The 72,089-nt window shown below is 41.7% G+C and overlaps 4 long non-coding RNA genes across 4 annotated transcripts; all 4 read right to left on the minus strand.

The window, feature by feature from the left end:
* Positions 1 to 5,925: 5,925 nt before the first annotated feature.
* On the minus strand, positions 5,926 to 6,529 carry LOC140586471 (uncharacterized). The gene is made up of 3 exons (XR_011988283.1): positions 6,416 to 6,529; positions 6,193 to 6,303; positions 5,926 to 6,011 (listed from the first exon to the last, which is right to left on the minus strand). It is a non-coding gene; the product is annotated as an uncharacterized lncRNA (long non-coding RNA).
* A 21,059-nt stretch (positions 6,530 to 27,588) lies between these two features.
* Positions 27,589 to 31,779, minus strand: LOC140586468 (uncharacterized). Its single transcript, XR_011988281.1, has 8 exons — positions 31,660 to 31,779; positions 31,309 to 31,389; positions 30,970 to 31,055; positions 29,900 to 29,963; positions 28,495 to 28,561; positions 28,125 to 28,279; positions 27,902 to 28,012; positions 27,589 to 27,720 (listed from the first exon to the last, which is right to left on the minus strand). It is a non-coding gene; the product is annotated as an uncharacterized lncRNA (long non-coding RNA).
* Positions 31,780 to 45,677: 13,898 nt separating this feature from the next.
* LOC140586474 (uncharacterized) lies at positions 45,678 to 49,690 on the minus strand. Its single transcript, XR_011988286.1, has 6 exons — positions 49,224 to 49,690; positions 48,873 to 48,953; positions 48,534 to 48,619; positions 47,464 to 47,527; positions 46,036 to 46,102; positions 45,678 to 45,820 (listed from the first exon to the last, which is right to left on the minus strand). It is a non-coding gene; the product is annotated as an uncharacterized lncRNA (long non-coding RNA).
* Positions 49,691 to 62,750: 13,060 nt separating this feature from the next.
* On the minus strand, positions 62,751 to 63,354 carry LOC140586473 (uncharacterized). The gene is made up of 3 exons (XR_011988285.1): positions 63,241 to 63,354; positions 63,018 to 63,128; positions 62,751 to 62,836 (listed from the first exon to the last, which is right to left on the minus strand). It is a non-coding gene; the product is annotated as an uncharacterized lncRNA (long non-coding RNA).
* Positions 63,355 to 72,089: the final 8,735 nt, after the last annotated feature.

Raw genomic sequence — 72,089 nt, forward strand, 5'->3', positions numbered from 1 at the left:
ACAATTATTTTATTGTCAATTCAGAATGGTAGAGAATACAGTATATTATTTAAGACTAATACCATACCCCCCACCCACCCGGTAGACTTATTCAGTACAGAGGACATACAGGATATTGCAGTGGAGAATGGTACAGAATGTAATACTCGACCACAAGAAAAGTAAAAAACTATACATCAATACAAAGTAAACTGTACGTCAGAGAGAGGTAACAAAAGATTTAACAATATCAAAAGAGGCAGTCCAGGTCTTTAAAGTTTTTGTCTTTGCTCCATGGATGTGGGCTGTAGATAATTCCAAAGCGACAATGTCGAGCAGAGATAAGCCCCACACACGTCTAGACATCAAATGAGGAGGAATCCAGCGACTGACCAACATTTTCTTAGCAGCAGTGAGAGCAGCTAAAAGTAGATTTCTTTGTTGCTGTGACAGAGCCAATCCAGAAAAATTATTTAAAAAAAAAAGATCCAGAGTCAACACCACATCTTTCTCTAACAAGAGTGAATTGTCATGAGCAAGCTGAGACCAGAAACAAGAAAGTGCAGAGCATTCCCAAAAAAAATGTAAATATGTGCCAAGGGCCCTCTGCGGACATAGATTACACTTCGGGGAAGGTGACACATGCATATAAAAACGTTTTAAAGGAGATAGATAGAATCTATGTAGTAATTTCCAGTGAATCATCTGATGATTTGGGTTCTTTGACGATGACGTAATTGTCTCCCAAATTTTATCAGAGAATAAAGTTTGTATGTCACCACTGATATCCTTAGACCAGACAGTTGTTATTGATAATGGTTTGTATGAGTTTTTGGAGAGAAAGGAGTAGATATCCGAAGCAGCAATAACAGAGTTCTCAGTGGGAAGAATAACCTTCCGCAAGGGATGTATAGGAAATTGTGCATTCCAGGGGACTCCATATGCGCGAAGAGCTGATCTAATGCGAAGATACATAAAAAAGGAGGTTCCTGGTAGATTGAAAAGAGCCTTAATATCTTGAAATGACTTCAGGCCTTTATCATCATAGATGTCACCAAAGGAATTTACTTTACATTTGATCCATTGAGGACAGTAAAATGGGGATTTGCCTGATAGAAAATTATAATTATGGAACAGGGGTGAATGACGATGCCACTTCAAATTTGGCTCCATCTTTCTGGTCACTGATCTCCAAGTAGAAATAAAATGTGTTATAATAGGGTTAATCCTCTCCACTTGATGTTTGGATACATTAACGATGTCTGCCACCTCAGCAGCAGACTTGGTCTGTGGTTGAATCTTTGGCATGTTTTCAGAAGCCAGGCTGCACTTCAAGTGAAGGTCTGGTGTACTGGGGTTCTTTTTATACACACCTGGGATTATGTTAATTACAATATTTGTCAAAGGTGAACCTCTAATTTGTGATTGGTTGAATAATTAAAAGACATGACAAGACTTTTGTCCTTGCAAAAACAGGTGTTTTGGACTTTAACAAGCTGTGAACATCAGGACACTTTTTGACTGTTTCATTTTGCACCCAGTTATTAATATGAAAGCCCTTGGCATTAAATTGATCCATTCATTGTAACAATTGATTGATTAGAAATAAAGTTATATGCCTTTTTAAGTTACTATGTCCTTATGTGACAAGACTTTTGTCAATGACTGTATACACCCCGACCCTTTGATCGCGCTCTTTGGCCTCAGTGATGCTGATACATGTCTGACCCCGGTGAAACGCCGGACACTATCCTTTGCTTCCCTTCTAGCCAGACGTGCAGTCTTACTCAGATGGAAAGGTGCTGCTCCACCCACCCATGCTCAATGGATGAGGGACCTTATGTCCTGTTTAAGCCTCGAAAAGATACGCTACTCGATTAGTGATACCACCAAAGAATGTCAGAAGGTATGGGGGCCCTTCCTGGAGTATTTTTCAAGTCTTCGGTCTCAGACTCCGTCTATTAGTAATACCCAGTAAGGTTCCAGAAACAATATTGTCGTCGTGTTCTTTTTAATTAATCAATCTGGCAAGAGGACGGGGTTATTATGTGGTAAGGTTTTTGGGTTTAGAGTTGCACACCTTGTTATCATTACTGTTTTTTGAATATGTCTAAATTATCATTTTTTTCTATAATACTCTACTGCAATGTTATCTGATTTCTTCATGCAACCCTTTCAGAATTGACTTATTTAGTGAGGTCATATTTAGTGAGGTCATATTTAGTGAGGTCTTTTGAAATAACGTGTGTGCTTTTGTTTTGTTGCTGGTGTCTTTCTCTTGTTTAAAATCAATAAAAATATCTTTGAGAAAATAAAAACATTTTAATTATTTTTTCCCTCATTGCAAAACTTTAGCTTGACCACGAGATGACAGCAAGAAAATAGAAACATATTTTCTCACAGTATAATGGCTGTTTTACATGGTAATTAAAAAAAGACTTTACCATGTAAAGCAAATATATTATAATAATTAAATGTTTTTTTTTTTTTAATGTGTCCTGTCCGGCAGCTTTCGCAAGCAGAATAATGGTCTGAATGCACTGCTGTGTCAGACATATTTGCTTTACCATGAGGGGCTCTATAAACTCTGTATAGGCCCTTCATGTTGGTCAATTTCTTTTTATTCGTATATTTCATTGTATCTTATTTAATACATGTAAAATATTCCAGTTGCCGTGCTGCCCGGAAGGGAGTGATAGATTAGGAAAATGAGTGAAGAAAAGGGGTAGGGAGAGAAATGAAAGAGAAAGAAGGAAAGAGAGAGAGAGAGAGAGAGAAAAAAAACAAAAAAAAAACATAAGGACGAACAAACACGAACAAAGGCGGAGACAACAGTGGGACAGAGAGGCTAAGAAAGACAGGAGTAACGTAAAAAGCACATAAGGCAAGAAAAGAAAGAAAGAAAAAAAAACGCATTTGAAATACAACCAAAAAAGCATAAATACAAAGACACAACCAGAAATAAAGAAAATAAAACAGATATACAGACATACAAAATTGTAGCATGTGCTTGGAAGGGAGCATGTGTGTTCATCTGTTTGGGGGAGGTGTTTGAACATGTATTCGTGTGTTGGGTGCGTGTGAATTTCTCCATGGAATGCACTTGATAGCGAGGGTGGGGGGCCGCAACCACACCCCACAAGAACCAGAGCCGGCGGAGACAGGCCCAGGAGACCCAAGGCGTCCGGGGCCCCCCATGAGCACGGAAGAGCCAAGGCCCCACGTGCCCACGACATCCGGGTCCCCACCCCAGCAGGAGGAGGAGGGAGGACCCAGGCACAGCCCCCGCAGCCAAAAGGGCACGAGCCCCAGAGAACCATAGGCAACAGGCAGCCGACCCCGCGAGGGTGACGGCCGCTCCCGCACGGGCCAGGGCCCCAGGACCCCAGGCGGCCGGGAGCCGACCGGCCCCCGGCAGAGAGCCCCACCCGCGCCGGAGAGGCCCGAGCCCCCCCCAGGCCACCACCCGGGGAGGAGGGACAGCAACCATGCCAAGGAGGCAGCCGCGGCCAGGAAGGAGCAGCTAGCCCCGGACCCAGGCCCACACCGCCCACACAGACACCTCGCAGACACACCTCTCAGCCATACACATAGACCATACACCCACTCACACAACAGACACATACACAGAGACAAAAAGACATAAGCCCATCCACTCCGGACCGCCCTCCGCCATGCGGGGGAACGGATGCCACCCCCCAGCGCCAGCCGCAACCCCAGGGCGCCGCCAGCCGGACGACTACTCGAGTGCCCCCCCACCATCGCGGGCAGGGAGCAGGGGTGTAGGAAGACCCGCCCACTCTCCTCCCCTGTGTGAGAGGTGAAGTGTTGGATGCATGTGTTGGTGATTGTGAGTGTATGTGGTGTACGGGATGAGTATGACTGTTGAGAAACTTAAGATGGATTTAAAATTGACTGGGGAAGCGAGGAGGAGCGCTGCTTGCAAACAGCTCTCCTCCCCATCACCCCCCCCCCCCCCCCCGCCAAGACCCTCAATGTATATGGTGTAAGTAAAATTGAGGGGCGGGCAGCAGTGAAGAGGTAAGTGAGACCACCTAAGCGGCCCCACCCACCAACCTCTGAGTAGTGCCCCCACCCCCCAAGGCCCTGTGTGTATACTGATATGTGGTGACTAAAGTACAATTAAAACAAGGGGAGGCAGAGGGCCGCACAGCACAGCGAGTAAGGCCATGTGGATGGCCCCCTCACCGCAGCGTGCGCGGCACATTCCCACCCCGAGATCCTACATGTGTGCGTGGCATGTTATGTGAGTGAGGGGGGAGAGGGGCTGGGATTCATACCAGGGGGGAGCTTACTACCCCCTGGCAGAAGAGAGCCAGTTAACCAGCTGGCTCATTAGGCACCCCAGCCCCCCACCGCGGCATGGGATGGAGCGGACCCGGGGCCCCCGGCGACAACGCCCCTGAGCTGTGCCGACGCCAAGAGCTAGCCCAACCCCCCACCACCACCCCAAAGGGCAGCCCGCACTCAGTCACCCACTCATTCGACGACAAAAAGGTGGCAGACCAGCCCGGGCTCGAGACATGCCACCCCCCAAACAGCGCAGGCTGGCCCCCCAGACATGGACCTGACCCACCCCCCCTGGCAGCGCCCCGGAGGGAGCACAGACCACCCCCGCGCAGGAAAAGTTTTTTATACCTTTAAACATTAACAAAAACCGCTAATGTCTTTTCTTTAAAATTTTCAAGTCTATTTCTGACTGGTTTTTCGCGATAAGTTCTGTGAACGCCTGAGTTAGTGTGTTTTGGGGGCTTGGATACACATCGAGGTCCTGACAGAAATAATTATGTCTGCTTTCACAGACCTAAAGTTAAACTCTAAAGCCCATCGGCGTGTGTGTGTGTGCTTGTGCACATGAGCACAAGCACATGGTTCAATGTAACTGTAGCAGCTTATTCCATGTATTCATTGTGCACATACACACATATATGCTATGTCTAGATCTCCTGGGGAAATCAAGAGTGTTGCCCACAAACATTGTTCAGCTTTTGGCCTAACATGGTCCTTACGTGTTTTAAAGTTGCGTGAAGTGGAGTGAGGAGCATTCTGAACATCAAACTATTTTAAGATAAATTGTCTAACAGGAAATTTAGTTTCTCAATTTATTTCTTATATATTATTTTAATTATTGAGTTCAAAGTTTTGTAGTAAATGGTGATATTGTCATCAATTTGGTGATAATGCGAGCCAAACATTTCTCGAAAATGACATTTGCATAAGTAAAACATTCTGAAATTATATTTCTATTTTATTCTGCTGCTGCTTACATGTTTACATCTCTGTCTCTCTCGCTCTCTCTCTCCAGGACAGTGAAAGTAGGACTATTTACCCTTGTTTATGTAGCTGTAGGATGGCCATAATATAGTTTCAATCCGATATCGATGTAATGCTTGTCTGTGATGATTGGTTAACATATTGATTGGTGTATTAATATAGCCGGAGAGTAATAAAACCCATTGCAATCAAGTATACAGTGCCTTATAAAAGTATTCAGTTATCATAATTTTACTCAATTACAAAGGATAGTTAAACGTTTTCCAAATGAGCATTTTATTGCATTTCCAAAGGCACTGTAACTTATTTCTGTGCCAACATTAAAATTAAATAAACTTATGATTTAATGTCGATATGAGATGACAAATTATTCACAAATGATACAGAGGTGCCACTCATTTCCACATACAGTAACTCATCACAATTGGGTGCCACTGTGCTTTTTAATGAAAAGCTGATAAAACTTAAAATGTGGTTCGGTCATGTGTGTAGTCTGTGTGTAGACAAGGAAACAGAGGCATAGTAGCTGTTATTTTTTTATTCCAAAGTCATCCAATTTGCTATTTTCCTTACATACCCACCCATTCACTCACTCACTCACTGACCCACTCATTCACCACCCCCCCCCCCACCCACCCACCCATTCACACACCCAAGTCTTCCGTAAGGTGTTTGCAGAACTCGCTGCAGAACCCAGGCTGTGTGAAGTTCCCCTCGTCTTCCACGCCCAATGTAGCCTATGGGACAATAAATAATAAGCAAGCATACTTAGTATCAAAACAGAGCAACAATGTTTTTCATTGCATACTTTCAAGAAAATATTCAGGACCTGACACACAATAAATTGTTCTGGTGACTTTCTTTTTGCAACCACTGACTTCAGCAACAATTGTCAACATTCTTACACAGTATGCATACCTGGTAAGCTGTTCTTATAAGTCTCTAGACAGTGCTGGCAGCATTCCAGGCGATACAATCGTCGGAATTGTGCTTGATAGGCCGCACTGTACAGTTTCCATGGGACTACACCTGTAGGTTTCAAATTTAAGAATGATTCATTAGAGTAAAATCCCTTGTTAATGGGAATACAAACATCCTAACTCAAAGGGTATTCAAATATCATAATATGTTTTATACCTACTGTCAAGCCACTGAAAATGCGCTCGGGCACGGAATGTTTCCCTTCCGACTAAGTCCCAAAAAAAGGTGACAAACAAGTGACAGCTTTAAAAAAGCTTTGTCACCCTCGAACAGGACTACTTCTAAAAGGATATCCTCCAGGACGTCGAGGGGGATCTGTGAAAGAAATCATACAAGCACGCAAATATTATTTTACAATAGTTCTGTAATATAACAAAAACAGACAAAAATAGCATGACTTCTACATTCCAACTCCAACTGCTTAAAATGAAGCTCATTGTTTTCACATTTTTGTAGGGTACAGCACAGTAAGCACAGAGAAAAAAAGAGAAAAACAGCAGGTTCAGCTGTAAGATCAGCTACATAAATACCTGTTCAATGGAGATGGAACCCATTCCTCCTCCTCTACCATCTGTGCTTTCAACACATTGAATTTTCCTAAAAGAAATTATATTGTCACAACTATTGTAAAACTATGACATATTGTAATGGTATCACATAGAGTTGACTCCACCTGAGGGCACAGGTGTAAAACAATTTGATCACGTTGGGCACCAGACCTGGAAAAAGGCAGTCATGATACTACCAGCTTGTCAGACTGAAAGGCTTATATGCATATGGGTCAGAACAATGCATCAGAGTGATAAATATTACAGCATCAACTTTGTAAGGTGTATCAATCCCCACTAGGGTTGTAACGGTATACCGGTATGGCGGTTTATTGTGATATTGACATGTACGATTATCATATCATGCACATTTGCCTATCCGCGGTTTGGAAAAAAAAAAAAAGAAACCAGATCTCACCTGCGCTGCTGTGTATATGCAACTTCTTTCCGCTTTACTGCTTAGACTCCACCCATAAATGCACAGCGGCGAAAATGTCCGATAGTGGCTGCAAATTCTAATCTCTATTTCCCGCCGAAAAAAAAATTAAAATCTGCAGTATGGGAATATTTTGGGTATCCAAAAAATGATCGTGGGGTGGATATCCAGTTTGCAAGAAATGTGGACGAACAGTGGCCGCAAAAGGAGGAAATACGTCGAACATGTTCTCCCATATTCGCGAACACCATCCCTCCGTGAAGATAAAGGTAAGTTCCATTTATAACTTAAAGCCGTATTATTTCTGTGATGCAGAGGGAATCCCGGAATCCAGTCATGTAATTGGAGTCAATTACAGTATAATTCAGATGCCACGTAAAATGTCCGATTTGATAGATAGATGGATGAATAAATCAAAATATAGCTGTGCAGCAAATTAAATCGCGATGTGCGTCTGTGAATATACAGCGCAAAAAGGCTGCCGCTTGCTCATTAACCAACTACCCCCCCCCCACACACACACACACAGCGGCACAGATGATTATTTTGTCCTCCAGGTTCGTGTGCCGCCCCCCATAGAATCCCTCCCGGCGCCCTCCCAACTTCATCCCTTATCGTCTCCGCTCGCCCATCCTCTAGAAAAACGCTTTATTTAGATTATTTTTGTTTTCCTCCAAGTTCGTGTGCCGCCCCCCACGTGACATGAAAAAGTGCCGCCCCGGGCGGCTGCCCCGTTCGCCCATGCCTAAAACCGCCACTGCATGATGGTCATGGTTTTTAAAGCGTCTGCTGTCTCATTCACTATGTGAAGACGTGAACACATGAACATATCCAGAGCTACTCTCAAGAGAACACTTAATGATCATTTTATAATTTTATTTAAAAGAATAATCATCAAATACACTAACTGAAAACTCATAGGTGTTTAGTACAAGTGGACACATTCTCTCACCTCAGCGGTCAAGATTGAGCCCTGAAAATCTCAACATGCTTACATTTCTTCATCATAATCTGACCTGAAAAAAAGCAAAGAAATGCATGCTGCTATGATAATCTCAGGAAAATATTAACAAACATGACCCTGCACATATTGCTCTCCCATATATGCTGTTAAAGAGGAAGGACAGTTTGATTTATTCTTGTCTAATATAAAGAGAAATAACTTATTCCTTATTTTGTTCAAATGGGAGATGCGCAGCTTTATTTTATTTATTTTTCCCCCAAAAGTTAGACTCATACTTCCATAAGTTTTTTTTATTTTCATTAAAAAAAAGTTTGTTACAATAAACCATGTTCATCCAAAAACCATATCTCTTTTTATTCATTTAAGGGTCATTGTAGCTGATGATTATACTAATAATAATGATAGTTTAATACCGTATACCACGAAACCGTGATATTTTCTGAGACGATTATCATACCGTGAAAATCTCATACCGTTACAACCCTAATCCCCACCTTCAGATCAGATCACTAAGACCAATTAATCTGACTCCATTAAATTATGCTGCTGTTTGTAATAGGGTCAGTGGTGGCCTAATGGATAGGGAAGTGCACTTGTAATCGAAAGGTGCCACTGAAGTACCCTGAGCAAGGTACCACCCCCAAGCACTGCTCTCCTCTGCAATGTCATGGTGTCATATAGGTTAAATGCAGAGTACACATTTTGTTGTTGTGCACTGTGTGCTGTGGTGTGTCAATGACAACTAATCACTTCACTTATATGCCATGCACTACGAGGCATCACAGAAAATATTTAAAAAGTATGACACAAAAGGAATTGTATTACTGATTAATGAATAGTTTGTTTCCAAGTTATAAATAATATAATAACCGATACATTAGATGTTAAAAGTTATAACACCCATAAACAATGACAACTGTATTACATGAAATGGTTGCCAATTGTTAAATGGTTTCCAAATTTGCGACTAAGAGAGCCCATGCGGCAATCAATCAAATGAGTCAATCAATATATAAACAAACAAACAAATACGGAGGAACAAAACATAAAACATGCACCTCTGAGTCTCTGATTTCCGATCGGGCACTTGTGTGCTCCAGATGTGGTAGTCCCCAGCAGTCATCACTGCACACTGGTAGATCTCCTGTCATACATATCAGACCATGCATGAAAATATTAACCAAATAAGTGTTTCACCACATTTCTGTGATACTGAGCCATCTTATGAAGCATATAACACTTTCTTAGGGTGGCTGAAGGTTGGTATACATTTAGCTGCAGATCAAGTACCCACTGCAAACATACATAAGTATACATATTCTAAAAAACATGGATGTGTTAAGGTTTTTATTAAGTTGTACAACCAGGCCCTCAAAAAATATATATTGTCTTCATACCAGGGGATGCTGCAGTTGTCATACCATGAGCTGGTGCTGCTGTTGTTGTTTGTGCTTGTTCGGCTGGTGCTTCAGCTGGTGCTGCAAAAAAGCACATTTTAAACCAAATGATTTAGAATGAGTTAAATCGGTTGTACTGCATGCATTTCTCATCAACGCTATGCTGTCTAGCATTTCTGACAGATTTGTAAGTTATAGCTTTATGATCTTTCAAATTGCAAAATAAACATGAGGAATCACCTACAATTAAAAGACAAATATAACTTCACGGCACCGGACAGCAAAATTACATAAACATGACATAAACATGACATTACCACTAATAATTTAGAATGAGGGTGGAATACATACCCAAAACTGTCTGACCATTGGAATTTAACTGTATGTCCACTCCTTTGCCCAATCTCTTCTTCATGCTTTCTATGGTTCTTGAATTTCTAGCATTGTTGTAGTGACACAAAATATTTCGCATCAAAAAGACATGCGATGAGGGAGTCATCATGTTGAGAAAATGATTGTTTTTCCTCATTCCAGCAAAGAGCTGTTCAGCACACGGGCTGTTGATCCAACCACGTAACTCTGGGACCAGTTCCACCTTTCGCAAGACATCCCTGGCATCTTTTGAGTTTGCCTCATGAAATCTATCATAAAGAGCATAATGCTCAGACGATCCAGTTATAGGGTGGCCATTTTCATCAGGAACTGGCTTCTTGGTGACTAGCCATGGCAAGCTCACTTTTATCTGTCCAGTAGTGGCACATCTGATGTTATCTTCAGTAGGCTCAAGTAACCTACCCCCATGAGGTTTGAAGGGTAATGATTCTGGATCTCTTAGGTTGGTATGTGTTGCCAACCCTCTCGCAAAATCATATAATACAATGTTTGGAAAATGTTTCATCGACAATAAAAGGTCAGCAAAGTCCCGGGGGCTCTCAGCCCTTATGTTGAACTTAACACCATACACCACAGCACAAGGACAGGTGACCACAGCCCATCCACCTGTTTAAGGAAACTGTAAATCAGAGTGCAACCATTCCAAGTAATGAAACTAAGAACTGTCTGTAAAAACGGTCTCTCAGTAATAGAACACAACTTACCAGAAGCTCCCCAGATCTGTGAAAACACCTTATCATAACTCGCTCTGTTCTTCATTTCTTGTTGAAGTCTCGTTACCAGGTCCATCCGTGAGCCTTTGGGGTCTATGCCACACTGTCGGCACAGAGCACGCACAGCTTCCATCTATAATGAACATTAGTATAGTTGGTGTGGCGTGGTTCAAAAACACACATCTTTGACAAAACTGACAAAAATTGACTTAAGTTCAGTACCTTGAGCTTAAGAAGTTCATCAGTCAGTCGGTCCTCTGTGAGGTTAAACTCAGATTCCTCCTTTGCACTACAAGCAGAATACACTTCTTTGTATTCAGTGTTGAGTACAACATCCCTATCTCTTGTGTGAGGACCAATCCACGGAGCCCAACTATGGTAACTGGGATGGACGACAAATGGGTTTGACTTGTTGCCTTTAAATGATGTTAGAAAATATTATTAACATAACAGTACATTATTCCACGATAAACAAAGTAAATGCTAGAATACTGTCATCCCACCTAGAACATTGTGCGGACTGTACTTACTTGGGACCAACCCACGGCTGATCATTTCAAGGGAAACCATCTCCCAGAAATTTTCAACACTTACCTTTCCATCAAAAGTCTGAGATGGTTCCTCAATGCTGCTCACTAAGGAAAGCAAGACTTAAGTAAGCATGTTCCAAACAGTCATAGCTGGATATGTGGTGCTTGAAACAATGTAAGACTAAGAAAATGAATAAATGTGTTCACTTACCAGGCATGCTAAAAACGCCCTTCTCATGAAGGTCCATCACAACAGATACTGGATGATAACCACACGATACACAAGCATATGTGTAACCGAGGTCTGACAGTGCTTCAAAGCTTAAATAAGCCTGCAGGACCCTTTCCCTGGATGGATAGGTTTTACCAGAGGTCTTCTCCAACACATCCATGGCACTCCCTACTGCCTGATGAGTCTGTGAAATTGATGTATGACATTTAAAGGCTTTACAATATATTATTTTGATAAAGTATTCGTAATTGTTTTAAATGATTAAAACAACAGAACATGGTTCCTACCTGAAGTGTATTGCGTAGAAAATGGCACATGTATATGGACAGAAGTGTGTGGTCATCGAAATTGTGGACACCATCAGTCCACTCCTGGTATCGATATGCCATACCACACCTGTAGCACCATTTTCTGTACACTGAAATTCCTAATGGACACAAGCACCAGTAAATGTTACACATTTATCTTTCACCATTTTACACTGTGACATGTCTCTATACTTTGCACAGTACTAAAAGCCAGTGTATGAAATTATCTCAGTAAGCATACAAGTGTGAATTGCTGGGAAGGAGGCTAAGCTGCTGATAGTGGAAGTCATGGCTACACTGACATTTACAGTACATGTAGTGAGTAATGAAATGTTAAAATATCGATAATAAATATTTAAATAAAGAGAGAACATACCTTCTATGACATCAGTGATTGTTAGGATTTTAGCCTTAGATGTAATCAGCACAGGTTCGCTTAGAGGAGTGGGCTCTAAACATTCTGAGCAAAAGGTTTCTGATGGTATGAAGTGCACAGGGAAATGAATGGTCTTGACCACGTCTGAGGGGAAAATCGCAGGCAGTTTCTTCTTATGAAAAATGTATTGAACCATCCGCGACAGATTTTTGCCTTCAGGTGAGTATGGAGCTCCTTCTTCTAGGTCAAAACTTTCCATGTCAATTGGAAAATGTTCTGTGATGTTCTCCTCCACACTTCTGGTTTTTCTGAAGAGTGCCTGGTCTGTTTCAAATAAATGCCACTTGGCAACATATTTAGGTATGCATGACTGCCTTGGGTTCGCGCAAGGACAATGCCATGAAATGATTTTAGAATTGTACCTTACCACCACTCTGCCAAGCCGGCTGTAATAGGAGATAGTTGACTCGTATACAGAAATGTGCTTTTTGTAGGGGGGTCCACACACAGTCACCAGACAGGACAACGGGACTCCTGCATCATTTGCTTCTCTCTGACGTACCAAACACCTTTCCTTTTTGTCTTCCCCAAACCACTTGTCATGTACCATCACCTGCAAAACATCCTCTGTAAGTGATGGAGTGTCCATTCTGGCTGGAGGGCAGTACACGAGGGACTGAATGTGGTGGCACTCAAATGGACGAAGGTTTGACCTCTCTGCAAACTCTGCATTAATTCTGCAGATATCCAGCTCACACATTGTTTTTTGTTCAGGACCCCATGTCCTTTTAATGACACGTACTGGTGTGCTGGGTGCTATAAAAGACTTTGCTACTGCAAACACTCCATTTGTGTAATCAACACACTGAGCACTGAGGTGGTTCTGTGCCGTAATGTCCATTTTGATGGGAGTGTGACGTCTTCGAAGATGTATCCGTAGGTTCCGTCTATTAAGGATTAGGCCACAGCTAGTACACTTCACTGTTTTCTGCTTTCTTTGGGTGAGAGGGTGGTAGTGCTGGTGCTGCTGAGGAGCCAGGATCAGAGGAACATGAAGAAAGTGAGGGGTGGAGGATGGGGACTGGGGGAGGGGGACATGCAGCTTCAGAAGCAGTAAAGGAGGGAGCAGGAGAGGCGGGAGGTGACTGATGCGCTTCCGTTGTGGTTGGCTTGGTTTCACTGATGCATTGGGATACATGATGTTTAAACTGGTCTTTGCGTATTATTGTTTGGCTGCAATAAAGACAATGAAAGTGTCCTGTGGGTCTGCAATAATTGTTGCATTTGCTGATGAAGAAACCTGCAAGACGGCAACATGAAGACCAAAGCTATCAACAGAAAAGAAAGGTATACACAGAACGGGACTGGGGGAGTGAGGTCAGGAGTAGCTGATCAGAAAGTTACAGTGTCAAACAAAACACAAACATAGGTAAATTAGCTTACCAATATTCACATGACTTCAGGGACTCCCACTAAGGAACTCCACATCATTTTGTCTATCTTGATTGTAAGAAGTGCATTCTACATTTAAGCATGTGTATGTTTTAAAACCACCAAAATCAATAGACCAATAAACATCATTAGGAATTACCTCTATGCTGTACTGCATGTCTCACGTGGCTCTGAATGTGTGTTGTAAATTTGAATTGTTGGTCAGTTGCATAAGTGCAGCATGGGCATCTGAACACACCGTCTAGGCAAAACCTTGTTGCATCAGGACTGGCCTGTAAATGCGTTGGATGCTTTAAAACATAAACAATAAAACATTGTGTAAACTTACTGTTACTCTGAGGTGCACGCTCATTCTAACAACATAACATGCATGCAGAAGTAATGCAGCTTGTAAGGTTATCAGGCTGTGATATCGATAAAATATCTTATAGAGCATTCATATCATCAGCATTAACTTGAGTATCCTGAGCATCATAATATAGCCTAAACATCTGCATAATATATTATTTTTACATAAATACCATTGAGGTTGTTGGTGTAATTTAATAATATATCGGTCACATACTCCATAACTCTTAATAAAACAATTCGGTCATCATAATCAGAAAAACTCAAAAGCACCTGTCGTAGTCTGTTTTCTACATATGCATTTGTGATAAATATTTTGCAATATTGTCATATAATTTTTAGGACATAAGGCCCAGACCTGCGGTCCCTGAAACAAAAGAGAAACAACCTAGCAGCAAAACGTACCGTCTGCGTTTTCTAGTGTAACGCCCTAAAACAAAACATATATACATGATTTATTTATTCAAATTTCATTTTAGTCTATTCAATGTGTTACCCTTCTCATGTTCTGAATCTAAGGGCATTTCAAGTCCGGAAATTTTAACTAGAGACACAATATTTAAGTAGAGGCATACCCAAGCGAAACAAGAGAAAGTGTGAAACAAGCACAACTACTTTAGCCCAAGTTTTTAAAAATGAGAAAAAGCCGTAATCAGTTTAACAGTTTTATTTCAATGTCAAAGAGAAAAAAAAACACTTCACCAAAGGCGAAGATCCATCCATAGCGGCTCTGGGTCCCGTCAGTGTAGCACAAAGCTAGCGTGATCTAGGCTGCCATTATCCAAGGAGCAGGGCCAGGCGCGTGCCACCCGTTTGAACAATGCGGGCGAAATAACTGCCTTATGGGATGCGAAGCTTGCGCATGCGCAGTGACGCAGACGCGCCTTTCAAAATGGCGGCGGCAGCAACACACGCGAAAGATCGATCTCCTGTATTTTCTTAGTTTTATTCTAAACAAGATGCCCCGATTTCATTTAAATACATTTAATAGCTGTAGGAACTAGTGAGCGGTATTTAGCAACATGCTATGTTAGAATAATGCCATCAAACGTGTCTGTTAAGCATATCACAGCGGACATACACGGAGGAAACATGGGGTAGAATCAAACAGGCCACAGGCTTTGAGATAGGCTGGCTCCCCAAGCTATTGCCCCCATTTAGCCCGAATGTCATAGACCTCCCCCCCCCCCCACATCCTGACAAAGATGTATTTAGTTGTATTTTGTTATCAGGGTGATCGTCCGTTCGCAGGCCACTTTGGCCATGTGGTGTAGTCATAAACCGTCGCGGATGTTTACCCGAAACCGGGGCATCAAACAAAGAATAAGGATTCCTTAGACAACCCATTTCAAAATATGGCAGCAACAAACGGAGTGCCCAGTTATTTCAAATAAACCATGACCTTTTTTTAAAGTATTGAAGCACTTTTCTACCAATGTGAATAATAAACATTTTAGACAAAAAAAATCAACGAATAACGCTGGTAATTCGTTGTCAAAATGAGCGTACGGCATTAGCCCAGAAGAGGGGTGGCAATTTGCATATGTGAAAGCCTATGTGAATGAGACACAGGTCCAAAACTTTTAACTAGAGACACAATATTTAAGTAGAGGCATACCCAAGCGAAACAAGAGAAAGTGTGAAACAAGCACAACTACTTTAGCCCAAGTTTTTAAAAATGAGAAAAAGCCGTAATCAGTTTAACAGTTTTATTTCAATGTCAAAGAGAAAAAAAAACACTTCACCAAAGGCGAAGATCCATCCATAGCGGCTCTGGGTCCCGTCAGCGTAGCACAAAGCTAGCGTGATCTAGGCTGCCATTATCCAAGGAGCAGGGCCAGGCGCGTGCCACCCGTTTGAACAATGCGGGCGAAATAACTGCCTTATGGGATGCGAAGCTTGCGCATGCGCAGTGACGCAGACGCGCCTTTCAAAATGGCGGCGGCAGCAACACACGCGAAAGATCGATCTCCTGTATTTTCTTAGTTTTATTCTAAACAAGATGCCCCGATTTCATTTAAATACATTTAATAGCTGTAGGAACTAGTGAGCGGTATTTAGCAACATGCTATGTTAGAATAATGCCATCAAACGTGTCTGTTAAGCATATCACAGCGGACATACACGGAGGAAACATGGGGTAGAATCAAACAGGCCACAGGCTTTGAGATAGGCTGGCTCCCCAAGCTATTGCCCCCATTTAGCCCGAATGTCATAGACCTCTCCCCCCCCCCCACATCCTGACAAAGATGTATTTAGTTGTATTTTGTTATCAGGGTGATCGTCCGTTCGCAGGCCACTTTGGCCATGTGGTGTAGTCATAAACCGTCGCGGATGTTTACCCGAAACCGGGGCATCAAACAAAGAATAAGGATTCCTTAGACAACCCATTTCAAAATATGGCAGCAACAAACGGAGTGCCCAGTTATTTCAAATAAACCATGACCTTTTTTTTAAAGTATTGAAGCACTTTTCTACCAATGTGAATAATAAACATTTTAGACAAAAAAAAATCAACGAATAACGCTGGTAATTCGTTGTCAAAATGAGCGTACGGCATTAGCCCAGAAGAGGGGTGGCAATTTGCATATGTGAAAGCCTATGTGAATGAGACACAGGTCCAAAACTTTTAACTAGAGACACAATATTTAAGTAGAGGCATACCCAAGCGAAACAAGAGAAAGTGTGAAACAAGCACAACTACTTTAGCCCAAGTTTTTAAAAATGAGAAAAAGCCGTAATCAGTTTAACAGTTTTATTTCAATGTCAAAGAGAAAAAAAAACACTTCACCAAAGGCGAAGATCCATCCATAGCGGCTCTGGGTCCCGTCAGCGTAGCACAAAGCTAGCGTGATCTAGGCTGCCATTATCCAAGGAGCAGGGCCAGGCGCGTGCCACCCGTTTGAACAATGCGGGCGAAATAACTGCCTTATGGGATGCGAAGCTTGCGCATGCGCAGTGACGCAGACGCGCCTTTCAAAATGGCGGCGGCAGCAACACACGCGAAAGATCGATCTCCTGTATTTTCTTAGTTTTATTCTAAACAAGATGCCCCGATTTCATTTAAATACATTTAATAGCTGTAGGAACTAGTGAGCGGTATTTAGCAACATGCTATGTTAGAATAATGCCATCAAACGTGTCTGTTAAGCATATCACAGCGGACATACACGGAGGAAACATGGGGTAGAATCAAACAGGCCACAGGCTTTGAGATAGGCTGGCTCCCCAAGCTATTGCCCCCATTTAGCCCGAATGTCATAGACCTCCCCCCCCCCCCACATCCTGACAAAGATGTATTTAGTTGTATTTTGTTATCAGGGTGATCGTCCGTTCGCAGGCCACTTTGGCCATGTGGTGTAGTCATAAACCGTCGCGGATGTTTACCCGAAACCGGGGCATCAAACAAAGAATAAGGATTCCTTAGACAACCCATTTCAAAATATGGCAGCAACAAACGGAGTGCCCAGTTATTTCAAATAAACCATGACCTTTTTTTTTAAAGTATTGAAGCACTTTTCTACCAATGTGAATAATAAACATTTTAGACAAAAAAAATCAACGAATAACGCTGGTAATTCGTTGTCAAAATGAGCGTACGGCATTAGCCCAGAAGAGGGGTGGCAATTTGCATATGTGAAAGCCTATGTGAATGAGACACAGGTCCAAAACTTTTAACTAGAGACACAATATTTAAGTAGAGGCATACCCAAGCGAAACAAGAGAAAGTGTGAAACAAGCACAACTACTTTAGCCCAAGTTTTTAAAAATGAGAAAAAGCCGTAATCAGTTTAACAGTTTTATTTCAATGTCAAAGAGAAAAAAAAACACTTCACCAAAGGCGAAGATCCATCCATAGCGGCTCTGGGTCCCGTCAGCGTAGCACAAAGCTAGCGTGATCTAGGCTGCCATTATCCAAGGAGCAGGGCCAGGCGCGTGCCACCCGTTTGAACAATGCGGGCGAAATAACTGCCTTATGGGATGCGAAGCTTGCGCATGCGCAGTGACGCAGACGCGCCTTTCAAAATGGCGGCGGCAGCAACACACGCGAAAGATCGATCTCCTGTATTTTCTTAGTTTTATTCTAAACAAGATGCCCCGATTTCATTTAAATACATTTAATAGCTGTAGGAACTAGTGAGCGGTATTTAGCAACATGCTATGTTAGAATAATGCCATCAAACGTGTCTGTTAAGCATATCACAGCGGACATACACGGAGGAAACATGGGGTAGAATCAAACAGGCCACAGGCTTTGAGATAGGCTGGCTCCCCAAGCTATTGCCCCCATTTAGCCCGAATGTCATAGACCTCTCCCCCCCCCCCACATCCTGACAAAGATGTATTTAGTTGTATTTTGTTATCAGGGTGATCGTCCGTTCGCAGGCCACTTTGGCCATGTGGTGTAGTCATAAACCGTCGCGGATGTTTACCCGAAACCGGGGCATCAAACAAAGAATAAGGATTCCTTAGACAACCCATTTCAAAATATGGCAGCAACAAACGGAGTGCCCAGTTATTTCAAATAAACCATGACCTTTTTTTTAAAGTATTGAAGCACTTTTCTACCAATGTGAATAATAAACATTTTAGACAAAAAAAATCAACGAATAACGCTGGTAATTCGTTGTCAAAATGAGCATACGGCATTAGCCCAGAAGAGGGGTGGCAATTTGCATATGTGAAAGCCTATGTGAATGAGACACAGGTCCAAAACTTTTAACTAGAGACACAATATTTAAGTAGAGGCATACCCAAGCGAAACAAGAGAAAGTGTGAAACAAGCACAACTACTTTAGCCCAAGTTTTTAAAAATGAGAAAAAGCCGTAATCAGTTTAACAGTTTTATTTCAATGTCAAAGAGAAAAAAAAACACTTCACCAAAGGCGAAGATCCATCCATAGCGGCTCTGGGTCCCGTCAGTGTAGCACAAAGCTAGCGTGATCTAGGCTGCCATTATCCAAGGAGCAGGGCCAGGCGCGTGCCACCCGTTTGAACAATGCGGGCGAAATAACTGCCTTATGGGATGCGAAGCTTGCGCATGCGCAGTGACGCAGACGCGCCTTTCAAAATGGCGGCGGCAGCAACACACGCGAAAGATCGATCTCCTGTATTTTCTTAGTTTTATTCTAAACAAGATGCCCCGATTTCATTTAAATACATTTAATAGCTGTAGGAACTAGTGAGCGGTATTTAGCAACATGCTATGTTAGAATAATGCCATCAAACGTGTCTGTTAAGCATATCACAGCGGACATACACGGAGGAAACATGGGGTAGAATCAAACAGGCCACAGGCTTTGAGATAGGCTGGCTCCCCAAGCTATTGCCCCCATTTAGCCCGAATGTCATAGACCTCCCCCCCCCCCCCCACATCCTGACAAAGATGTATTTAGTTGTATTTTGTTATCAGGGTGATCGTCCGTTCGCAGGCCACTTTGGCCATGTGGTGTAGTCATAAACCGTCGCGGATGTTTACCCGAAACCGGGGCATCAAACAAAGAATAAGGATTCCTTAGACAACCCATTTCAAAATATGGCAGCAACAAACGGAGTGCCCAGTTATTTCAAATAAACCATGACCTTTTTTTTAAAGTATTGAAGCACTTTTCTACCAATGTGAATAATAAACATTTTAGACAAAAAAAATCAACGAATAACGCTGGTAATTCGTTGTCAAAATGAGCGTACGGCATTAGCCCAGAAGAGGGGTGGCAATTTGCATATGTGAAAGCCTATGTGAATGAGACACAGGTCCAAAACTTTTAACTAGAGACACAATATTTAAGTAGAGGCATACCCAAGCGAAACAAGAGAAAGTGTGAAACAAGCACAACTACTTTAGCCCAAGTTTTTAAAAATGAGAAAAAGCCGTAATCAGTTTAACAGTTTTATTTCAATGTCAAAGAGAAAAAAAAACACTTCACCAAAGGCGAAGATCCATCCATAGCGGCTCTGGGTCCCGTCAGTGTAGCACAAAGCTAGCGTGATCTAGGCTGCCATTATCCAAGGAGCAGGGCCAGGCGCGTGCCACCCGTTTGAACAATGCGGGCGAAATAACTGCCTTATGGGATGCGAAGCTTGCGCATGCGCAGTGACGCAGACGCGCCTTTCAAAATGGCGGCGGCAGCAACACACGCGAAAGATCGATCTCCTGTATTTTCTTAGTTTTATTCTAAACAAGATGCCCCGATTTCATTTAAATACATTTAATAGCTGTAGGAACTAGTGAGCGGTATTTAGCAACATGCTATGTTAGAATAATGCCATCAAACGTGTCTGTTAAGCATATCACAGCGGACATACACGGAGGAAACATGGGGTAGAATCAAACAGGCCACAGGCTTTGAGATAGGCTGGCTCCCCAAGCTATTGCCCCCATTTAGCCCGAATGTCATAGACCTGCCCCGCCCCACATCCTGACAAAGATGTATTTAGTTGTATTTTGTTATCAGGGTGATCGTCCGTTCGCAGGCCACTTTGGCCATGTGGTGTAGTCATAAACCGTCGCGGATGTTTACCCGAAACCGGGGCATCAAACAAAGAATAAGGATTCCTTAGACAACCCATTTCAAAATATGGCAGCAACAAACGGAGTGCCCAGTTATTTCAAATAAACCATGACCTTTTTTTTTAAAGTATTGAAGCACTTTTCTACCAATGTGAATAATAAACATTTTAGACAAAAAAAATCAACGAATAACGCTGGTAATTCGTTGTCAAAATGAGCGTACGGCATTAGCCCAGAAGAGGGGTGGCAATTTGCATATGTGAAAGCCTATGTGAATGAGACACAGGTCCAAAACTTTTAACTAGAGACACAATATTTAAGTAGAGGCATACCCAAGCGAAACAAGAGAAAGTGTGAAACAAGCACAACTACTTTAGCCCAAGTTTTTAAAAATGAGAAAAAGCCGTAATCAGTTTAACAGTTTTATTTCAATGTCAAAGAGAAAAAAAAACACTTCACCAAAGGCGAAGATCCATCCATAGCGGCTCTGGGTCCCGTCAGTGTAGCACAAAGCTAGCGTGATCTAGGCTGCCATTATCCAAGGAGCAGGGCCAGGCGCGTGCCACCCGTTTGAACAATGCGGGCGAAATAACTGCCTTATGGGATGCGAAGCTTGCGCATGCGCAGTGACGCAGACGCGCCTTTCAAAATGGCGGCGGCAGCAACACACGCGAAAGATCGATCTCCTGTATTTTCTTAGTTTTATTCTAAACAAGATGCCCCGATTTCATTTAAATACATTTAATAGCTGTAGGAACTAGTGAGCGGTATTTAGCAACATGCTATGTTAGAATAATGCCATCAAACGTGTCTGTTAAGCATATCACAGCGGACATACACGGAGGAAACATGGGGTAGAATCAAACAGGCCACAGGCTTTGAGATAGGCTGGCTCCCCAAGCTATTGCCCCCATTTAGCCCGAATGTCATAGACCTCCCCCCCCCCCCACATCCTGACAAAGATGTATTTAGTTGTATTTTGTTATCAGGGTGATCGTCCGTTCGCAGGCCACTTTGGCCATGTGGTGTAGTCATAAACCGTCGCGGATGTTTACCCGAAACCGGGGCATCAAACAAAGAATAAGGATTCCTTAGACAACCCATTTCAAAATATGGCAGCAACAAACGGAGTGCCCAGTTATTTCAAATAAACCATGACCTTCTTTTTTTAAAGTATTGAAGCACTTTTCTACCAATGTGAATAATAAACATTTTAGACAAAAAAAATCAACGAATAACGCTGGTAATTCGTTGTCAAAATGAGCGTACGGCATTAGCCCAGAAGAGGGGTGGCAATTTGCATATGTGAAAGCCTATGTGAATGAGACACAGGTCCAAAACTTTTAACTAGAGACACAATATTTAAGTAGAGGCATACCCAAGCGAAACAAGAGAAAGTGTGAAACAAGCACAACTACTTTAGCCCAAGTTTTTAAAAATGAGAAAAAGCCGTAATCAGTTTAACAGTTTTATTTCAATGTCAAAGAGAAAAAAAAACACTTCACCAAAGGCGAAGATCCATCCATAGCGGCTCTGGGTCCCGTCAGTGTAGCACAAAGCTAGCGTGATCTAGGCTGCCATTATCCAAGGAGCAGGGCCAGGCGCGTGCCACCCGTTTGAACAATGCGGGCGAAATAACTGCCTTATGGGATGCGAAGCTTGCGCATGCGCAGTGACGCAGACGCGCCTTTCAAAATGGCGGCGGCAGCAACACACGCGAAAGATCGATCTCCTGTATTTTCTTAGTTTTATTCTAAACAAGATGCCCCGATTTCATTTAAATACATTTAATAGCTGTAGGAACTAGTGAGCGGTATTTAGCAACATGCTATGTTAGAATAATGCCATCAAACGTGTCTGTTAAGCATATCACAGCGGACATACACGGAGGAAACATGGGGTAGAATCAAACAGGCCACAGGCTTTGAGATAGGCTGGCTCCCCAAGCTATTGCCCCCATTTAGCCCGAATGTCATAGACCTCCCCCCCCCCCCACATCCTGACAAAGATGTATTTAGTTGTATTTTGTTATCAGGGTGATCGTCCGTTCGCAGGCCACTTTGGCCATGTGGTGTAGTCATAAACCGTCGCGGATGTTTACCCGAAACCGGGGCATCAAACAAAGAATAAGGATTCCTTAGACAACCCATTTCAAAATATGGCAGCAACAAACGGAGTGCCCAGTTATTTCAAATAAACCATGACCTTTTTTTAAAGTATTGAAGCACTTTTCTACCAATGTGAATAATAAACATTTTAGACAAAAAAAAATCAAGGAATAACGCTGGTAATTCGTTGTCAAAATGAGCGTACGGCATTAGCCCAGAAGAGGGGTGGCAATTTGCATATGTGAAAGCCTATGTGAATGAGACACAGGTCCAAAACTTTTAACTAGAGACACAATATTTAAGTAGAGGCATACCCAAGCGAAACAAGAGAAAGTGTGAAACAAGCACAACTACTTTAGCCCAAGTTTTTAAAAATGAGAAAAAGCCGTAATCAGTTTAACAGTTTTATTTCAATGTCAAAGAGAAAAAAAAACACTTCACCAAAGGCGAAGATCCATCCATAGCGGCTCTGGGTCCCGTCAGTGTAGCACAAAGCTAGCGTGATCTAGGCTGCCATTATCCAAGGAGCAGGGCCAGGCGCGTGCCACCCGTTTGAACAATGCGGGCGAAATAACTGCCTTATGGGATGCGAAGCTTGCGCATGCGCAGTGACGCAGACGCGCCTTTCAAAATGGCGGCGGCAGCAACACACGCGAAAGATCGATCTCCTGTATTTTCTTAGTTTTATTCTAAACAAGATGCCCCGATTTCATTTAAATACATTTAATAGCTGTAGGAACTAGTGAGCGGTATTTAGCAACATGCTATGTTAGAATAATGCCATCAAACGTGTCTGTTAAGCATATCACAGCGGACATACACGGAGGAAACATGGGGTAGAATCAAACAGGCCACAGGCTTTGAGATAGGCTGGCTCCCCAAGCTATTGCCCCCATTTAGCCCGAATGTCATAGACCTCTCCCCCCCCCCACATCCTGACAAAGATGTATTTAGTTGTATTTTGTTATCAGGGTGATCGTCCGTTCGCAGGCCACTTTGGCCATGTGGTGTAGTCATAAACCGTCGCGGATGTTTACCCGAAACCGGGGCATCAAACAAAGAATAAGGATTCCTTAGACAACCCATTTCAAAATATGGCAGCAACAAACGGAGTGCCCAGTTATTTCAAATAAACCATGACCTTTTTTTAAAGTATTGAAGCACTTTTCTACCAATGTGAATAATAAACATTTTAGACAAAAAAAATCAACGAATAACGCTGGTAATTCGTTGTCAAAATGAGCGTACGGCATTAGCCCAGAAGAGGGGTGGCAATTTGCATATGTGAAAGCCTATGTGAATGAGACACAGGTCCAAAACTTTTAACTAGAGACACAATATTTAAGTAGAGGCATACCCAAGCGAAACAAGAGAAAGTGTGAAACAAGCACAACTACTTTAGCCCAAGTTTTTAAAAATGAGAAAAAGCCGTAATCAGTTTAACAGTTTTATTTCAATGTCAAAGAGAAAAAAAAACACTTCACCAAAGGCGAAGATCCATCCATAGCGGCTCTGGGTCCCGTCAGTGTAGCACAAAGCTAGCGTGATCTAGGCTGCCATTATCCAAGGAGCAGGGCCAGGCGCGTGCCACCCGTTTGAACAATGCGGGCGAAATAACTGCCTTATGGGATGCGAAGCTTGCGCATGCGCAGTGACGCAGACGCGCCTTTCAAAATGGCGGCGGCAGCAACACACGCGAAAGATCGATCTCCTGTATTTTCTTAGTTTTATTCTAAACAAGATGCCCCGATTTCATTTAAATACATTTAATAGCTGTAGGAACTAGTGAGCGGTATTTAGCAACATGCTATGTTAGAATAATGCCATCAAACGTGTCTGTTAAGCATATCACAGCGGACATACACGGAGGAAACATGGGGTAGAATCAAACAGGCCACAGGCTTTGAGATAGGCTGGCTCCCCAAGCTATTGCCCCCATTTAGCCCGAATGTCATAGACCTCTCCCCCCCCCCACATCCTGACAAAGATGTATTTAGTTGTATTTTGTTATCAGGGTGATCGTCCGTTCGCAGGCCACTTTGGCCATGTGGTGTAGTCATAAACCGTCGCGGATGTTTACCCGAAACCGGGGCATCAAACAAAGAATAAGGATTCCTTAGACAACCCATTTCAAAATATGGCAGCAACAAACGGAGTGCCCAGTTATTTCAAATAAACCATGACCTTTTTTTAAAGTATTGAAGCACTTTTCTACCAATGTGAATAATAAACATTTTAGACAAAAAAAATCAACGAATAACGCTGGCAATTCGTTGTCAAAATGAGCGTACGGCATTAGCCCAGAAGAGGGGTGGCAATTTGCATATGTGAAAGCCTACGTGAATGAGACACAGGTCCCAAACTTTTAACTAGAGACACAATATTTAAGTAGAGGCATACCCAAGCGAAACAAGAGAAAGTGTGAAACAAGCACAACTATTTTAGCGGTGAGGGTAAAATGCGGACCGTTTACAAACAGCGGATTCCGTGTTTAATAGTGTTGAGGCAATGTTTTCTAGCCATTTAAGAAAGGCAGCAAAGGTTTTTTTTTATACCTTTAAACATTAACAAAAACCGCTAATGTCTTTTCTTTAAAATTTTCAAGTCTATTTCTGTCTGGTTTTTCGCGATAAGTTGCGTGAACGCCTGAGTTAGTGTGTTTTTGGGGCTTGGATACACATCGAGGTCCTGACAGAAATAATTATGTCTGCTTTCACAAACCTAAAGTTAAACTTTAAAGCCCATCGGCGTGTGTGTGTGTGTGTGTGTGTGTGTGCTTGTGCACATGAGCACAAGCACATGGTTCAATGTAACTGTAGCAGCTTATTCCATTCATTCATTGTGCACATACACACATACACTCACCTAAAGGATTATTAGGAACACCATACTAATATGGTGTTTGACCCCCTTTCGCCTTCAGAACTGCCTTAATTCTACGTGGCATTGATTCAACAAGGTGCTGAAAGCATTCTTTAGAAATGTTGGCCCATATTGATAGGATAGCATCTTGCAGTTGATGGAGATTTGTGGGATGCACATCCAGGGCACGAAGCTCCCGTTCCAACACATCCCGAAGATGCTCTATTGGGTTGAGATCTGGTGACTGTTGGGGCCATTGTAGTACAGTGAACTCACTGTCATGTTCAAGAAATCAATTTGAAATGATTCGAGCTTTGTGACATGGTGCATTATCCTGCTGGAAGTAGCCATCAGAGGATGGGTACATGGTGGTCATAAAGGGATGGACATGGTCAGAAACAATGCTCAGGTAGGCCGTGGCATTTAAACGATGCCCAATTGGCACTAAGGGGCCTAAAGTGTGCCAAGAAAACATCCCCCACACCATTACACCACCACCAGCAGCCTGCACAGTGGTAACAAGGCATGATGGATCCATGTTCTCATTCTGTTTACGCCAAATTCTGACTCTACCATTTGAATGTCTCAACAGAAATCGAGACTCATCAGACCAGGCAACATTTTTCCAGTCTTCAACTGTCCAATTTTGGTGAGCTCGTGCAAATTGTAGCCTCTTTTTCCTATTTGTAGTGGAGATGAGTGGTACCCGGTGGGGTCTTCTGCTGTTGTAGCCCATCCGCCTCAAGGTTGTGCGTGTTGTGGCTTCACAAATGCTTTGCTGCATACCTCGGTTGTAACGAGTGGTTATTTCAGCCAAAGTTGCTCTTCTATCAGCTTGAATCAGTCGGACCATTCTCCTCTGACCTCTAGCATCAACAAGGCATTTTCGCCCAACGGGACTGCCGCATACTGGATGTTTTTCCCTTTGCACACCATTCTTTGTAAACCCTAGAAATGGTTGTGCGTGAAAATCCCAGTAACTGAGCAGATTGTGAAATACTCAGACCGGCCCGTCTGGCACCAACAACTATGCCACGCTCAAAATTGCTTAAATCACCTTTCTTTCCCATTCTGACATTCAGTTTGGAGTTCAGGAGATTGTCTTGACCAGGACCACACCCCTAAATGCATTGAAGCAACTGCCATGTGATTGGTTGATTAGATAATTGCATTAATGAGAAATTGAACAGGTGTTCCTAATAATCCTTTAGGTGAGCATATATGCTATGTCTAGATCTCCTGGGGAAATCAAGAGTGTTGCCCACAAACATTGTTCAGCTTTTGGCCTAACATGGTCCTTGCGTGTTTTAAAGTTGCGTGAAGTGGAGTGAGGAGCATTCTGAACATCAAACTATTTTAAGATAAATTGTCTGTAACAGGAAATTTAGTTTCTCAATTTATTTCTTATATATTATTTTGTTAATTATTGAGTTCAAAGTTTTGTAGTAAATGGTGATATTGTCATCAATTTGGTGATAATGCGAGCCAAACATTTCTCGAAAATGACATTTGCATACAGTAAGTAAAACATTCTGAAATCATATTTCTATTTTATTCTGCTGCTGCTTACATGTTTACATCTCTGTCTCTCTCGCTCTCTCTCTCCAGGACAGTGAAAGTAGGACTATTTACCCTTGTTTATGTAGCTGTAGGATGGCCATAATATAGTTTCAATCCGATATCGATGTAATGCTTGTCTGTGATGATTGGTTAACATATTGATTGGTGTATTAATATAGCCGGAAAGTAATAAAACCCATTGCAATCAAGTATACAGTGCCTTATAAAAGTATTCAGTTATCATAATTTTACTCAATTACAAAGGATAGTTAAACGTTTTCCAAATGAGCATTTTATTGCATTTCCAAAGGCACTGTAACTTATTTCTGTGCCAACATTAAAATTAAATAAACTTATGATTTAATGTCGATATGAGATGACAAATTATTCACAAATGATACAGAGGTGCCACTCATTTCCACATACAGTAACTCATCACAATTGGGTGCCACTGTGCTTTTTAATGAAAAGCTGATAAAACTTAAAATGTGGTTCGGTCATGTGTGTAGTCTGTGTGTAGACAAGGAAACAGAGGCATAGTAGCTGTTATTTTTTTATTCCAAAGTCATCCAATTTGCTATTTTCCTTACATACCCACCCATTCACTCACTCACTCACTGACCCACCCACCCATTCACACACCCAAGTCTTCCGTAAGGTGTTTGCAGAACTCGCTGCAGAACCCAGGCTGTGTGAAGTTCCCCTCGTCTTCCACGCCCAATGTAGCCTATGGGACAATAAATAATAAGCAAGCATACTTAGTATCAAAACAGAGCAACAATGTTTTTCATTGCATACTTTCAAGAAAATATTCAGGACCTGACACACAATAAATTGTTCTGGTGACTTTCTTTTTGCAACCACTGACTTCAGCAACAATTGTCAACATTCTTACACAGTATGCATACCTGGTAAGCTGTTCTTATAAGTCTCTAGACAGTGCTGGCAGCATTCCAGGCGATACAATCGTCGGAATTGTGCTTGATAGGCCGCACTGTACAGTTTCCATGGAACTACACCTGTAGGTTTCAAATTTAAGAATGATTCATTAGAGTAAAATCCCTTGTTAATGGGAATACAAACATCCTAACTCAAAGGGTATTCAAATATCATAATATGTTTTATACCTACTGTCAAGCCACTGAAAATGCGCTCGGGCACGGAATGTTTCCCTTCCGACTAAGTCCCAAAAAAAGGTGACAAACAAGTGACAGCTTTAAAAAAGCTTTGTCACCCTCGAACAGGACTACTTCTAAAAGGATATCCTCCAGGACGTCGAGGGGGATCTGTGAAAGAAATCATACAAGCACGCAAATATTATTTTACAATAGTTCTGTAATATAACAAAAACAGACAAAAATAGCATGACTTCTACATTCCAACTCCAACTGCTTAAAATGAAGCTCATTGTTTTCACATTTTTGTAGGGTACAGCACAGTAAGCACAGAGAAAAAAAGAGAAAAACAGCAGGTTCAGCTGTAAGATCAGCTACATAAATACCTGTTCAATGGAGATGGAACCCATTCCTCCTCCTCTACCATCTGTGCTTTCAACACATTGAATTTTCCTAAAAGAAATTATATTGTCACAACTATTGTAAAACTATGACATATTGTAATGGTATCACATAGAGTTGACTCCACCTGAGGGCACAGGTGTAAAACAATTTGATCACGTTGGGCACCAGACCTGGAAAAAGGCAGTCATGATACTACCAGCTTGTCAGACTGAAAGGCTTATATGCATATGGGTCAGAACAATGCATCAGAGTGATAAATATTACAGCATCAACTTTGTAAGGTGTATCAATCCCCACTAGGGTTGTAACGGTATACCGGTATGGCGGTTTATTGTGATATTGACATGTACGATTATCATATCATGCACATTTGCCTATCCGCGGTTTGGAAAAAAAAAAAAGTAACCAGATCTCACCTGCGCTGCTGTGTATATGCAACTTCTTTCCGCTTTACTGCTTAGACTCCACCCATAAATGCACAGCGGCGAAAATGTCCGATAGTGGCTGCAAATTCTAATCTCTATTTCCCGCCGAAAAAAAAATTAAAATCTGCAGTATGGGAATATTTTGGGTATCCGAAAAATGATCGTGGGGTGGATATCCAGTTTGCAAGAAATGTGGACGAACAGTGGCCGCAAAAGGAGGAAATACGTCGAACATGTTCTCCCATATTCGCGAACACCATCCCTCCGTGAAGATAAAGGTAAGTTCCATTTATAACTTAAAGCCGTATTATTTCTGTGATGCAGAGGGAATCCCGGAATCCAGTCATGTAATTGGAGTCAATTACAGTATAATTCAGATGCCACGTAAAATGTCCGATTTGATAGATAGATGGATGAATAAATCAAAATATAGCTGTGCAGCAAATTAAATCGCGATGTGCGTCTGTGAATATACAGCGCAAAAAGGCTGCCGCTTGCTCATTAACCAACTACCCCCCCCCCACACACACACACACAGCGGCACAGATGATTATTTTGTCCTCCAGGTTCGTGTGCCGCCCCCCATAGAATCCCTCCCGGCGCCCTCCCAACTTCATCCCTTATCGTCTCCGCTCGCCCATCCTCTAGAAAAACGCTTTATTTAGATTATTTTTGTTTTCCTCCAAGTTCGTGTGCCGCCCCCCACGTGACATGAAAAAGTGCCGCCCCGGGCGGCTGCCCCGTTCGCCCATGCCTAAAACCGCCACTGCATGATGGTCATGGTTTTTAAAGCGTCTGCTGTCTCATTCACTATGTGAAGACGTGAACACATGAACATATCCAGAGCTACTCTCAAGAGAACACTTAATGATCATTTTATAATTTTATTTAAAAGAATAATCATCAAATACACTAACTGAAAACTCATAGGTGTTTAGTACAAGTGGACACATTCTCTCACCTCAGCGGTCAAGATTGAGCCCTGAAAATCTCAACATGCTTACATTTCTTCATCATAATCTGACCTGAAAAAAAGCAAAGAAATGCATGCTGCTATGATAATCTCAGGAAAATATTAACAAACATGACCCTGCACATATTGCTCTCCCATATATGCTGTTAAAGAGGAAGGACAGTTTGATTTATTCTTGTCTAATATAAAGAGAAATAACTTATTCCTTATTTTGTTCAAATGGGAGATGCGCAGCTTTATTTTATTTATTTTTCCCCCAAAAGTTAGACTCATACTTCCATAAGTTTTTTTTATTTTCATTAAAAAAAAGTTTGTTACAATAAACCATGTTCATCCAAAAACCATATCTCTTTTTATTCATTTAAGGGTCATTGTAGCTGATGATTATACTAATAATAATGATAGTTTAATACCGTATACCACGAAACCGTGATATTTTCTGAGACGATTATCATACCGTGAAAATCTCATACCGTTACAACCCTAATCCCCACCTTCAGATCAGATCACTAAGACCAATTAATCTGACTCCATTAAATTATGCTGCTGTTTGTAATAGGGTCAGTGGTGGCCTAATGGATAGGGAAGTGCACTTGTAATCGAAAGGTGCCACTGAAGTACCCTGAGCAAGGTACCACCCCCAAGCACTGCTCTCCTCTGCAATGTCATGGTGTCATATAGGTTAAATGCAGAGTACACATTTTGTTGTTGTGCACTGTGTGCTGTGGTGTGTCAATGACAACTAATCACTTCACTTATATGCCATGCACTACGAGGCATCACAGAAAATATTTAAAAAGTATGACACAAAAGGAATTGTATTACTGATTAATGAATAGTTTGTTTCCAAGTTATAAATAATATAATAACCGATACATTAGATGTTAAAAGTTATAACACCCATAAACAATGACAACTGTATTACATGAAATGGTTGCCAATTGTTAAATGGTTTCCAAATTTGCGACTAAGAGAGCCCATGCGGCAATCAATCAAATGAGTCAATCAATATATAAACAAACAAACAAATACGGAGGAACAAAACATAAAACATGCACCTCTGAGTCTCTGATTTCCGATCGGGCACTTGTGTGCTCCAGATGTGGTAGTCCCCAGCAGTCATCACTGCACACTGGTAGATCTCCTGTCATACATATCAGACCATGCATGAAAATATTAACCAAATAAGTGTTTCACCACATTTCTGTGATACTGAGCCATCTTATGAAGCATATAACACTTTCTTAGGGTGGCTGAAGGTTGGTATACATTTAGCTGCAGATCAAGTACCCACTGCAAACATACATAAGTATACATATTCTAAAAAACATGGATGTGTTAAGGTTTTTATTAAGTTGTACAACCAGGCCCTCAAAAAATATATATTGTCTTCATACCAGGGGATGCTGCAGTTGTCATACCATGAGCTGGTGCTGCTGTTGTTGTTTGTGCTTGTTCGGCTGGTGCTTCAGCTGGTGCTGCAAAAAAGCACATTTTAAACCAAATGATTTAGAATGAGTTAAATCGGTTGTACTGCATGCATTTCTCATCAACGCTATGCTGTCTAGCATTTCTGACAGATTTGTAAGTTATAGCTTTATGATCTTTCAAATTGCAAAATAAACATGAGGAATCACCTACAATTAAAAGACAAATATAACTTCACGGCACCGGACAGCAAAATTACATAAACATGACATAAACATGACATTACCACTAATAATTTAGAATGAGGGTGGAATACATACCCAAAACTGTCTGACCATTGGAATTTAACTGTATGTCCACTCCTTTGCCCAATCTCTTCTTCATGCTTTCTATGGTTCTTGAATTTCTAGCATTGTTGTAGTGACACAAAATATTTCGCATCAAAAAGACATGCGATGAGGGAGTCATCATGTTGAGAAAATGATTGTTTTTCCTCATTCCAGCAAAGAGCTGTTCAGCACACGGGCTGTTGATCCAACCACGTAACTCTGGGACCAGTTCCACCTTTCGCAAGACATCCCTGGCATCTTTTGAGTTTGCCTCATGAAATCTATCATAAAGAGCATAATGCTCAGACGATCCAGTTATAGGGTGGCCATTTTCATCAGGAACTGGCTTCTTGGTGACTAGCCATGGCAAGCTCACTTTTATCTGTCCAGTAGTGGCACATCTGATGCTATCTTCAGTAGGCTCAAGTAACCTACCCCCATGAGGTTTGAAGGGTAATGATTCTGGATCTCTTAGGTTGGTATGTGTTGCCAACCCTCTCGCAAAATCATATAATACAATGTTTGGAAAATGTTTCATCGACAATAAAAGGTCAGCAAAGTCCCGGGGGCTCTCAGCCCTTATGTTGAACTTAACACCATACACCACAGCACAAGGACAGGTGACCACAGCCCATCCACCTGTTTAAGGAAACTGTAAATCAGAGTGCAACCATTCCAAGTAATGAAACTAAGAACTGTCTGTAAAAACGGTCTCTCAGTAATAGAACACAACTTACCAGAAGCTCCCCAGATCTGTGAAAACACCTTATCATAACTCGCTCTGTTCTTCATTTCTTGTTGAAGTCTCGTTACCAGGTCCATCCGTGAGCCTTTGGGGTCTATGCCACACTGTCGGCACAGAGCACGCACAGCTTCCATCTATAATGAACATTAGTATAGTTGGTGTGGCGTGGTTCAAAAACACACATCTTTGACAAAACTGACAAAAATTGACTTAAGTTCAGTACCTTGAGCTTAAGAAGTTCATCAGTCAGTCGGTCCTCTGTGAGGTTAAACTCAGATTCCTCCTTTGCACTACAAGCAGAATACACTTCTTTGTATTCAGTGTTGAGTACAACATCCCTATCTCTTGTGTGAGGACCAATCCACGGAGCCCAACTATGGTAACTGGGATGGACGACAAATGGGTTTGACTTGTTGCCTTTAAATGATGTTAGAAAATATTATTAACATAACAGTACATTATTCCACGATAAACAAAGTAAATGCTAGAATACTGTCATCCCACCTAGAACATTGTGCGGACTGTACTTACTTGGGACCAACCCACGGCTGATCATTTCAAGGGAAACCATCTCCCAGAAATTTTCAACACTTACCTTTCCATCAAAAGTCTGAGATGGTTCCTCAATGCTGCTCACTAAGGAAAGCAAGACTTAAGTAAGCATGTTCCAAACAGTCATAGCTGGATATGTGGTGCTTGAAACAATGTAAGACTAAGAAAATGAATAAATGTGTTCACTTACCAGGCATGCTAAAAACGCCCTTCTCATGAAGGTCCATCACAACAGATACTGGATGATAACCACACGATACACAAGCATATGTGTAACCGAGGTCTGACAGTGCTTCAAAGCTTAAATAAGCCTGCAGGACCCTTTCCCTGGATGGATAGGTTTTACCAGAGGTCTTCTCCAACACATCCATGGCACTCCCTACTGCCTGATGAGTCTGTGAAATTGATGTATGACATTTAAAGGCTTTACAATATATTATTTTGATAAAGTATTCGTAATTGTTTTAAATGATTAAAACAACAGAACATGGTTCCTACCTGAAGTGTATTGCGTAGAAAATGGCACATGTATATGGACAGAAGTGTGTGGTCATCGAAATTGTGGACACCATCAGTCCACTCCTGGTATCGATATGCCATACCACACCTGTAGCACCATTTTCTGTACACTGAAATTCCTAATGGACACAAGCACCAGTAAATGTTACACATTTATCTTTCACCATTTTACACTGTGACATGTCTCTATACTTTGCACAGTACTAAAAGCCAGTGTATGAAATTATCTCAGTAAGCATACAAGTGTGAATTGCTGGGAAGGAGGCTAAGCTGCTGATAGTGGAAGTCATGGCTACACTGACATTTACAGTACATGTAGTGAGTAATGAAATGTTAAAATATCGATAATAAATATTTAAATAAAGAGAGAACATACCTTCTATGACATCAGTGATTGTTAGGATTTTAGCCTTAGATGTAATCAGCACAGGTTCGCTTAGAGGAGTGGGCTCTAAACATTCTGAGCAAAAGGTTTCTGATGGTATGAAGTGCACAGGGAAATGAATGGTCTTGACCACGTCTGAGGGGAAAATCGCAGGCAGTTTCTTCTTATGAAAAATGTATTGAACCATCCGCGACAGATTTTTGCCTTCAGGTGAGTATGGAGCTCCTTCTTCTAGGTCAAAACTTTCCATGTCAATTGGAAAATGTTCTGTGATGTTCTCCTCCACACTTCTGGTTTTTCTGAAGAGTGCCTGGTCTGTTTCAAATAAATGCCACTTGGCAACATATTTAGGTATGCATGACTGCCTTGGGTTCGCGCAAGGACAATGCCATGAAATGATTTTAGAATTGTACCTTACCACCACTCTGCCAAGCCGGCTGTAATAGGAGATAGTTGACTCGTATACAGAAATGTGCTTTTTGTAGGGGGGTCCACACACAGTCACCAGACAGGACAACGGGACTCCTGCATCATTTGCTTCTCTCTGACGTACCAAACACCTTTCCTTTTTGTCTTCCCCAAACCACTTGTCATGTACCATCACCTGCAAAACATCCTCTGTAAGTGATGGAGTGTCCATTCTGGCTGGAGGGCAGTACACGAGGGACTGAATGTGGTGGCACTCAAATGGACGAAGGTTTGACCTCTCTGCAAACTCTGCATTAATTCTGCAGATATCCAGCTCACACATTGTTTTTTGTTCAGGACCCCATGTCCTTTTAATGACACGTACTGGTGTGCTGGGTGCTATAAAAGACTTTGCTACTGCAAACACTCCATTTGTGTAATCAACACACTGAGCACTGAGGTGGTTCTGTGCCGTAATGTCCATTTTGATGGGAGTGTGACGTCTTCGAAGATGTATCCGTAGGTTCCGTCTATTAAGGATTAGGCCACAGCTAGTACACTTCACTGTTTTCTGCTTTCTTTGGGTGAGAGGGTGGTAGTGCTGGTGCTGCTGAGGAGCCAGGATCAGAGGAACATGAAGAAAGTGAGGGGTGGAGGATGGGGACTGGGGGAGGGGGACATGCAGCTTCAGAAGCAGTAAAGGAGGGAGCAGGAGAGGCGGGAGGTGACTGATGCGCTTCCGTTGTGGTTGGCTTGGTTTCACTGATGCATTGGGATACATGATGTTTAAACTGGTCTTTGCGTATTATTGTTTGGCTGCAATAAAGACAATGAAAGTGTCCTGTGGGTCTGCAATAATTGTTGCATTTGCTGATGAAGAAACCTGCAAGACGGCAACATGAAGACCAAAGCTATCAACAGAAAAGAAAGGTATACACAGAACGGGACTGGGGGAGTGAGGTCAGGAGTAGCTGATCAGAAAGTTACAGTGTCAAACAAAACACAAACATAGGTAAATTAGCTTACCAATATTCACATGACTTCAGGGACTCCCACTAAGGAACTCCACATCATTTTGTCTATCTTGATTGTAAGAAGTGCATTCTACATTTAAGCATGTGTATGTTTTAAAACCACCAAAATCAATAGACCAATAAACATCATTAGGAATTACCTCTATGCTGTACTGCATGTCTCACGTGGCTCTGAATGTGTGTTGTAAATTTGAATTGTTGGTCAGTTGCATAAGTGCAGCATGGGCATCTGAACACACCGTCTAGGCAAAACCTTGTTGCATCAGGACTGGCCTGTAAATGCGTTGGATGCTTTAAAACATAAACAATAAAACATTGTGTAAACTTACTGTTACTCTGAGGTGCACGCTCATTCTAACAACATAACATGCATGCAGAAGTAATGCAGCTTGTAAGGTTATCAGGCTGTGATATCGATAAAATATCTTATAGAGCATTCATATCATCAGCATTAACTTGAGTATCATGAGCATCATAATATAGCCTAAACATCTGCATAATTAACAATCATAATATACTATTTTTACATAAATACCATTGAGGTTGTTGGTGTAATTTAATAATATATCGGTCACATACTCCATAACTCTTAATAAAACAATTCGGTCATCATAATCAGAAAAACTCAAAAGCACCTGTCGTAGTCTGTTTTCTACATATGCATTTGTGATAAATATTTTGCAATATTGTCATATAATTTTTAGGACATAAGGCCCAGACCTGCGGTCCCTGAAACAAAAGAGAAACAACCTAGCAGCAAAACGTACCGTCTGCGTTTTCTAGTGTAACGCCCTAAAACAAAACATATATACATGATTTATTTATTCAAATTTCATTTTAGTCTATTCAATGTGTTACCCTTCTCATGTTCTGAATCTAAGGGCATTTCAAGTCCGGAAATTTTAACTAGAGACACAATATTTAAGTAGAGGCATACCCAAGCGAAACAAGAGAAAGTGTGAAACAAGCACAACTACTTTAGCCCAAGTTTTTAAAAATGAGAAAAAGCCGTAATCAGTTTAACAGTTTTATTTCAATGTCAAAGAGAAAAAAAAACACTTCACCAAAGGCGAAGATCCATCCATAGCGGCTCTGGGTCCCGTCAGCGTAGCACAAAGCTAGCGTGATCTAGGCTGCCATTATCCAAGGAGCAGGGCCAGGCGCGTGCCACCCGTTTGAACAATGCGGGCGAAATAACTGCCTTATGGGATGCGAAGCTTGCGCATGCGCAGTGACGCAGACGCGCCTTTCAAAATGGCGGCGGCAGCAACACACGCGAAAGATCGATCTCCTGTATTTTCTTAGTTTTATTCTAAACAAGATGCCCCGATTTCATTTAAATACATTTAATAGCTGTAGGAACTAGTGAGCGGTATTTAGCAACATGCTATGTTAGAATAATGCCATCAAACGTGTCTGTTAAGCATATCACAGCGGACATACACGGAGGAAACATGGGGTAGAATCAAACAGGCCACAGGCTTTGAGATAGGCTGGCTCCCCAAGCTATTGCCCCCATTTAGCCCGAATGTCATAGACCTCCCCCCCCCCCACATCCTGACAAAGATGTATTTAGTTGTATTTTGTTATCAGGGTGATCGTCCGTTCGCAGGCCACTTTGGCCATGTGGTGTAGTCATAAACCGTCGCGGATGTTTACCCGAAACCGGGGCATCAAACAAAGAATAAGGATTCCTTAGACAACCCATTTCAAAATATGGCAGCAACAAACGGAGTGCCCAGTTATTTCAAATAAACCATGACCTTTTTTTTAAAGTATTGAAGCACTTTTCTACCAATGTGAATAATAAACATTTTAGACAAAAAAAATCAACGAATAACGCTGGTAATTCGTTGTCAAAATGAGCGTACGGCATTAGCCCAGAAGAGGGGTGGCAATTTGCATATGTGAAAGCCTATGTGAATGAGACACAGGTCCAAAACTTTTAACTAGAGACACAATATTTAAGTAGAGGCATACCCAAGCGAAACAAGAGAAAGTGTGAAACAAGCACAACTACTTTAGCCCAAGTTTTTAAAAATGAGAAAAAGCCGTAATCAGTTTAACAGTTTTATTTCAATGTCAAAGAGAAAAAAAAACACTTCACCAAAGGCGAAGATCCATCCATAGCGGCTCTGGGTCCCGTCAGCGTAGCACAAAGCTAGCGTGATCTAGGCTGCCATTATCCAAGGAGCAGGGCCAGGCGCGTGCCACCCGTTTGAACAATGCGGGCGAAATAACTGCCTTATGGGATGCGAAGCTTGCGCATGCGCAGTGACGCAGACGCGCCTTTCAAAATGGCGGCGGCAGCAACACACGCGAAAGATCGATCTCCTGTATTTTCTTAGTTTTATTCTAAACAAGATGCCCCGATTTCATTTAAATACATTTAATAGCTGTAGGAACTAGTGAGCGGTATTTAGCAACATGCTATGTTAGAATAATGCCATCAAACGTGTCTGTTAAGCATATCACAGCGGACATACACGGAGGAAACATGGGGTAGAATCAAACAGGCCACAGGCTTTGAGATAGGCTGGCTCCCCAAGCTATTGCCCCCATTTAGCCCGAATGTCATAGACCTCTCCCCCCCCCCCACATCCTGACAAAGATGTATTTAGTTGTATTTTGTTATCAGGGTGATCGTCCGTTCGCAGGCCACTTTGGCCATGTGGTGTAGTCATAAACCGTCGCGGATGTTTACCCGAAACCGGGGCATCAAACAAAGAATAAGGATTCCTTAGACAACCCATTTCAAAATATGGCAGCAACAAACGGAGTGCCCAGTTATTTCAAATAAACCATGACCTTTTTTTTAAAGTATTGAAGCACTTTTCTACCAATGTGAATAATAAACATTTTAGACAAAAAAAATCAACGAATAACGCTGGTAATTCGTTGTCAAAATGAGCGTACGGCATTAGCCCAGAAGAGGGGTGGCAATTTGCATATGTGAAAGCCTATGTGAATGAGACACAGGTCCAAAACTTTTAACTAGAGACACAATATTTAAGTAGAGGCATACCCAAGCGAAACAAGAGAAAGTGTGAAACAAGCACAACTACTTTAGCCCAAGTTTTTAAAAATGAGAAAAAGCCGTAATCAGTTTAACAGTTTTATTTCAATGTCAAAGAGAAAAAAAAACACTTCACCAAAGGCGAAGATCCATCCATAGCGGCTCTGGGTCCCGTCAGTGTAGCACAAAGCTAGCGTGATCTAGGCTGCCATTATCCAAGGAGCAGGGCCAGGCGCGTGCCACCCGTTTGAACAATGCGGGCGAAATAACTGCCTTATGGGATGCGAAGCTTGCGCATGCGCAGTGACGCAGACGCGCCTTTCAAAATGGCGGCGGCAGCAACACACGCGAAAGATCGATCTCCTGTATTTTCTTAGTTTTATTCTAAACAAGATGCCCCGATTTCATTTAAATACATTTAATAGCTGTAGGAACTAGTGAGCGGTATTTAGCAACATGCTATGTTAGAATAATGCCATCAAACGTGTCTGTTAAGCATATCACAGCGGACATACACGGAGGAAACATGGGGTAGAATCAAACAGGCCACAGGCTTTGAGATAGGCTGGCTCCCCAAGCTATTGCCCCCATTTAGCCCGAATGTCATAGACCTCCCCCCCCCCCCCCACATCCTGACAAAGATGTATTTAGTTGTATTTTGTTATCAGGGTGATCGTCCGTTCGCAGGCCACTTTGGCCATGTGGTGTAGTCATAAACCGTCGCGGATGTTTACCCGAAACCGGGGCATCAAACAAAGAATAAGGATTCCTTAGACAACCCATTTCAAAATATGGCAGCAACAAACGGAGTGCCCAGTTATTTCAAATAAACCATGACCTTTTTTTTAAAGTATTGAAGCACTTTTCTACCAATGTGAATAATAAACATTTTAGACAAAAAAAATCAACGAATAACGCTGGTAATTCGTTGTCAAAATGAGCGTACGGCATTAGCCCAGAAGAGGGGTGGCAATTTGCATATGTGAAAGCCTATGTGAATGAGACACAGGTCCAAAACTTTTAACTAGAGACACAATATTTAAGTAGAGGCATACCCAAGCGAAACAAGAGAAAGTGTGAAACAAGCACAACTACTTTAGCCCAAGTTTTTAAAAATGAGAAAAAGCCGTAATCAGTTTAACAGTTTTATTTCAATGTCAAAGAGAAAAAAAAACACTTCACCAAAGGCGAAGATCCATCCATAGCGGCTCTGGGTCCCGTCAGCGTAGCACAAAGCTAGCGTGATCTAGGCTGCCATTATCCAAGGAGCAGGGCCAGGCGCGTGCCACCCGTTTGAACAATGCGGGCGAAATAACTGCCTTATGGGATGCGAAGCTTGCGCATGCGCAGTGACGCAGACGCGCCTTTCAAAATGGCGGCGGCAGCAACACACGCGAAAGATCGATCTCCTGTATTTTCTTAGTTTTATTCTAAACAAGATGCCCCGATTTCATTTAAATACATTTAATAGCTGTAGGAACTAGTGAGCGGTATTTAGCAACATGCTATGTTAGAATAATGCCATCAAACGTGTCTGTTAAGCATATCACAGCGGACATACACGGAGGAAACATGGGGTAGAATCAAACAGGCCACAGGCTTTGAGATAGGCTGGCTCCCCAAGCTATTGCCCCCATTTAGCCCGAATGTCATAGACCTCTCCCCCCCCCCCACATCCTGACAAAGATGTATTTAGTTGTATTTTGTTATCAGGGTGATCGTCCGTTCGCAGGCCACTTTGGCCATGTGGTGTAGTCATAAACCGTCGCGGATGTTTACCCGAAACCGGGGCATCAAACAAAGAATAAGGATTCCTTAGACAACCCATTTCAAAATATGGCAGCAACAAACGGAGTGCCCAGTTATTTCAAATAAACCATGACCTTTTTTTTAAAGTATTGAAGCACTTTTCTACCAATGTGAATAATAAACATTTTAGACAAAAAAAATCAACGAATAACGCTGGTAATTCGTTGTCAAAATGAGCGTACGGCATTAGCCCAGAAGAGGGGTGGCAATTTGCATATGTGAAAGCCTATGTGAATGAGACACAGGTCCAAAACTTTTAACTAGAGACACAATATTTAAGTAGAGGCATACCCAAGCGAAACAAGAGAAAGTGTGAAACAAGCACAACTACTTTAGCCCAAGTTTTTAAAAATGAGAAAAAGCCGTAATCAGTTTAACAGTTTTATTTCAATGTCAAAGAGAAAAAAAAACACTTCACCAAAGGCGAAGATCCATCCATAGCGGCTCTGGGTCCCGTCAGCGTAGCACAAAGCTAGCGTGATCTAGGCTGCCATTATCCAAGGAGCAGGGCCAGGCGCGTGCCACCCGTTTGAACAATGCGGGCGAAATAACTGCCTTATGGGATGCGAAGCTTGCGCATGCGCAGTGACGCAGACGCGCCTTTCAAAATGGCGGCGGCAGCAACACACGCGAAAGATCGATCTCCTGTATTTTCTTAGTTTTATTCTAAACAAGATGCCCCGATTTCATTTAAATACATTTAATAGCTGTAGGAACTAGTGAGCGGTATTTAGCAACATGCTATGTTAGAATAATGCCATCAAACGTGTCTGTTAAGCATATCACAGCGGACATACACGGAGGAAACATGGGGTAGAATCAAACAGGCCACAGGCTTTGAGATAGGCTGGCTCCCCAAGCTATTGCCCCCATTTAGCCCGAATGTCATAGACCTCCCCCCCCCCCCACATCCTGACAAAGATGTATTTAGTTGTATTTTGTTATCAGGGTGATCGTCCGTTCGCAGGCCACTTTGGCCATGTGGTGTAATCATAAACCGTCGCGGATGTTTACCCGAAACCGGGGCATCAAACAAAGAATAAGGATTCCTTAGACAACCCATTTCAAAATATGGCAGCAACAAACGGAGTGCCCAGTTATTTCAAATAAACCATGACCTTTTTTTTTAAAGTATTGAAGCACTTTTCTACCAATGTGAATAATAAACATTTTAGACAAAAAAAATCAACGAATAACGCTGGTAATTCGTTGTCAAAATGAGCGTACGGCATTAGCCCAGAAGAGGGGTGGCAATTTGCATATGTGAAAGCCTATGTGAATGAGACACAGGTCCAAAACTTTTAACTAGAGACACAATATTTAAGTAGAGGCATACCCAAGCGAAACAAGAGAAAGTGTGAAACAAGCACAACTACTTTAGCCCAAGTTTTTAAAAATGAGAAAAAGCCGTAATCAGTTTAACAGTTTTATTTCAATGTCAAAGAGAAAAAAAAACACTTCACCAAAGGCGAAGATCCATCCATAGCGGCTCTGGGTCCCGTCAGCGTAGCACAAAGCTAGCGTGATCTAGGCTGCCATTATCCAAGGAGCAGGGCCAGGCGCGTGCCACCCGTTTGAACAATGCGGGCGAAATAACTGCCTTATGGGATGCGAAGCTTGCGCATGCGCAGTGACGCAGACGCGCCTTTCAAAATGGCGGCGGCAGCAACACACGCGAAAGATCGATCTCCTGTATTTTCTTAGTTTTATTCTAAACAAGATGCCCCGATTTCATTTAAATACATTTAATAGCTGTAGGAACTAGTGAGCGGTATTTAGCAACATGCTATGTTAGAATAATGCCATCAAACGTGTCTGTTAAGCATATCACAGCGGACATACACGGAGGAAACATGGGGTAGAATCAAACAGGCCACAGGCTTTGAGATAGGCTGGCTCCCCAAGCTATTGCCCCCATTTAGCCCGAATGTCATAGACCTCTCCCCCCCCCCCACATCCTGACAAAGATGTATTTAGTTGTATTTTGTTATCAGGGTGATCGTCCGTTCGCAGGCCACTTTGGCCATGTGGTGTAGTCATAAACCGTCGCGGATGTTTACCCGAAACCGGGGCATCAAACAAAGAATAAGGATTCCTTAGACAACCCATTTCAAAATATGGCAGCAACAAACGGAGTGCCCAGTTATTTCAAATAAACCATGACCTTTTTTAAAGTATTGAAGCACTTTTCTACCAATGTGAATAATAAACATTTTAGACAAAAAAAATCAACGAATAACGCTGGCAATTCGTTGTCAAAATGAGCGTACGGCATTAGCCCAGAAGAGGGGTGGCAATTTGCATATGTGAAAGCCTACGTGAATGAGACACAGGTCCCAAACTTTTAACTAGAGACACAATATTTAAGTAGAGGCATACCCAAGCGAAACAAGAGAAAGTGTGAAACAAGCACAACTATTTTAGCGGTGAGGGTAAAATGCGGACCGTTTACAAACAGCGGATTCCGTGTTTAATAGTGTTGAGGCAATGTTTTCTAGCCATTTAAGAAAGGCAGCAAAGGTTTTTTTTTTATACCTTTAAACATTAACAAAAACCGCTAATGTCTTTTCTTTAAAATTTTCAAGTCTATTTCTGTCTGGTTTTTCGCGATAAGTTGCGTGAACGCCTGAGTTAGTGTGTTTTTGGGGCTTGGATACACATCGAGGTCCTGACAGAAATAATTATGTCTGCTTTCACAAACCTAAAGTTAAACTTTAAAGCCCATCGGCGTGTGTGTGTGTGTGTGTGTGTGCTTGTGCACATGAGCACAAGCACATGGTTCAATGTAACTGTAGCAGCTTATTCCATTCATTCATTGTGCACATACACACATACACTCACCTAAAGGATTATTAGGAACACCATACTAATATGGTGTTTGACCCCCTTTCGCCTTCAGAACTGCCTTAATTCTACGTGGCATTGATTCAACAAGGTGCTGAAAGCATTCTTTAGAAATGTTGGCCCATATTGATAGGATAGCATCTTGCAGTTGATGGAGATTTGTGGGATGCACATCCAGGGCACGAAGCTCCCGTTCCAACACATCCCGAAGATGCTCTATTGGGTTGAGATCTGGTGACTGTTGGGGCCATTGTAGTACAGTGAACTCACTGTCATGTTCAAGAAATCAATTTGAAATGATTCGAGCTTTGTGACATGGTGCATTATCCTGCTGGAAGTAGCCATCAGAGGATGGGTACATGGTGGTCATAAAGGGATGGACATGGTCAGAAACAATGCTCAGGTAGGCCGTGGCATTTAAACGATGCCCAATTGGCACTAAGGGGCCTAAAGTGTGCCAAGAAAACATCCCCCACACCATTACACCACCACCAGCAGCCTGCACAGTGGTAACAAGGCATGATGGATCCATGTTCTCATTCTGTTTACGCCAAATTCTGACTCTACCATTTGAATGTCTCAACAGAAATCGAGACTCATCAGACCAGGCAACATTTTTCCAGTCTTCAACTGTCCAATTTTGGTGAGCTCGTGCAAATTGTAGCCTCTTTTTCCTATTTGTAGTGGAGATGAGTGGTACCCGGTGGGGTCTTCTGCTGTTGTAGCCCATCCGCCTCAAGGTTGTGCGTGTTGTGGCTTCACAAATGCTTTGCTGCATACCTCGGTTGTAACGAGTGGTTATTTCAGCCAAAGTTGCTCTTCTATCAGCTTGAATCAGTCGGACCATTCTCCTCTGACCTCTAGCATCAACAAGGCATTTTCGCCCAACGGGACTGCCGCATACTGGATGTTTTTCCCTTTGCACACCATTCTTTGTAAACCCTAGAAATGGTTGTGCGTGAAAATCCCAGTAACTGAGCAGATTGTGAAATACTCAGACCGGCCCGTCTGGCACCAACAACTATGCCACGCTCAAAATTGCTTAAATCACCTTTCTTTCCCATTCTGACATTCAGTTTGGAGTTCAGGAGATTGTCTTGACCAGGACCACACCCCTAAATGCATTGAAGCAACTGCCATGTGATTGGTTGATTAGATAATTGCATTAATGAGAAATTGAACAGGTGTTCCTAATAATCCTTTAGGTGAGCATATATGCTATGTCTAGATCTCCTGGGGAAATCAAGAGTGTTGCCCACAAACATTGTTCAGCTTTTGGCCTAACATGGTCCTTGCGTGTTTTAAAGTTGCGTGAAGTGGAGTGAGGAGCATTCTGAACATCAAACTATTTTAAGATAAATTGTCTGTAACAGGAAATTTAGTTTCTCAATTTATTTCTTATATATTATTTTGTTAATTATTGAGTTCAAAGTTTTGTAGTAAATGGTGATATTGTCATCAATTTGGTGATAATGCGAGCCAAACATTTCTCGAAAATGACATTTGCATACAGTAAGTAAAACATTCTGAAATCATATTTCTATTTTATTCTGCTGCTGCTTACATGTTTACATCTCTGTCTCTCTCGCTCTCTCTCTCCAGGACAGTGAAAGTAGGACTATTTACCCTTGTTTATGTAGCTGTAGGATGGCCATAATATAGTTTCAATCCGATATCGATGTAATGCTTGTCTGTGATGATTGGTTAACATATTGATTGGTGTATTAATATAGCCGGAAAGTAATAAAACCCATTGCAATCAAGTATACAGTGCCTTATAAAAGTATTCAGTTATCATAATTTTACTCAATTACAAAGGATAGTTAAACGTTTTCCAAATGAGCATTTTATTGCATTTCCAAAGGCACTGTAACTTATTTCTGTGCCAACATTAAAATTAAATAAACTTATGATTTAATGTCGATATGAGATGACAAATTATTCACAAATGATACAGAGGTGCCACTCATTTCCACATACAGTAACTCATCACAATTGGGTGCCACTGTGCTTTTTAATGAAAAGCTGATAAAACTTAAAATGTGGTTCGGTCATGTGTGTAGTCTGTGTGTAGACAAGGAAACAGAGGCATAGTAGCTGTTATTTTTTTATTCCAAAGTCATCCAATTTGCTATTTTCCTTACATACCCACCCATTCACTCACTCACTCACTGACCCACCCACCCATTCACACACCCAAGTCTTCCGTAAGGTGTTTGCAGAACTCGCTGCAGAACCCAGGCTGTGTGAAGTTCCCCTCGTCTTCCACGCCCAATGTAGCCTATGGGACAATAAATAATAAGCAAGCATACTTAGTATCAAAACAGAGCAACAATGTTTTTCATTGCATACTTTCAAGAAAATATTCAGGACCTGACACACAATAAATTGTTCTGGTGACTTTCTTTTTGCAACCACTGACTTCAGCAACAATTGTCAACATTCTTACACAGTATGCATACCTGGTAAGCTGTTCTTATAAGTCTCTAGACAGTGCTGGCAGCATTCCAGGCGATACAATCGTCGGAATTGTGCTTGATAGGCCGCACTGTACAGTTTCCATGGGACTATACCTGTAGGTTTCAAATTTAAGAATGATTCATTAGAGTAAAATCCCTTGTTAATGGGAATACAAACATCCTAACTCAAAGGGTATTCAAATATCATAATATGTTTTATACCTACTGTCAAGCCACTGAAAATGCGCTCGGGCACGGAATGTTTCCCTTCCGACTAAGTCCCAAAAAAAGGTGACAAACAAGTGACAGCTTTAAAAAAGCTTTGTCACCCTCGAACAGGACTACTTCTAAAAGGATATCCTCCAGGACGTCGAGGGGGATCTGTGAAAGAAATCATACAAGCACGCAAATATTATTTTACAATAGTTCTGTAATATAACAAAAACAGACAAAAATAGCATGACTTCTACATTCCAACTCCAACTGCTTAAAATGAAGCTCATTGTTTTCACATTTTTGTAGGGTACAGCACAGTAAGCACAGAGAAAAAAAGAGAAAAACAGCAGGTTCAGCTGTAAGATCAGCTACATAAATACCTGTTCAATGGAGATGGAACCCATTCCTCCTCCTCTACCATCTGTGCTTTCAACACATTGAATTTTCCTAAAAGAAATTATATTGTCACAACTATTGTAAAACTATGACATATTGTAATGGTATCACATAGAGTTGACTCCACCTGAGGGCACAGGTGTAAAACAATTTGATCACGTTGGGCACCAGACCTGGAAAAAGGCAGTCATGATACTACCAGCTTGTCAGACTGAAAGGCTTATATGCATATGGGTCAGAACAATGCATCAGAGTGATAAATATTACAGCATCAACTTTGTAAGGTGTATCAATCCCCACTAGGGTTGTAACGGTATACCGGTATGGCGGTTTATTGTGATATTGACATGTACGATTATCATATCATGCACATTTGCCTATCCGCGGTTTGGAAAAAAAAAAAAGAAACCAGATCTCACCTGCGCTGCTGTGTATATGCAACTTCTTTCCGCTTTACTGCTTAGACTCCACCCATAAATGCACAGCGGCGAAAATGTCCGATAGTGGCTGCAAATTCTAATCTCTATTTCCCGCCGAAAAAAAAATTAAAATCTGCAGTATGGGAATATTTTGGGTATCCGAAAAATGATCGTGGGGTGGATATCCAGTTTGCAAGAAATGTGGACGAACAGTGGCCGCAAAAGGAGGAAATACGTCGAACATGTTCTCCCATATTCGCGAACACCATCCCTCCGTGAAGATAAAGGTAAGTTCCATTTATAACTTAAAGCCGTATTATTTCTGTGATGCAGAGGGAATCCCGGAATCCAGTCATGTAATTGGAGTCAATTACAGTATAATTCAGATGCCACGTAAAATGTCCGATTTGATAGATAGATGGATGAATAAATCAAAATATAGCTGTGCAGCAAATTAAATCGCGATGTGCGTCTGTGAATATACAGCGCAAAAAGGCTGCCGCTTGCTCATTAACCAACTACCCCCCCCCCCCCCCCACACACACACACACACACACACACACACACAGCGGCACAGATGATTATTTTGTCCTCCAGGTTCGTGTGCCGCCCCCCCATAGAATCCCTCCCGGCGCCCTCCCAACTTCATCCCTTATCGTCTCCGCTCGCCCATCCTCTAGAAAAACGCTTTATTTAGATTATTTTTGTTTTCCTCCAAGTTCGTGTGCCGCCCCCCACGTGACATGAAAAAGTGCCGCCCCGGGCGGCTGCCCCGTTCGCCCATGCCTAAAACCGCCACTGCATGATGGTCATGGTTTTTAAAGCGTCTGCTGTCTCATTCACTATGTGAAGACGTGAACACATGAACATATCCAGAGCTACTCTCAAGAGAACACTTAATGATCATTTTATAATTTTATTTAAAAGAATAATCATCAAATACACTAACTGAAAACTCATAGGTGTTTAGTACAAGTGGACACATTCTCTCACCTCAGCGGTCAAGATTGAGCCCTGAAAATCTCAACATGCTTACATTTCTTCATCATAATCTGACCTGAAAAAAAGCAAAGAAATGCATGCTGCTATGATAATCTCAGGAAAATATTAACAAACATGACCCTGCACATATTGCTCTCCCATATATGCTGTTAAAGAGGAAGGACAGTTTGATTTATTCTTGTCTAATATAAAGAGAAATAACTTATTCCTTATTTTGTTCAAATGGGAGATGCGCAGCTTTATTTTATTTATTTTTCCCCCAAAAGTTAGACTCATACTTCCATAAGTTTTTTTTATTTTCATTAAAAAAAAGTTTGTTACAATAAACCATGTTCATCCAAAAACCATATCTCTTTTTATTCATTTAAGGGTCATTGTAGCTGATGATTATACTAATAATAATGATAGTTTAATACCGTATACCACGAAACCGTGATATTTTCTGAGACGATTATCATACCGTGAAAATCTCATACCGTTACAACCCTAATCCCCACCTTCAGATCAGATCACTAAGACCAATTAATCTGACTCCATTAAATTATGCTGCTGTTTGTAATAGGGTCAGTGGTGGCCTAATGGATAGGGAAGTGCACTTGTAATCGAAAGGTGCCACTGAAGTACCCTGAGCAAGGTACCACCCCCAAGCACTGCTCTCCTCTGCAATGTCATGGTGTCATATAGGTTAAATGCAGAGTACACATTTTGTTGTTGTGCACTGTGTGCTGTGGTGTGTCAATGACAACTAATCACTTCACTTATATGCCATGCACTACGAGGCATCACAGAAAATATTTAAAAAGTATGACACAAAAGGAATTGTATTACTGATTAATGAATAGTTTGTTTCCAAGTTATAAATAATATAATAACCGATACATTAGATGTTAAAAGTTATAACACCCATAAACAATGACAACTGTATTACATGAAATGGTTGCCAATTGTTAAATGGTTTCCAAATTTGCGACTAAGAGAGCCCATGCGGCAATCAATCAAATGAGTCAATCAATATATAAACAAACAAACAAATACGGAGGAACAAAACATAAAACATGCACCTCTGAGTCTCTGATTTCCGATCGGGCACTTGTGTGCTCCAGATGTGGTAGTCCCCAGCAGTCATCACTGCACACTGGTAGATCTCCTGTCATACATATCAGACCATGCATGAAAATATTAACCAAATAAGTGTTTCACCACATTTCTGTGATACTGAGCCATCTTATGAAGCATATAACACTTTCTTAGGGTGGCTGAAGGTTGGTATACATTTAGCTGCAGATCAAGTACCCACTGCAAACATACATAAGTATACATATTCTAAAAAACATGGATGTGTTAAGGTTTTTATTAAGTTGTACAACCAGGCCCTCAAAAAATATATATTGTCTTCATACCAGGGGATGCTGCAGTTGTCATACCATGAGCTGGTGCTGCCGTTGTTGTTTGTGCTTGTTCGGCTGGTGCTTCAGCTGGTGCTGCAAAAAAGCACATTTTAAACCAAATGATTTAGAATGAGTTAAATCGGTTGTACTGCATGCATTTCTCATCAACGCTATGCTGTCTAGCATTTCTGACAGATTTGTAAGTTATAGCTTTATGATCTTTCAAATTGCAAAATAAACATGAGGAATCACCTACAATTAAAAGACAAATATAACTTCACGGCACCGGACAGCAAAATTACATAAACATGACATAAACATGACATTACCACTAATAATTTAGAATGAGGGTGGAATACATACCCAAAACTGTCTGACCATTGGAATTTAACTGTATGTCCACTCCTTTGCCCAATCTCTTCTTCATGCTTTCTATGGTTCTTGAATTTCTAGCATTGTTGTAGTGACACAAAATATTTCGCATCAAAAAGACATGCGATGAGGGAGTCATCATGTTGAGAAAATGATTGTTTTTCCTCATTCCAGCAAAGAGCTGTTCAGCACACGGGCTGTTGATCCAACCACGTAACTCTGGGACCAGTTCCACCTTTCGCAAGACATCCCTGGCATCTTTTGAGTTTGCCTCATGAAATCTATCATAAAGAGCATAATGCTCAGACGATCCAGTTATAGGGTGGCCATTTTCATCAGGAACTGGCTTCTTGGTGACTAGCCATGGCAAGCTCACTTTTATCTGTCCAGTAGTGGCACATCTGATGTTATCTTCAGTAGGCTCAAGTAACCTACCCCCATGAGGTTTGAAGGGTAATGATTCTGGATCTCTTAGGTTGGTATGTGTTGCCAACCCTCTCGCAAAATCATATAATACAATGTTTGGAAAATGTTTCATCGACAATAAAAGGTCAGCAAAGTCCCGGGGGCTCTCAGCCCTTATGTTGAACTTAACACCATACACCACAGCACAAGGACAGGTGACCACAGCCCATCCACCTGTTTAAGGAAACTGTAAATCAGAGTGCAACCATTCCAAGTAATGAAACTAAGAACTGTCTGTAAAAACGGTCTCTCAGTAATAGAACACAACTTACCAGAAGCTCCCCAGATCTGTGAAAACACCTTATCATAACTCGCTCTGTTCTTCATTTCTTGTTGAAGTCTCGTTACCAGGTCCATCCGTGAGCCTTTGGGGTCTATGCCACACTGTCGGCACAGAGCACGCACAGCTTCCATCTATAATGAACATTAGTATAGTTGGTCTGGCGTGGTTCAAAAACACACATCTTTGACAAAACTGACAAAAATTGACTTAAGTTCAGTACCTTGAGCTTAAGAAGTTCATCAGTCAGTCGGTCCTCTGTGAGGTTAAACTCAGATTCCTCCTTTGCACTACAAGCAGAATACACTTCTTTGTATTCAGTGTTGAGTACAACATCCCTATCTCTTGTGTGAGGACCAATCCACGGAGCCCAACTATGGTAACTGGGATGGACGACAAATGGGTTTGACTTGTTGCCTTTAAATGATGTTAGAAAATATTATTAACATAACAGTACATTATTCCACGATAAACAAAGTAAATGCTAGAATACTGTCATCCCACCTAGAACATTGTGCGGACTGTACTTACTTGGGACCAACCCACGGCTGATCATTTCAAGGGAAACCATCTCCCAGAAATTTTCAACACTTACCTTTCCATCAAAAGTCTGAGATGGTTCCTCAATGCTGCTCACTAAGGAAAGCAAGACTTAAGTAAGCATGTTCCAAACAGTCATAGCTGGATATGTGGTGCTTGAAACAATGTAAGACTAAGAAAATGAATAAATGTGTTCACTTACCAGGCATGCTAAAAACGCCCTTCTCATGAAGGTCCATCACAACAGATACTGGATGATAACCACACGATACACAAGCATATGTGTAACCGAGGTCTGACAGTGCTTCAAAGCTTAAATAAGCCTGCAGGACCCTTTCCCTGGATGGATAGGTTTTACCAGAGGTCTTCTCCAACACATCCATGGCACTCCCTACTGCCTGATGAGTCTGTGAAATTGATGTATGACATTTAAAGGCTTTACAATATATTATTTTGATAAAGTATTCGTAATTGTTTTAAATGATTAAAACAACAGAACATGGTTCCTACCTGAAGTGTATTGCGTAGAAAATGGCACATGTATATGGACAGAAGTGTGTGGTCATCGAAATTGTGGACACCATCAGTCCACTCCTGGTATCGATATGCCATACCACACCTGTAGCACCATTTTCTGTACACTGAAATTCCTAATGGACACAAGCACCAGTAAATGTTACACATTTATCTTTCACCATTTTACACTGTGACATGTCTCTATACTTTGCACAGTACTAAAAGCCAGTGTATGAAATTATCTCAGTAAGCATACAAGTGTGAATTGCTGGGAAGGAGGCTAAGCTGCTGATAGTGGAAGTCATGGCTACACTGACATTTACAGTACATGTAGTGAGTAATGAAATGTTAAAATATCGATAATAAATATTTAAATAAAGAGAGAACATACCTTCTATGACATCAGTGATTGTTAGGATTTTAGCCTTAGATGTAATCAGCACAGGTTCGCTTAGAGGAGTGGGCTCTAAACATTCTGAGCAAAAGGTTTCTGATGGTATGAAGTGCACAGGGAAATGAATGGTCTTGACCACGTCTGAGGGGAAAATCGCAGGCAGTTTCTTCTTATGAAAAATGTATTGAACCATCCGCGACAGATTTTTGCCTTCAGGTGAGTATGGAGCTCCTTCTTCTAGGTCAAAACTTTCCATGTCAATTGGAAAATGTTCTGTGATGTTCTCCTCCACACTTCTGGTTTTTCTGAAGAGTGCCTGGTCTGTTTCAAATAAATGCCACTTGGCAACATATTTAGGTATGCATGACTGCCTTGGGTTCGCGCAAGGACAATGCCATGAAATGATTTTAGAATTGTACCTTACCACCACTCTGCCAAGCCGGCTGTAATAGGAGATAGTTGACTCGTATACAGAAATGTGCTTTTTGTAGGGGGGTCCACACACAGTCACCAGACAGGACAACGGGACTCCTGCATCATTTGCTTCTCTCTGACGTACCAAACACCTTTCCTTTTTGTCTTCCCCAAACCACTTGTCATGTACCATCACCTGCAAAACATCCTCTGTAAGTGATGGAGTGTCCATTCTGGCTGGAGGGCAGTACACGAGGGACTGAATGTGGTGGCACTCAAATGGACGAAGGTTTGACCTCTCTGCAAACTCTGCATTAATTCTGCAGATATCCAGCTCACACATTGTTTTTTGTTCAGGACCCCATGTCCTTTTAATGACACGTACTGGTGTGCTGGGTGCTATAAAAGACTTTGCTACTGCAAACACTCCATTTGTGTAATCAACACACTGAGCACTGAGGTGGTTCTGTGCCGTAATGTCCATTTTGATGGGAGTGTGACGTCTTCGAAGATGTATCCGTAGGTTCCGTCTATTAAGGATTAGGCCACAGCTAGTACACTTCACTGTTTTCTGCTTTCTTTGGGTGAGAGGGTGGTAGTGCTGGTGCTGCTGAGGAGCCAGGATCAGAGGAACATGAAGAAAGTGAGGGGTGGAGGATGGGGACTGGGGGAGGGGGACATGCAGCTTCAGAAGCAGTAAAGGAGGGAGCAGGAGAGGCGGGAGGTGACTGATGCGCTTCCGTTGTGGTTGGCTTGGTTTCACTGATGCATTGGGATACATGATGTTTAAACTGGTCTTTGCGTATTATTGTTTGGCTGCAATAAAGACAATGAAAGTGTCCTGTGGGTCTGCAATAATTGTTGCATTTGCTGATGAAGAAACCTGCAAGACGGCAACATGAAGACCAAAGCTATCAACAGAAAAGAAAGGTATACACAGAACGGGACTGGGGGAGTGAGGTCAGGAGTAGCTGATCAGAAAGTTACAGTGTCAAACAAAACACAAACATAGGTAAATTAGCTTACCAATATTCACATGACTTCAGGGACTCCCACTAAGGAACTCCACATCATTTTGTCTATCTTGATTGTAAGAAGTGCATTCTACATTTAAGCATGTGTATGTTTTAAAACCACCAAAATCAATAGACCAATAAACATCATTAGGAATTACCTCTATGCTGTACTGCATGTCTCACGTGGCTCTGAATGTGTGTTGTAAATTTGAATTGTTGGTCAGTTGCATAAGTGCAGCATGGGCATCTGAACACACCGTCTAGGCAAAACCTTGTTGCATCAGGACTGGCCTGTAAATGCGTTGGATGCTTTAAAACATAAACAATAAAACATTGTGTAAACTTACTGTTACTCTGAGGTGCACGCTCATTCTAACAACATAACATGCATGCAGAAGTAATGCAGCTTGTAAGGTTATCAGGCTGTGATATCGATAAAATATCTTATAGAGCATTCATATCATCAGCATTAACTTGAGTATCCTGAGCATCATAATATAGCCTAAACATCTGCATAATTAACAATCATAATATACTATTTTTACATAAATACCATTGAGGTTGTTGGTGTAATTTAATAATATATCGGTCACATACTCCATAACTCTTAATAAAACAATTCGGTCATCATAATCAGAAAAACTCAAAAGCACCTGTCGTAGTCTGTTTTCTACATATGCATTTGTGATAAATATTTTGCAATATTGTCATATAATTTTTAGGACATAAGGCCCAGACCTGCGGTCCCTGAAACAAAAGAGAAACAACCTAGCAGCAAAACGTACCGTCTGCGTTTTCTAGTGTTACGCCCTAAAACAAAACATATATACATGATTTATTTATTCAAATTTCATTTTAGTCTATTCAATGTGTTACCCTTCTCATGTTCTGAATCTAAGGGCATTTCAAGTCCGGAAATTTTAACTAGAGACACAATATTTAAGTAGAGGCATACCCAAGCGAAACAAGAGAAAGTGTGAAACAAGCACAACTACTTTAGCCCAAGTTTTTAAAAATGAGAAAAAGCCGTAATCAGTTTAACAGTTTTATTTCAATGTCAAAGAGAAAAAAAAACACTTCACCAAAGGCGAAGATCCATCCATAGCGGCTCTGGGTCCCGTCAGCGTAGCACAAAGCTAGCGTGATCTAGGCTGCCATTATCCAAGGAGCAGGGCCAGGCGCGTGCCACCCGTTTGAACAATGCGGGCGAAATAACTGCCTTATGGGATGCGAAGCTTGCGCATGCGCAGTGACGCAGACGCGCCTTTCAAAATGGCGGCGGCAGCAACACACGCGAAAGATCGATCTCCTGTATTTTCTTAGTTTTATTCTAAACAAGATGCCCCGATTTCATTTAAATACATTTAATAGCTGTAGGAACTAGTGAGCGGTATTTAGCAACATGCTATGTTAGAATAATGCCATCAAACGTGTCTGTTAAGCATATCACAGCGGACATACACGGAGGAAACATGGGGTAGAATCAAACAGGCCACAGGCTTTGAGATAGGCTGGCTCCCCAAGCTATTGCCCCCATTTAGCCCGAATGTCATAGACCTCCCCCCCCCCCCACATCCTGACAAAGATGTATTTAGTTGTATTTTGTTATCAGGGTGATCGTCCGTTCGCAGGCCACTTTGGCCATGTGGTGTAGTCATAAACCGTCGCGGATGTTTACCCGAAACCGGGGCATCAAACAAAGAATAAGGATTCCTTAGACAACCCATTTCAAAATATGGCAGCAACAAACGGAGTGCCCAGTTATTTCAAATAAACCATGACCTTTTTTTTAAAAGTATTGAAGCACTTTTCTACCAATGTGAATAATAAACATTTTAGACAAAAAAAATCAACGAATAACGCTGGTAATTCGTTGTCAAAATGAGCGTACGGCATTAGCCCAGAAGAGGGGTGGCAATTTGCATATGTGAAAGCCTATGTGAATGAGACACAGGTCCAAAACTTTTAACTAGAGACACAATATTTAAGTAGAGGCATACCCAAGCGAAACAAGAGAAAGTGTGAAACAAGCACAACTACTTTAGCCCAAGTTTTTAAAAATGAGAAAAAGCCGTAATCAGTTTAACAGTTTTATTTCAATGTCAAAGAGAAAAAAAAACACTTCACCAAAGGCGAAGATCCATCCATAGCGGCTCTGGGTCCCGTCAGCGTAGCACAAAGCTAGCGTGATCTAGGCTGCCATTATCCAAGGAGCAGGGCCAGGCGCGTGCCACCCGTTTGAACAATGCGGGCGAAATAACTGCCTTATGGGATGCGAAGCTTGCGCATGCGCAGTGACGCAGACGCGCCTTTCAAAATGGCGGCGGCAGCAACACACGCGAAAGATCGATCTCCTGTATTTTCTTAGTTTTATTCTAAACAAGATGCCCCGATTTCATTTAAATACATTTAATAGCTGTAGGAACTAGTGAGCGGTATTTAGCAACATGCTATGTTAGAATAATGCCATCAAACGTGTCTGTTAAGCATATCACAGCGGACATACACGGAGGAAACATGGGGTAGAATCAAACAGGCCACAGGCTTTGAGATAGGCTGGCTCCCCAAGCTATTGCCCCCATTTAGCCCGAATGTCATAGACCTCTCCCCCCCCCCACATCCTGACAAAGATGTATTTAGTTGTATTTTGTTATCAGGGTGATCGTCCGTTCGCAGGCCACTTTGGCCATGTGGTGTAGTCATAAACCGTCGCGGATGTTTACCCGAAACCGGGGCATCAAACAAAGAATAAGGATTCCTTAGACAACCCATTTCAAAATATGGCAGCAACAAACGGAGTGCCCAGTTATTTCAAATAAACCATGACCTTTTTTTTAAAGTATTGAAGCACTTTTCTACCAATGTGAATAATAAACATTTTAGACAAAAAAATCAACGAATAACGCTGGTAATTCGTTGTCAAAATGAGCGTACGGCATTAGCCCAGAAGAGGGGTGGCAATTTGCATATGTGAAAGCCTATGTGAATGAGACACAGGTCCAAAACTTTTAACTAGAGACACAATATTTAAGTAGAGGCATACCCAAGCGAAACAAGAGAAAGTGTGAAACAAGCACAACTACTTTAGCCCAAGTTTTTAAAAATGAGAAAAAGCCGTAATCAGTTTAACAGTTTTATTTCAATGTCAAAGAGAAAAAAAAACACTTCACCAAAGGCGAAGATCCATCCATAGCGGCTCTGGGTCCCGTCAGCGTAGCACAAAGCTAGCGTGATCTAGGCTGCCATTATCCAAGGAGCAGGGCCAGGCGCGTGCCACCCGTTTGAACAATGCGGGCGAAACAACTGCCTTATGGGATGCGAAGCTTGCGCATGCGCAGTGACGCAGACGCGCCTTTCAAAATGGCGGCGGCAGCAACACACGCGAAAGATCGATCTCCTGTATTTTCTTAGTTTTATTCTAAACAAGATGCCCCGATTTCATTTAAATACATTTAATAGCTGTAGGAACTAGTGAGCGGTATTTAGCAACATGCTATGTTAGAATAATGCCATCAAACGTGTCTGTTAAGCATATCACAGCGGACATACACGGAGGAAACATGGGGTAGAATCAAACAGGCCACAGGCTTTGAGATAGGCTGGCTCCCCAAGCTATTGCCCCCATTTAGCCCGAATGTCATAGACCTCCCCCCCCCCCCCACATCCTGACAAAGATGTATTTAGTTGTATTTTGTTATCAGGGTGATCGTCCGTTCGCAGGCCACTTTGGCCATGTGGTGTAGTCATAAACCGTCGCGGATGTTTACCCGAAACCGGGGCATCAAACAAAGAATAAGGATTCCTTAGACAACCCATTTCAAAATATGGCAGCAACAAACGGAGTGCCCAGTTATTTCAAATAAACCATGACCTTTTTTTTAAAAGTATTGAAGCACTTTTCTACCAATGTGAATAATAAACATTTTAGACAAAAAAAATCAACGAATAACGCTGGTAATTCGTTGTCAAAATGAGCGTACGGCATTAGCCCAGAAGAGGGGTGGCAATTTGCATATGTGAAAGCCTATGTGAATGAGACACAGGTCCAAAACTTTTAACTAGAGACACAATATTTAAGTAGAGGCATACCCAAGCGAAACAAGAGAAAGTGTGAAACAAGCACAACTACTTTAGCCCAAGTTTTTAAAAATGAGAAAAAGCCGTAATCAGTTTAACAGTTTTATTTCAATGTCAAAGAGAAAAAAAAACACTTCACCAAAGGCGAAGATCCATCCATAGCGGCTCTGGGTCCCGTCAGCGTAGCACAAAGCTAGCGTGATCTAGGCTGCCATTATCCAAGGAGCAGGGCCAGGCGCGTGCCACCCGTTTGAACAATGCGGGCGAAATAACTGCCTTATGGGATGCGAAGCTTGCGCATGCGCAGTGACGCAGACGCGCCTTTCAAAATGGCGGCGGCAGCAACACACGCGAAAGATCGATCTCCTGTATTTTCTTAGTTTTATTCTAAACAAGATGCCCCGATTTCATTTAAATACATTTAATAGCTGTAGGAACTAGTGAGCGGTATTTAGCAACATGCTATGTTAGAATAATGCCATCAAACGTGTCTGTTAAGCATATCACAGCGGACATACACGGAGGAAACATGGGGTAGAATCAAACAGGCCACAGGCTTTGAGATAGGCTGGCTCCCCAAGCTATTGCCCCCATTTAGCCCGAATGTCATAGACCTCTCCCCCCCCCCACATCCTGACAAAGATGTATTTAGTTGTATTTTGTTATCAGGGTGATCGTCCGTTCGCAGGCCACTTTGGCCATGTGGTGTAGTCATAAACCGTCGCGGATGTTTACCCGAAACCGGGGCATCAAACAAAGAATAAGGATTCCTTAGACAACCCATTTCAAAATATGGCAGCAACAAACGGAGTGCCCAGTTATTTCAAATAAACCATGACCTTTTTTTTAAAAGTATTGAAGCACTTTTCTACCAATGTGAATAATAAACATTTTAGACAAAAAAAATCAACGAATAACGCTGGTAATTCGTTGTCAAAATGAGCGTACGGCATTAGCCCAGAAGAGGGGTGGCAATTTGCATATGTGAAAGCCTATGTGAATGAGACACAGGTCCAAAACTTTTAACTAGAGACACAATATTTAAGTAGAGGCATACCCAAGCGAAACAAGAGAAAGTGTGAAACAAGCACAACTACTTTAGCCCAAGTTTTTAAAAATGAGAAAAAGCCGTAATCAGTTTAACAGTTTTATTTCAATGTCAAAGAGAAAAAAAAACACTTCACCAAAGGCGAAGATCCATCCATAGCGGCTCTGGGTCCCGTCAGCGTAGCACAAAGCTAGCGTGATCTAGGCTGCCATTATCCAAGGAGCAGGGCCAGGCGCGTGCCACCCGTTTGAACAATGCGGGCGAAATAACTGCCTTATGGGATGCGAAGCTTGCGCATGCGCAGTGACGCAGACGCGCCTTTCAAAATGGCGGCGGCAGCAACACACGCGAAAGATCGATCTCCTGTATTTTCTTAGTTTTATTCTAAACAAGATGCCCCGATTTCATTTAAATACATTTAATAGCTGTAGGAACTAGTGAGCGGTATTTAGCAACATGCTATGTTAGAATAATGCCATCAAACGTGTCTGTTAAGCATATCACAGCGGACATACACGGAGGAAACATGGGGTAGAATCAAACAGGCCACAGGCTTTGAGATAGGCTGGCTCCCCAAGCTATTGCCCCCATTTAGCCCGAATGTCATAGACCTCTCCCCCCCCCCACATCCTGACAAAGATGTATTTAGTTGTATTTTGTTATCAGGGTGATCGTCCGTTCGCAGGCCACTTTGGCCATGTGGTGTAGTCATAAACCGTCGCGGATGTTTACCCGAAACCGGGGCATCAAACAAAGAATAAGGATTCCTTAGACAACCCATTTCAAAATATGGCAGCAACAAACGGAGTGCCCAGTTATTTCAAATAAACCATGACCTTTTTTTTAAAAGTATTGAAGCACTTTTCTACCAATGTGAATAATAAACATTTTAGACAAAAAAAATCAACGAATAACGCTGGTAATTCGTTGTCAAAATGAGCGTACGGCATTAGCCCAGAAGAGGGGTGGCAATTTGCATATGTGAAAGCCTATGTGAATGAGACACAGGTCCAAAACTTTTAACTAGAGACACAATATTTAAGTAGAGGCATACCCAAGCGAAACAAGAGAAAGTGTGAAACAAGCACAACTACTTTAGCCCAAGTTTTTAAAAATGAGAAAAAGCCGTAATCAGTTTAACAGTTTTATTTCAATGTCAAAGAGAAAAAAAAACACTTCACCAAAGGCGAAGATCCATCCATAGCGGCTCTGGGTCCCGTCAGCGTAGCACAAAGCTAGCGTGATCTAGGCTGCCATTATCCAAGGAGCAGGGCCAGGCGCGTGCCACCCGTTTGAACAATGCGGGCGAAACAACTGCCTTATGGGATGCGAAGCTTGCGCATGCGCAGTGACGCAGACGCGCCTTTCAAAATGGCGGCGGCAGCAACACACGCGAAAGATCGATCTCCTGTATTTTCTTAGTTTTATTCTAAACAAGATGCCCCGATTTCATTTAAATACATTTAATAGCTGTAGGAACTAGTGAGCGGTATTTAGCAACATGCTATGTTAGAATAATGCCATCAAACGTGTCTGTTAAGCATATCACAGCGGACATACACGGAGGAAACATGGGGTAGAATCAAACAGGCCACAGGCTTTGAGATAGGCTGGCTCCCCAAGCTATTGCCCCCATTTAGCCCGAATGTCATAGACCTCCCCCCCCCCCCCCACATCCTGACAAAGATGTATTTAGTTGTATTTTGTTATCAGGGTGATCGTCCGTTCGCAGGCCACTTTGGCCATGTGGTGTAGTCATAAACCGTCGCGGATGTTTACCCGAAACCGGGGCATCAAACAAAGAATAAGGATTCCTTAGACAACCCATTTCAAAATATGGCAGCAACAAACGGAGTGCCCAGTTATTTCAAATAAACCATGACCTTTTTTTAAAGTATTGAAGCACTTTTCTACCAATGTGAATAATAAACATTTTAGACAAAAAAAATCAACGAATAACGCTGGTAATTCGTTGTCAAAATGAGCGTACGGCATTAGCCCAGAAGAGGGGTGGCAATTTGCATATGTGAAAGCCTATGTGAATGAGACACAGGTCCAAAACTTTTAACTAGAGACACAATATTTAAGTAGAGGCATACCCAAGCGAAACAAGAGAAAGTGTGAAACAAGCACAACTATTTTAGCGGTGAGGGTAAAATGCGGACCGTTTACAAACAGCGGATTCCGTGTTTAATAGTGTTGAGGCAATGTTTTCTAGCCATTTAAGAAAGGCAGCAAAGGTTTTTTTTTATACCTTTAAACATTAACAAAAACCGCTAATGTCTTTTCTTTAAAATTTTCAAGTCTATTTCTGTCTGGTTTTTCGCGATAAGTTGCGTGAACGCCTGAGTTAGTGTGTTTTTGGGGCTTGGATACACATCGAGGTCCTGACAGAAATAATTATGTCTGCTTTCACAGACCTAAAGTTAAACTTTAAAGCCCATCGGCGTGTGTGTGTGTGTGTGTGTGTGTGTGTGTGTGCTTGTGCACATGAGCACAAGCACATGGTTCAATGTAACTGTAGCAGCTTATTCCATTCATTCATTGTGCACATACACACATACACTCACCTAAAGGATTATTAGGAACACCATACTAATATGGTGTTTGACCCCCTTTCGCCTTCAGAACTGCCTTAATTCTACGTGGCATTGATTCAACAAGGTGCTGAAAGCATTCTTTAGAAATGTTGGCCCATATTGATAGGATAGCATCTTGCAGTTGATGGAGATTTGTGGGATGCACATCCAGGGCACGAAGCTCCCGTTCCAACACATCCCGAAGATGCTCTATTGGGTTGAGATCTGGTGACTGTTGGGGCCATTGTAGTACAGTGAACTCACTGTCATGTTCAAGAAATCAATTTGAAATGATTCGAGCTTTGTGACATGGTGCATTATCCTGCTGGAAGTAGCCATCAGAGGATGGGTACATGGTGGTCATAAAGGGATGGACATGGTCAGAAACAATGCTCAGGTAGGCCGTGGCATTTAAACGATGCCCAATTGGCACTAAGGGGCCTAAAGTGTGCCAAGAAAACATCCCCCACACCATTACACCACCACCAGCAGCCTGCACAGTGGTAACAAGGCATGATGGATCCATGTTCTCATTCTGTTTACGCCAAATTCTGACTCTACCATTTGAATGTCTCAACAGAAATCGAGACTCATCAGACCAGGCAACATTTTTCCAGTCTTCAACTGTCCAATTTTGGTGAGCTCGTGCAAATTGTAGCCTCTTTTTCCTATTTGTAGTGGAGATGAGTGGTACCCGGTGGGGTCTTCTGCTGTTGTAGCCCATCCGCCTCAAGGTTGTGCGTGTTGTGGCTTCACAAATGCTTTGCTGCATACCTCGGTTGTAACGAGTGGTTATTTCAGCCAAAGTTGCTCTTCTATCAGCTTGAATCAGTCGGACCATTCTCCTCTGACCTCTAGCATCAACAAGGCATTTTCGCCCAACGGGACTGCCGCATACTGGATGTTTTTCCCTTTGCACACCATTCTTTGTAAACCCTAGAAATGGTTGTGCGTGAAAATCCCAGTAACTGAGCAGATTGTGAAATACTCAGACCGGCCCGTCTGGCACCAACAACTATGCCACGCTCAAAATTGCTTAAATCACCTTTCTTTCCCATTCTGACATTCAGTTTGGAGTTCAGGAGATTGTCTTGACCAGGACCACACCCCTAAATGCATTGAAGCAACTGCCATGTGATTGGTTGATTAGATAATTGCATTAATGAGAAATTGAACAGGTGTTCCTAATAATCCTTTAGGTGAGCATATATGCTATGTCTAGATCTCCTGGGGAAATCAAGAGTGTTGCCCACAAACATTGTTCAGCTTTTGGCCTAACATGGTCCTTGCGTGTTTTAAAGTTGCGTGAAGTGGAGTGAGGAGCATTCTGAACATCAAACTATTTTAAGATAAATTGTCTGTAACAGGAAATTTAGTTTCTCAATTTATTTCTTATATATTATTTTGTTAATTATTGAGTTCAAAGTTTTGTAGTAAATGGTGATATTGTCATCAATTTGGTGATAATGCGAGCCAAACATTTCTCGAAAATGACATTTGCATACAGTAAGTAAAACATTCTGAAACCATATTTCTATTTTATTCTGCTGCTGCTTACATGTTTACATCTCTGTCTCTCTCGCTCTCTCTCTCCAGGACAGTGAAAGTAGGACTATTTACCCTTGTTTATGTAGCTGTAGGATGGCCATAATATAGTTTCAATCCGATATCGATGTAATGCTTGTCTGTGATGATTGGTTAACATATTGATTGGTGTATTAATATAGCCGGAAAGTAATAAAACCCATTGCAATCAAGTATACAGTGCCTTATAAAAGTATTCAGTTATCATAATTTTACTCAATTACAAAGGATAGTTAAACGTTTTCCAAATGAGCATTTTATTGCATTTCCAAAGGCACTGTAACTTATTTCTGTGCCAACATTAAAATTAAATAAACTTATGATTTAATGTCGATATGAGATGACAAATTATTCACAAATGATACAGAGGTGCCACTCATTTCCACATACAGTAACTCATCACAATTGGGTGCCACTGTGCTTTTTAATGAAAAGCTGATAAAACTTAAAATGTGGTTCGGTCATGTGTGTAGTCTGTGTGTAGACAAGGAAACAGAGGCATAGTAGCTGTTATTTTTTTATTCCAAAGTCATCCAATTTGCTATTTTCCTTACATACCCACCCATTCACTCACTCACTCACTGACCCACCCACCCATTCACACACCCAAGTCTTCCGTAAGGTGTTTGCAGAACTCGCTGCAGAACCCAGGCTGTGTGAAGTTCCCCTCGTCTTCCACGCCCAATGTAGCCTATGGGACAATAAATAATAAGCAAGCATACTTAGTATCAAAACAGAGCAACAATGTTTTTCATTGCATACTTTCAAGAAAATATTCAGGACCTGACACACAATAAATTGTTCTGGTGACTTTTTTTTTGCAACCACTGACTTCAGCAACAATTGTCAACATTCTTACACAGTATGCATACCTGGTAAGCTGTTCTTATAAGTCTCTAGACAGTGCTGGCAGCATTCCAGGCGATACAATCGTCGGAATTGTGCTTGATAGGCCGCACTGTACAGTTTCCATGGGACTACACCTGTAGGTTTCAAATTTAAGAATGATTCATTAGAGTAAAATCCCTTGTTAATGGGAATACAAACATCCTAACTCAAAGGGTATTCAAATATCATAATATGTTTTATACCTACTGTCAAGCCACTGAAAATGCGCTCGGGCACGGAATGTTTCCCTTCCGACTAAGTCCCAAAAAAAGGTGACAAACAAGTGACAGCTTTAAAAAAGCTTTGTCACCCTCGAACAGGACTACTTCTAAAAGGATATCCTCCAGGACGTCGAGGGGGATCTGTGAAAGAAATCATACAAGCACGCAAATATTATTTTACAATAGTTCTGTAATATAACAAAAACAGACAAAAATAGCATGACTTCTACATTCCAACTCCAACTGCTTAAAATGAAGCTCATTGTTTTCACATTTTTGTAGGGTACAGCACAGTAAGCACAGAGAAAAAAAGAGAAAAACAGCAGGTTCAGCTGTAAGATCAGCTACATAAATACCTGTTCAATGGAGATGGAACCCATTCCTCCTCCTCTACCATCTGTGCTTTCAACACATTGAATTTTCCTAAAAGAAATTATATTGTCACAACTATTGTAAAACTATGACATATTGTAATGGTATCACATAGAGTTGACTCCACCTGAGGGCACAGGTGTAAAACAATTTGATCACGTTGGGCACCAGACCTGGAAAAAGGCAGTCATGATACTACCAGCTTGTCAGACTGAAAGGCTTATATGCATATGGGTCAGAACAATGCATCAGAGTGATAAATATTACAGCATCAACTTTGTAAGGTGTATCAATCCCCACTAGGGTTGTAACGGTATACCGGTATGGCGGTTTATTGTGATATTGACATGTACGATTATCATATCATGCACATTTGCCTATCCGCGGTTTGGAAAAAAAAAAAAGAAACCAGATCTCACCTGCGCTGCTGTGTATATGCAACTTCTTTCCGCTTTACTGCTTAGACTCCACCCATAAATGCACAGCGGCGAAAATGTCCGATAGTGGCTGCAAATTCTAATCTCTATTTCCCGCCGAAAAAAAAATTAAAATCTGCAGTATGGGAATATTTTGGGTATCCGAAAAATGATCGTGGGGTGGATATCCAGTTTGCAAGAAATGTGGACGAACAGTGGCCGCAAAAGGAGGAAATACGTCGAACATGTTCTCCCATATTCGCGAACACCATCCCTCCGTGAAGATAAAGGTAAGTTCCATTTATAACTTAAAGCCGTATTATTTCTGTGATGCAGAGGGAATCCCGGAATCCAGTCATGTAATTGGAGTCAATTACAGTATAATTCAGATGCCACGTAAAATGTCCGATTTGATAGATAGATGGATGAATAAATCAAAATATAGCTGTGCAGCAAATTAAATCGCGATGTGCGTCTGTGAATATACAGCGCAAAAAGGCTGCCGCTTGCTCATTAACCAACTACCCCCCCCCCCCCCCCCCACACACACACACACACACACACACACAGCGGCACAGATGATTATTTTGTCCTCCAGGTTCGTGTGCCGCCCCCCATAGAATCCCTCCCGGCGCCCTCCCAACTTCATCCCTTATCGTCTCCGCTCGCCCATCCTCTAGAAAAACGCTTTATTTAGATTATTTTTGTTTTCCTCCAAGTTCGTGTGCCGCCCCCCACGTGACATGAAAAAGTGCCGCCCCAGGCGGCTGCCCCGTTCGCCCATGCCTAAAACCGCCACTGCATGATGATCATGGTTTTTAAAGCGTCTGCTGTCTCATTCACTATGTGAAGACTAGGGTTGTAACGGTATACCGGTATGGCGGTTTATTGTGATATTGACATGTACGATTATCATATCATGCACATTTGCCTATCCGCGGTTTGGAAAAAAAAAAAAGAAACCAGATCTCACCTGCGCTGCTGTGTATATGCAACTTCTTTCCGCTTTACTGCTTAGACTCCACCCATAAATGCACAGCGGCGAAAATGTCCGATAGTGGCTGCAAATTCTAATCTCTATTTCCCGCCGAAAAAAAAATTAAAATCTGCAGTATGGGAATATTTTGGGTATCCGAAAAATGATCGTGGGGTGGATATCCAGTTTGCAAGAAATGTGGACGAACAGTGGCCGCAAAAGGAGGAAATACGTCGAATATGTTCTCCCATATTCGCGAACACCATCCCTCCGTGAAGATAAAGGTAAGTTCCATTTATAACTTAAAGCCGTATTATTTCTGTGATGCAGAGGGAATCCCGGAATCCAGTCATGTAATTGGAGTCAATTACAGTATAATTCAGATGCCACGTAAAATGTCCGATTTGATAGATAGATGGATGAATAAATCAAAATATAGCTGTGCAGCAAATTAAATCGCGATGTGCGTCTGTGAATATACAGCGCAAAAAGGCTGCCGCTTGCTCATTAACCAACTACCCCCCCCCCCCCCCACACACACACACACACACACACACACACACAGCGGCACAGATGATTATTTTGTCCTCCAGGTTCGTGTGCCGCCCCCCATAGAATCCCTCCCGGCGCCCTCCCAACTTCATCCCTTATCGTCTCCGCTCGCCCATCCTCTAGAAAAACGCTTTATTTAGATTATTTTTGTTTTCCTCCAAGTTCGTGTGCCGCCCCCCGCGTGACATGAAAAAGTGCCGCCCCGGGCGGCTGCCCCGTTCGCCCATGCCTAAAACCGCCACTGCATGATGGTCATGGTTTTTAAAGCGTCTGCTGTCTCATTCACTATGTGAAGACGTGAACACATGAACATATCCAGAGCTACTCTCAAGAGAACACTTAATGATCATTTTATAATTTTATTTAAAAGAATAATCATCAAATACACTAACTGAAAACTCATAGGTGTTTAGTACAAGTGGACACATTCTCTCACCTCAGCGGTCAAGATTGAGCCCTGAAAATCTCAACATGCTTACATTTCTTCATCATAATCTGACCTGAAAAAAAGCAAAGAAATGCATGCTGCTATGATAATCTCAGGAAAATATTAACAAACATGACCCTGCACATATTGCTCTCCCATATATGCTGTTAAAGAGGAAGGACAGTTTGATTTATTCTTGTCTAATATAAAGAGAAATAACTTATTCCTTATTTTGTTCAAATGGGAGATGCGCAGCTTTATTTTATTTATTTTTCCCCCAAAAGTTAGACTCATACTTCCATAAGTTTTTTTTATTTTCATTAAAAAAAAGTTTGTTACAATAAACCATGTTCATCCAAAAACCATATCTCTTTTTATTCATTTAAGGGTCATTGTAGCTGATGATTATACTAATAATAATGATAGTTTAATACCGTATACCACGAAACCGTGATATTTTCTGAGACGATTATCATACCGTGAAAATCTCATACCGTTACAACCCTAATCCCCACCTTCAGATCAGATCACTAAGACCAATTAATCTGACTCCATTAAATTATGCTGCTGTTTGTAATAGGGTCAGTGGTGGCCTAATGGATAGGGAAGTGCACTTGTAATCGAAAGGTGCCACTGAAGTACCCTGAGCAAGGTACCACCCCCAAGCACTGCTCTCCTCTGCAATGTCATGGTGTCATATAGGTTAAATGCAGAGTACACATTTTGTTGTTGTGCACTGTGTGCTGTGGTGTGTCAATGACAACTAATCACTTCACTTATATGCCATGCACTACGAGGCATCACAGAAAATATTTAAAAAGTATGACACAAAAGGAATTGTATTACTGATTAATGAATAGTTTGTTTCCAAGTTATAAATAATATAATAACCGATACATTAGATGTTAAAAGTTATAACACCCATAAACAATGACAACTGTATTACATGAAATGGTTGCCAATTGTTAAATGGTTTCCAAATTTGCGACTAAGAGAGCCCATGCGGCAATCAATCAAATGAGTCAATCAATATATAAACAAACAAACAAATACGGAGGAACAAAACATAAAACATGCACCTCTGAGTCTCTGATTTCCGATCGGGCACTTGTGTGCTCCAGATGTGGTAGTCCCCAGCAGTCATCACTGCACACTGGTAGATCTCCTGTCATACATATCAGACCATGCATGAAAATATTAACCAAATAAGTGTTTCACCACATTTCTGTGATACTGAGCCATCTTATGAAGCATATAACACTTTCTTAGGGTGGCTGAAGGTTGGTATACATTTAGCTGCAGATCAAGTACCCACTGCAAACATACATAAGTATACATATTCTAAAAAACATGGATGTGTTAAGGTTTTTATTAAGTTGTACAACCAGGCCCTCAAAAAATATATATTGTCTTCATACCAGGGGATGCTGCAGTTGTCATACCATGAGCTGGTGCTGCTGTTGTTGTTTGTGCTTGTTCGGCTGGTGCTTCAGCTGGTGCTGCAAAAAAGCACATTTTAAACCAAATGATTTAGAATGAGTTAAATCGGTTGTACTGCATGCATTTCTCATCAACGCTATGCTGTCTAGCATTTCTGACAGATTTGTAAGTTATAGCTTTATGATCTTTCAAATTGCAAAATAAACATGAGGAATCACCTACAATTAAAAGACAAATATAACTTCACGGCACCGGACAGCAAAATTACATAAACATGACATAAACATGACATTACCACTAATAATTTAGAATGAGGGTGGAATACATACCCAAAACTGTCTGACCATTGGAATTTAACTGTATGTCCACTCCTTTGCCCAATCTCTTCTTCATGCTTTCTATGGTTCTTGAATTTCTAGCATTGTTGTAGTGACACAAAATATTTCGCATCAAAAAGACATGCGATGAGGGAGTCATCATGTTGAGAAAATGATTGTTTTTCCTCATTCCAGCAAAGAGCTGTTCAGCACACGGGCTGTTGATCCAACCACGTAACTCTGGGACCAGTTCCACCTTTCGCAAGACATCCCTGGCATCTTTTGAGTTTGCCTCATGAAATCTATCATAAAGAGCATAATGCTCAGACGATCCAGTTATAGGGTGGCCATTTTCATCAGGAACTGGCTTCTTGGTGACTAGCCATGGCAAGCTCACTTTTATCTGTCCAGTAGTGGCACATCTGATGTTATCTTCAGTAGGCTCAAGTAACCTACCCCCATGAGGTTTGAAGGGTAATGATTCTGGATCTCTTAGGTTGGTATGTGTTGCCAACCCTCTCGCAAAATCATATAATACAATGTTTGGAAAATGTTTCATCGACAATAAAAGGTCAGCAAAGTCCCGGGGGCTCTCAGCCCTTATGTTGAACTTAACACCATACACCACAGCACAAGGACAGGTGACCACAGCCCATCCACCTGTTTAAGGAAACTGTAAATCAGAGTGCAACCATTCCAAGTAATGAAACTAAGAACTGTCTGTAAAAACGGTCTCTCAGTAATAGAACACAACTTACCAGAAGCTCCCCAGATCTGTGAAAACACCTTATCATAACTCGCTCTGTTCTTCATTTCTTGTTGAAGTCTCGTTACCAGGTCCATCCGTGAGCCTTTGGGGTCTATGCCACACTGTCGGCACAGAGCACGCACAGCTTCCATCTATAATGAACATTAGTATAGTTGGTCTGGCGTGGTTCAAAAACACACATCTTTGACAAAACTGACAAAAATTGACTTAAGTTCAGTACCTTGAGCTTAAGAAGTTCATCAGTCAGTCGGTCCTCTGTGAGGTTAAACTCAGATTCCTCCTTTGCACTACAAGCAGAATACACTTCTTTGTATTCAGTGTTGAGTACAACATCCCTATCTCTTGTGTGAGGACCAATCCACGGAGCCCAACTATGGTAACTGGGATGGACGACAAATGGGTTTGACTTGTTGCCTTTAAATGATGTTAGAAAATATTATTAACATAACAGTACATTATTCCACGATAAACAAAGTAAATGCTAGAATACTGTCATCCCACCTAGAACATTGTGCGGACTGTACTTACTTGGGACCAACCCACGGCTGATCATTTCAAGGGAAACCATCTCCCAGAAATTTTCAACACTTACCTTTCCATCAAAAGTCTGAGATGGTTCCTCAATGCTGCTCACTAAGGAAAGCAAGACTTAAGTAAGCATGTTCCAAACAGTCATAGCTGGATATGTGGTGCTTGAAACAATGTAAGACTAAGAAAATGAATAAATGTGTTCACTTACCAGGCATGCTAAAAACGCCCTTCTCATGAAGGTCCATCACAACAGATACTGGATGATAACCACACGATACACAAGCATATGTGTAACCGAGGTCTGACAGTGCTTCAAAGCTTAAATAAGCCTGCAGGACCCTTTCCCTGGATGGATAGGTTTTACCAGAGGTCTTCTCCAACACATCCATGGCACTCCCTACTGCCTGATGAGTCTGTGAAATTGATGTATGACATTTAAAGGCTTTACAATATATTATTTTGATAAAGTATTCGTAATTGTTTTAAATGATTAAAACAACAGAACATGGTTCCTACCTGAAGTGTATTGCGTAGAAAATGGCACATGTATATGGACAGAAGTGTGTGGTCATCGAAATTGTGGACACCATCAGTCCACTCCTGGTATCGATATGCCATACCACACCTGTAGCACCATTTTCTGTACACTGAAATTCCTAATGGACACAAGCACCAGTAAATGTTACACATTTATCTTTCACCATTTTACACTGTGACATGTCTCTATACTTTGCACAGTACTAAAAGCCAGTGTATGAAATTATCTCAGTAAGCATACAAGTGTGAATTGCTGGGAAGGAGGCTAAGCTGCTGATAGTGGAAGTCATGGCTACACTGACATTTACAGTACATGTAGTGAGTAATGAAATGTTAAAATATCGATAATAAATATTTAAATAAAGAGAGAACATACCTTCTATGACATCAGTGATTGTTAGGATTTTAGCCTTAGATGTAATCAGCACAGGTTCGCTTAGAGGAGTGGGCTCTAAACATTCTGAGCAAAAGGTTTCTGATGGTATGAAGTGCACAGGGAAATGAATGGTCTTGACCACGTCTGAGGGGAAAATCGCAGGCAGTTTCTTCTTATGAAAAATGTATTGAACCATCCGCGACAGATTTTTGCCTTCAGGTGAGTATGGAGCTCCTTCTTCTAGGTCAAAACTTTCCATGTCAATTGGAAAATGTTCTGTGATGTTCTCCTCCACACTTCTGGTTTTTCTGAAGAGTGCCTGGTCTGTTTCAAATAAATGCCACTTGGCAACATATTTAGGTATGCATGACTGCCTTGGGTTCGCGCAAGGACAATGCCATGAAATGATTTTAGAATTGTACCTTACCACCACTCTGCCAAGCCGGCTGTAATAGGAGATAGTTGACTCGTATACAGAAATGTGCTTTTTGTAGGGGGGTCCACACACAGTCACCAGACAGGACAACGGGACTCCTGCATCATTTGCTTCTCTCTGACGTACCAAACACCTTTCCTTTTTGTCTTCCCCAAACCACTTGTCATGTACCATCACCTGCAAAACATCCTCTGTAAGTGATGGAGTGTCCATTCTGGCTGGAGGGCAGTACACGAGGGACTGAATGTGGTGGCACTCAAATGGACGAAGGTTTGACCTCTCTGCAAACTCTGCATTAATTCTGCAGATATCCAGCTCACACATTGTTTTTTGTTCAGGACCCCATGTCCTTTTAATGACACGTACTGGTGTGCTGGGTGCTATAAAAGACTTTGCTACTGCAAACACTCCATTTGTGTAATCAACACACTGAGCACTGAGGTGGTTCTGTGCCGTAATGTCCATTTTGATGGGAGTGTGACGTCTTCGAAGATGTATCCGTAGGTTCCGTCTATTAAGGATTAGGCCACAGCTAGTACACTTCACTGTTTTCTGCTTTCTTTGGGTGAGAGGGTGGTAGTGCTGGTGCTGCTGAGGAGCCAGGATCAGAGGAACATGAAGAAAGTGAGGGGTGGAGGATGGGGACTGGGGGAGGGGGACATGCAGCTTCAGAAGCAGTAAAGGAGGGAGCAGGAGAGGCGGGAGGTGACTGATGCGCTTCCGTTGTGGTTGGCTTGGTTTCACTGATGCATTGGGATACATGATGTTTAAACTGGTCTTTGCGTATTATTGTTTGGCTGCAATAAAGACAATGAAAGTGTCCTGTGGGTCTGCAATAATTGTTGCATTTGCTGATGAAGAAACCTGCAAGACGGCAACATGAAGACCAAAGCTATCAACAGAAAAGAAAGGTATACACAGAACGGGACTGGGGGAGTGAGGTCAGGAGTAGCTGATCAGAAAGTTACAGTGTCAAACAAAACACAAACATAGGTAAATTAGCTTACCAATATTCACATGACTTCAGGGACTCCCACTAAGGAACTCCACATCATTTTGTCTATCTTGATTGTAAGAAGTGCATTCTACATTTAAGCATGTGTATGTTTTAAAACCACCAAAATCAATAGACCAATAAACATCATTAGGAATTACCTCTATGCTGTACTGCATGTCTCACGTGGCTCTGAATGTGTGTTGTAAATTTGAATTGTTGGTCAGTTGCATAAGTGCAGCATGGGCATCTGAACACACCGTCTAGGCAAAACCTTGTTGCATCAGGACTGGCCTGTAAATGCGTTGGATGCTTTAAAACATAAACAATAAAACATTGTGTAAACTTACTGTTACTCTGAGGTGCACGCTCATTCTAACAACATAACATGCATGCAGAAGTAATGCAGCTTGTAAGGTTATCAGGCTGTGATATCGATAAAATATCTTATAGAGCATTCATATCATCAGCATTAACTTGAGTATCCTGAGCATCATAATATAGCCTAAACATCTGCATAATTAACAATCATAATATACTATTTTTACATAAATACCATTGAGGTTGTTGGTGTAATTTAATAATATATCGGTCACATACTCCATAACTCTTAATAAAACAATTCGGTCATCATAATCAGAAAAACTCAAAAGCACCTGTCGTAGTCTGTTTTCTACATATGCATTTGTGAT

This window comes from Paramormyrops kingsleyae, unplaced genomic scaffold (genome assembly GCF_048594095.1).
Source record: "Paramormyrops kingsleyae isolate MSU_618 unplaced genomic scaffold, PKINGS_0.4 ups68, whole genome shotgun sequence".
NCBI classification, from domain to species: domain Eukaryota; kingdom Metazoa; phylum Chordata; class Actinopteri; order Osteoglossiformes; family Mormyridae; genus Paramormyrops; species Paramormyrops kingsleyae.